Source organism: Oncorhynchus tshawytscha, linkage group LG22 (assembly GCF_018296145.1).
Source record: "Oncorhynchus tshawytscha isolate Ot180627B linkage group LG22, Otsh_v2.0, whole genome shotgun sequence".
In the NCBI taxonomy this organism is placed as follows: domain Eukaryota; kingdom Metazoa; phylum Chordata; class Actinopteri; order Salmoniformes; family Salmonidae; genus Oncorhynchus; species Oncorhynchus tshawytscha.
The window spans coordinates 39336512-39408600 of record NC_056450.1 but is presented as its reverse complement, the minus strand read 5'-3'; the positions used below and the strand labels follow the sequence as shown (position 1 = coordinate 39408600).

Genomic DNA, 72089 nt, shown 5'->3' with positions numbered 1-72089 from the left:
CTGTACAACCATTAAGATTAATTGTCAGATTCAACAGAAGATCTCTTTGTTTCTTGGGACCTAGAACAAGCATCTCTGTTTTGTCCGAGTTTAATAGTAGAAAGTTTGCAGCCATCCACTTCCTTATGTCTGAAACACATGCTTCTAGCGAGGGCAATTTTGGGGTTTCACCATGTTTCATTGAAATGTACAGCTGTGTGTCATCCGCATAGCAGTGAAAGTTTACATTATGTTTTCGAATAACATCCCCAAGAGGTAAAATATATAGTGAGAACAATAGTGGTCCTAAAAGGAACCTTGAGGAACACCGAAATTTACAGTTGATTTGTCAGAGGACAAACCATTCACAGAGACAAACTGATATCTTTCCGACAGATAAGATCTAAACCAGGCCAGAACATGTCCATGTAGACCAATTTGGGTTTCCAATCTCTCCAAAAGAATGTGGTGATCGATGGTATCAAAAGCGGCACTAAGGTCTAGGAGCACGAGGACAGATGCAGAGCCTCGGTCCGATGCCATTAAAATGTAATTTACCACCTTCACAAGTGCCGTCTCAGTGCTATGGTGGGGTCTAAAACCAGACTGAAGCATTTCGTATACATTGTTTGTCTTCAGGAAGGCAGTGATTTGCTGAGCAACAGCCTTCTCTAAAATTTTTGAGAGGAATGGAAGATTCGATATAGGCCGATAGTTTTTTATATTTTCTGGGTCAAGGTTTGGCTTTTTCAAGAGAGGCTTTATTACTGCCACTTTTAGTGAGTTTGGTACACATCCAGTGGATAGAGAGCTGTTTATTATGTTCAATATAGGAGGGCCAAGCACAGGAAGCAGCTCTTTAGGTAGTTTAGTTGGAATAGGGTCCAGTATGCAGCTTGAAGGTTTAGAGGCCATGATTATTTTCATCATTGTGTCAAGAGATATAGTACTAAAACACTTGAGCGTCTCTCTTGATCCTAGGTCCTGGCAGAGTTGTGCAGACTCAGGACAACTGAGGTTTGGAGGAATACGCAGGTTTAAAGAGGAGTCCGTAATTTGCTTTCTAATAATCATAATCTTTTCCTCAAAGAAGTTCATGAATTTATCACTGCTAAAGTGAAAGTCATCCTCTCTTGGGGAATGCTGCTTTTTAGTTAGCTTTGCGACAGTATCAAAAAGGAATTTCGGATTGTTCTTATTTTCCTCAATTAAGTTAGAAAAATAGGATGATCGAGCAGCAGTAAGGGCTCTTCGGTACTGCACGGTACTGTCTTTCCAAGCTAGTCAGAAGACTTCCAGTTTGGTGTGGCGCCATTTCCGTTCCAATTTTCTGGAAGCTTGCTTCAGAGCTCGGGTATTTTCTGTGTACCAGGGAGCTAGTTTCTTATGAGAATTTTTTTTAGTTTATAGGGGTGCAACTGCATCTAGGGTATTGCGCAAGGTTAAATTGAGATCCTCAGTTAGGTGGTTAACTGATTTTTGTCCTCTGGCGTCCTTGGGTATGTCTCTATTATATTATGACAGACCAGCTAGATCTACTGTCTCTATTATATTATGACAGACCCGCTAGATCTACTGTCTGTATTATATTATGAGAGACCAGCTAGATCTACGATCTCTATTATATTATGACAAACCAGCTAGATCTACTGTCTCTATTATTTTATGACAGACCAGCTAGATCTACTGTCTCTATTATATTATGACAGACCAGGTAGATGTACTGTCTCTATTGTATTATGACAGACCAGCTAGATCGACTATCTCTATTATATTATGGCAGACCAGCTAGATCTACTGTCTCTATTATAATATGACAGACCAGCTAGATCTACTGCCTCTATTATATCATGACTGACCAGCTAAATCTACTGTCTCTATGTCTCTATTATATTATGACAGACCAGCTAGATCTACTGTCTCTATTGTATTATGACAGACCAGCTAGATCTACTGTCTCTTATATATTATGACAGACCAGCTAGCTCTACTATCTCTATTATATTTTGACAGACCAGGTAGATCAACTGTCTCTATTACATTATGACAGACCAGCTAGATCTACTGTCTCTATTATATTATGACAGACCAGCTAGATCTACTGTCTGTATTATATTATGAGAGACCAGCTAGATCTACCATCTCTATTATATTATGACAAACCAGCTAGATCTACTGTCTCTATTATTTTATGACAGACCAGCTAGATCTACTGTCTCTATTATATTATGACAGACCAGCTAGATCTACTGTCTCTATTATATTATGACAGACCAGCTAGATCTACTGTCTCTATTATATTATGACAGACCAGGTAGATCTACCGTCTCTATTGTATTATGAGAGACCAGCTAGATCTACCATCTCTATTATATCATGACAAACCAGCTAGATCTACTGTCTCTATTATATTATGACAGACCAGCTAGATCTACTGTCTCTATTGTATTATGACAGACCAGCTAGATCTACTGTCTCTTTCATATTATGACAGACCAGCTAGCTCTACTATCTCTATTATATTTTGACAGACCAGGTAGATCAAATGTCTCTATTATATTATGACAGACCAGCTAGATCTACTGTCTCTATTATATTATGACAGACCAGCTAGATCTACTGTCTGTATTATATTATGAGAGACCAGCTAGATCTACCATCTCTATTATATCATGACAAACCAGCTAGATCTACTGTCTCTATTATATTATGACAGACCAGCTAGATCTACTGTCTCTATTATATTATGACACACCAGGTAGATCTACTGTCTCTATTGTATTATGACAGGCCAGCTAGATCGACTATCTCTATTATATTATGACAGACCAGCTAGATCTACTGTCTCTATTATAATATGACAGACCAGCTAGATCTACTGTCTCTATTATATTATTACAGACCAGCTAAATCTACTGTCTCTATGTCTCTATTATATTATGACAGACCAGCTAGATCTACTGTCTCTATTATATTATGACAGACCAGCTAGATCTAGTTACTCTATATTTTGACAGACCAGGTAGATCTACTGTCTCTATTATATAATGACAGATCAGCTAGATCTACTGTCTCTATTATATTATGACAGACCAGCTAGATCTACTGTCTCTATTATATTATGACTGACCAGCTAGATATACTGTCTCTATTATATTATGACAGACCAGCAAGATCTACTGTCTCTATTATATTATGACAGACCAGCTAGATCTACTGTCTCTATTATATTATGACAGACCAGCTAGATCTACTGTCTCTATTATAATATGACAGACCATCTAGATCTACTGTCTCTATGTCTCTATTATATTATGACAGACCAGCTAGATCTACTGTCTCTATTATACTATGACAGACCAGCTAGATCTACTGTCTCTATTATATTATGACAGACCAGCTAGATCTACTGTCTCTATCATATTATGACAGACCAGCTAGATCTACTGTCTCTATTATATTTTGACAGACAATGTAGATCTACTGTCTCTATTATATTATGACAGACCAGCTAGATCTACTGTCTCTATTATATTATGAGAGACCAGCTAGATCTACCATCTCTATTATATTATGACAAACCTGCTAGATCTACTGTCTCTATTGTATTATGACAGACCAGCTAGATCAACTATCTCTATTATATTATGACAGACCAGCTAGATCTACTGTCTCTATTATATTATGACAGACCAGCTAGATCTACTGTCTCTATTATATTATGACAGACCAGCTAGATCTACTGTCTCTATTATATTATGACAGACCAGCTAGATCTACTGTCTCTATTATATTTGACAGACCAGCTAGATCTACTGTCTCTATTATATTATGACAGACCAGCTAGATCTACTGTCTCTATTATATTATGACAGACCAGCTAGATCTACCATCTCTATTATATTATGACAGACCAGCTAGATCTACTGTCTCTATTGTATTATGACAGACCAGCTAGATCTACTGTCTCTATTATATTATGACAGACCAGCTAGATCTACTGTCTCTATTAAAATATGACAGACCAGCTAGATCTACTGCCTCTATTATATCATGACTGACCAGCTAGATCTACTGTCTCTATGTCTCTATTATATTATGACAGACCAGCTAGATCTACTGACTCTATTCTAATTTGACAGACCAGGTAGATCTACTGTCTCCATTATATTATGACAGACCAGCTAGATCTACTGTCTCTATTATATTATGACAGACCAGCTAGATCTACTGTCTCTATTATATTATGACAGACCAGGTAGATCTACTGTCTCTATGTCTCTATTGTATTATGACAGACCAGCTAGATCTACTGTCTCTATTATATTATGACAGACCAGCTAGATCTACTGTCTCTATTATATTATGACAGACCAGGTAGATCTACTGTCTCTATTATATTATGACAGACCAGTTAGATATACTGTCTCTATTATATTATGACAGACCAGCTAGATCTACTGTGTCTATTATATTATGACAGACCAGCTAGATCTAATTTCTCTATTATATTTTGACAGACCAGCTAGATCTACTGTCTCTATTATATTATGACAGACCAGCTAGATGTACTGTCTCTAATGTATTATGACAGACCAGCTAGATCTACTATCTCTATTATAATATGACAGTCCAGCTAGATCTACTGTCTCTATTATATTATGACAGTCCAACTAGATCTACTGTCTCTATTGTACTATGACAGACCAGCTATATCTACTGTCTCTATGTCTCTATTATATTATGACAGACCAGCTAGATCTACTATCTCTATTATAATATGACAGTCCAGCTAGATCTACTGTCTCTATTATATTATGACAGACCAGCTAGATCTACTGTCTCTATTATATTATGACAGACCAGCTAGATCTACTGTCTCTATTATATTATGACAGACCAGCTAGATCTACTGTCTCTATTATTTTATGACAGACCAGCTAGATCTACTGTCTCTATTATATAATGACAGACCAGCTAGATCTACTGTCTCTATTATATTATGACAGACCAGCTAGATCTACTCTCTATTTATATTATGACAGACCAGCTAGATCTACTGTCTCTATTATATTATGACAGACCAGCTAGATCTACTGTCTCTATTATATTATGACAGACCAGCTAGATCTACTGTCTCTATTATATTATGACAGACCAGCTAGATCTACTGTCTCTATTATATTATGACAGACCAGCTAGATCTACTGTCTCTATTATATTATGACAGACCAGCTAGATCTATTGTCTCTATGTCTCTATTATATTATGACAGACCAGCTAGATCTACTGTCTCTATTATATTATGACAGACCAGCTAGATCTACTGTCTCTATTATATTATGACAGACCAGCTAGATCTACTGTCTCTATTATATTATGACAGACCAGCTAGATCTACTGTCTCTATTATATTATGACAGACCAGCTAGATCTACTGTCTCTATTATATTATGACAGACCAGCTAGATCTACTTTCTCTATTATATTTTGACAGACCAGCTAGATCTACTGTCTCTATTATATTATGACAGACCAGCTAGATCTACTGTCTCTATTATATTATGACAGACCAGCTAGATCTACTGTCTCTATTATATTATGACAGACCAGCTAGATCTACTGTCTCTATTATATTAGGAGAGACCAGCTAGATCTACCATCTCTATTATATTATGACAAACCTGCTAGATCTACTGTCTCTATTGTATTATGACAGACCAGCTAGATCAACTATCTCTATTATATTATGACAGACCAGCTAGATCTACTGCCTCTATTATATCATGACTGACCAGCTAGATCTACTCTGTCTATGTCTCTATTGTATTATGACAGACCAGCTAGATCTACTGACTCTATTCTAATTTGACAGACCAGGTAGATCTACTGTCTCCATTATATTATGACAGACCAGCTAGATCTATGGTCTCTATTATATTATGACAGACCAGCTAGATCTACTGTCTCTATTATATTATGACAGACCAGCGAGATCTACTGTCTCTATTGTATTATGACAGACCAGCTAGATCTACTGTCTCTATTATATTATGACAGACCAGCTAGATCTACTGTCTCTATTATATTATGACAGACCAGCTAGATCTACTGTCTCTATTATATTATGACAGACCAGCTAGATCTACTGTCTCTATTATATTATGACAGACCAGCTACATCTACTGTCTCAATTATGATATGACAGACCAGCTAGATCTACTGTCTCTTTTATATTATGACAGACCAGCTAGATCTACTGTCTCTATCATATTATGACAGACCAGCTAGATTTACTGTCTCTATTATATTATGACAGACCAGCTAGATCTACTGTCTCTATCATATTATGACAGACCAGCTAGATCTACTGTCTCTATATAATGACAGACCAGCTAGATCTACTGTCTCTATTATAATACGACAGACCAGCTAGATTGACTGTCTCTATTATATTATGACAGACCAGCTAGATCTACTCTATCTCTATTATATTATGACAGACCAGCTAGATCTACTGTCTCTATCATATTATGACAGACCAGCTAGATCTACTGCCTCTATTATATTATGACAGACCAGCTAGATCTACTGTCTCTATTATATTATGACAGACCAGCTAGATCTACTGTCTCTATTATATATGACAGACCAGCTAGATCTACTGTCTCTATTATATTATGACAGACCAGCTAGATCTACTGTCTCTATTATACTATGACAGACCAGGTAGATCTACTGTCTCTATTATATTATGACAGACCAGCTAGATCTACTGTCTCTATTATAAAATGACAGACCAGCTAGATCTACTGTCTCTATTATATTATGACAGACCAGCTAGATCTACTGTCTCTATTATATTATGACAGACCAGCTAGATCTACTGTCTCTATTATATTATGACAGACCAGCTAGATCTACTGTCTCTAGATCTACTGTCTCTATTATATTATGACAGACCAGCTAGATCTACTGTCTCTATTATATTATGACAGACCAGCTAGATCTACTGTCTCTATTATATTATGACAGACCAGCTAGATCTACTGTCTCTATTATATTATGACAGACCAGCTAGATCTACTGTCTCTATTATATTATGACAGACCAGCTAGATCTACTGTCTCTATTATATTATGACAGACCAGCTAGATCTACTGTCTCTATTATATTATGACAGACCAGCTAGATCTACTGTCTCTATTATATTATATGACAGACCAGCTAGATCTACTGTCTCTATTATATTATGACAGACCAGCTAGATCTACTGTCTCTATTATATTATGACAGACCAGCTAGATCTACTGTCTCTATTATATTATGACAGACCAGCTAGATCTACTGTCTCTATTATATTATGACAGACCAGCTAGATCTACTGTCTCTATTATATTATGACAGACCAGCTAGATCTACTGTCTCTATTATATTATGACAGACCAGCTAGATCTACTGTCTCTGTTATATTATGACAGACCAGCTAGATCTACTGTCTCTATTATATTATGACAGACCAGCTAGATCTACTGTCTATATTGTATTATGACAGATCAGCTAGATCTACTGTCTCTATTATAATATGACAGACCATCTAGATCTACTGTCTCTATGTCTCTATTATATTATGACAGACCAGCTAGATCTACTGTCTCTATTATACTATGACAGACCAGCTAGATCTACTGTCTCTATTATATTATGACAGACCAGCTAGATCTACTGTCTCTATTATATTATGACAGACCAGCTAGATCTACTGTCTCTATTATATTTTGACAGACCAGCTAGATCTACTGTCTCTATTATATTATGACAGACCAGCTAGATCTACTGTCTCTATTATATTATGACAGACCAGCTAGATCTACTGTCTCTATTATATTATGACAGACCAGCTAGATCTACTGTCTCTATTATATTATGACAGACCAGCTAGATCTACTGTCTCTATTATATTATGACAGACCAGCTAGATCTACTGTCTCTATTATATTATGACAGACCAGCTAGATCTACTGTCTCTATTATATTATGACAGACCAGCTAGATCTACTGTCTCTATTATATTATGACAGACCAGCTAGATCTACTGTCTCTATTATATTTTGACAGACCAGCTAGATCTACTGTCTCTATTATATTATGACAGACCAGCTAGATCTACTGTCTCTATTATATTATGACAGACCAGCTAGATCTACTGTCTCTATTATATTATGACAGACCAGCTAGATCTACTGTCTCTATTATATTATGACAGACCAGCTAGATCTACTGTCTCTATTATATTATGACAGACCAGCTAGATCTACTGTCTCTATTAAAATATGACAGACCAGCTAGATCTACTGCCTCTATTATATCATGACTGACCAGCTAGATCTACTGTCTCTTTGTCTCTATTATATTATGACAGACCAGCTAGATCTACTGTCTCTATTGTATTATGACAGACCAGCTAGATCTACTGACTCTATTCTAATTTGACAGAACAGGTAGATCTACTGTCTCCATTATATTATGACAGACCAGCTAGATCTACTGTCTCTATTATATTATGACAGACCAGGTAGATCTACTGTCTCTATGTCTCTATTATATGACAGACCAGCTAGATCTACTGTCTCTATTATATTATGACAGACCAGCTAGATCTACTGTCTCTATTATATTATGACAGACCAGCTAGATCTACTGTCTCTACTGTTATATTATGACAGACCAGCTAGATCTACTGTCTCTATTATATTATGACAGACCAGCTAGATCTACTGTCTCTATTATATTATGACAGACCAGCTAGATCTACTGTCTCTATTATATTATGACAGACCAGCTAGATCTAGTGTCTCTATATTTTGACAGACCAGGTAGATCTACTGTCTCTATTATATAATGACAGAAAAGCTAGATCTACTGTCTCTATCATATTATGACAGACCAGCTAGATCTACTGTCTCTATTATATTATGACAGTCCAGCTAGATCTACTGTCTCTATTGTACTATGACAGACCAGCTAAATCTACTGTCTCTATGTCTCTATTACATTATGACAGACCTGCTAGAGCTACTATCTCTATTATAATATGACAGTCCAGCTAGATCTACTGTCTCTATTATATTATGACAGACCACCTAGATCTACTTTCTCTATTATATTATGACAGACCAGCTAGATCTACTGCCTCTATTATATTATGACAGACCAGCTAGATCGACTGTCTCTATTATTTTATGACAGACCAGGTAGATCTACTGTCTCTATTATATAATGACAGACAAGCTAGATCTACTGTCTCTATTATATTATGACAGACCAGCTAGATCTACTGTCTCTATTATATTATGACAGACCAGCTAGATCTACTGTCTCTATTATATTATGACAGACCAGCTAGATCTACTGTCTCTATTATATTATGACAGACCAGGTAGATCTACTGTCTCTATTATATTATGAAAGACCAGGTAGATCTACTGTCTCTATTATATTATGACAGACCAGCTAGATCTACTGTCTCTATTATATTATGACAGACCAGGTAGATCTATTGTCTCTATGTCTCTATTGTACTATGACAGACCAGCTAGATCTACTGTCTCTATTATATTATGACAGACCAGCTAGATCTACTGTCTCTATTATATTATGACAGACCAGCTAGATCTACGGTCTCTATTATATTATGACAGACCAGGTAGATATACTGTCTCTATTATATTATGAAAGACCAGCTAGATCTACTGTGTCTATTATATTATGACAGACCAGCTAGATCTAATTTCTCTATTATATTTTGACAGACCAGGTAGATCTACTGTCTCTATTATATTATGACAGACCAGCTAGATCTACTGTCTCTATTATATTATGACAGACCAGCTAGATCTACTGTCTCTATTATATTATGACAGACCAGCTAGATCTAATTTCTCTATTATATTTTGACAGACCAGGTAGATCTACTGTCTCTATTATATTATGACAGACCAGGTAGATATACTGTCTCTATTATATTATGAAAAACCAGCTAGATCTACTGTGTCTATTATATTATGACAGACCAGCTAGATCTACTGTCTCTATTATATTATGACAGACCAGGTAGATCTATTGTCTCTATGTCTCTATTGTACTATGACAGACCAGCTAGATCTACTGTCTCTATTGTATTATGACAGACCAGCTAGATCTACTGTCTCTATTATATTAAGACAGACCAGCTAGATCTACGGTCTCTATTATATTATGACAGACCAGGTAGATATACTGTCTCTATTATATTATGAAAGACCAGCTAGATCTACTGTGTCTATTATATTATGACAGACCAGCTAGATCTAATTTCTCTATTATATTTTGACAGACCAGGTAGATCTACTGTCTCTATTATATTATGACAGACCAGGTAGATATACTGTCTCTATTATATTATGAAAGACCAGCTAGATCTACTGTGTCTATTATATTATGACAGACCAGCTAGATCTAATTTCTCTATTATATTTTGACAGACCAGGTAGATCTACTGTCTCTATTATATTATGACAGACCAGGTAGATATACTGTCTCTATTATGATAGACCAGGTAGATATACTGTCTCTATTATATTATGACAGACCAGCTAGATCTACTGTCTCTATTGTATTATGACAGACCACCTAGATCTACTGTCTCTATTATATTATGACAGACCAGGTAGATCTATTGTCTCTATGTCTCTATTGTACTATGACAGACCAGCTAGATCTACTGTCTCTATTGTACTATGACAGACCAGCTAGATCTACTGTCTCTATTGTATTATGACAGACCAGCTAGATCTACTGTCTCTATTATATTATGACAGACCAGCTAGATCTACTGTCTCTATTGTATTATGACAGACCAGCTAGATCTACTGTCTCTATTATATTATGACAGACCAGCTAGATCTACGGTCTCTATTATATTATGACAGACCAGGTAGATCTACTGTCACAATATCTCATTTATATTATGACAGACCAGCTAGATCTACTGTCTCTATTATATTATGACAGACCAGCTAGATCTACTGTCTCTATTATATTATGACAGACCAGGTAGATACACTGTTTCTATTATATTATGACAGACCAGCTAGATCTACTGTCTCTATTATATTATTTCAGACCAGCTAGATCTACTGTCTCTATTAAAAAATGACAGACCAGGTAGATCTACTGTCTCTATTATATTATGACAGACCAGCTAGATCTACTGTCTGTATTATATTATGACAGACCAGGTAGATCTACTGTCTCTATGTCTCTATTATTTTATGACAGACTAGCTAGATCTACTGTCTCTATTGTATTATGACAGACCAGCTAGATCTACTGTCTCTATTATATTATGACAGACCAGCTAGATCTACTGTCTCTATTATACTATGACAGACCAGGTAGATCTGCTGTCTCTATTATATTATAACAGAGCAGCTAGATCTACTGTCTCTATTATATTATGACAGACCAGTTAGATCTACAGTCTCTATTGTATTATGACAGACCAGCTAGATCTACTGTCTCTATTGTACTATGACAGACCAGCTAGATCTACTGTCTCTATTATATTATGACAGACCAGCTAGATCTACTGTCTCTATTATACTATGACAGACCAGGTAGATCTGCTGTCTCTATTATATTATAACAGAGCAGCTAGATCTACTGTCTCTATTATATTATGACAGACCAGTTAGATCTACAGTCTCTATTGTATTATGACAGACCAGCTAGATCTACTGTCTCTATTGTACTATGACAGACCAGCTAGATCTACTGTCTCTATTGTACTATGACAGACCAGCTAGATCTACTGTTGCTATTATATTATGACAGACCAGCTAGATCTACTGTCTCTATTGTACTATGACAGACCAGCTAGATCTACTGTCTCTATTGTACTATGACAGACCAGCTAGATCTACGGTCTCTATTATATTATGACAGACCAGGTAGATATACTGTCTCTATTATATTATGACAGACCAGGTAGATATACTGTCTCTATTATATTATGAAAGACCAGCTAAATCTACTGTGTCTATTATATTATGACAGACCAGCTAGATCTAATTTCTCTATTATATTTTGACAGACCAGGTAGATCTACTGTCTCTATTATATTATGAAAGACCAGCTAGATCTACTGTGTCTATTATATTATGACAGACCAGCTAGATCTACTGTCTCTATTATATTATGACAGACCAGGTAGATCTATTGTCTCTATGTCTCTATTGTACTATGACAGACCAGCTAGATCTACTGTCTCTATTGTATTATGACAGACCAGCTAGATCTACTGTCTCTATTATATTATGACAGACCAGCTAGATCTACTGTCTCTATTATATTATGACAGACCAGCTAGATCTACGGTCTCTATTATATTATGACAGACCAGGTAGATATACTGTCTCTATTATATTATGAAAGACCAGCTAGATCTACTGTGTCTATTATATTATGACAGACCAGCTAGATCTACTGTCTCTATTATATTATGACAGACCAGCTAGATCTACTGTATCTATTATATTATGACAGACCAGCTATATCTACTGTCTCTATTATAATATGACAGACCAGCTAGATCTACGGTCTCTATTATATTATGACAGACCAGGTAGATCTACTGTCACAATATCTAATTTATATTATGACAGACCAGCTAGATCTACTGTCTCTATTATATTATGACATACCAGCTAGATCTACTGTCTCTATTATATTATGACAGACCAGGTAGATACACTGTTTCTATTATATTATGACAGACCAGCTAGATCTACTGTCTCTATTATATTATGAAAGACCAGCTAGATCTACTGTGTCTATTATATTATGACAGACCAGCTAGATCTAGTTTCTCTATTATATTTTGACAGACCAGTTAGATCTACTGTCTCTATTATATTATGACAGACCAGGTAGATATACTGTCTCTATTATGATAGACCAGGTAGATATACTGTCTCTATTATATTATGACAGACCAGCTAGATCTACTGTCTCTATTGTATTATGACAGACCAGCTAGATCTACTGTCTCTATTATATTATGACAGACCAGGTAGATCTATTGTCTCTATTGTATTATGACAGACCAGCTAGATCTACGGTCACTATTATATTATGACAGACCAGGTAGATATACTGTCTCTATTATATTATGAAAGACCAGCTAGATCTACTGTGTCTATTATATTATGACAGACCAGCTAGATCTAATTTCTCTATTATATTTTGACAGACCAGCTAGATCTACTGTCTCTATTGTATTATGACAGACCAGCTAGATCTACTGTCTCTATTATATTATGACAGACCAGCTAGATCTACTGTCTCTATTGTATTATGACAGACCAGCTAGATCTACTGTCTCTATTATATTATGACAGACCAGCTAGATCTACGGTCTCTATTGTACTATGACAGTCCAGGTAGATATACTGTCTCTATTATATTATGACAGAACAGCTAGATCTACTGTGTCTATTATAAAATGACAGACTAGGTAGAATCTACTGTCTCTATTATATTATGACAGACCAGCTAGATCTACTGTCTCTATTATATTATGACAGACCAGGTAGATCTATTGTCTCTATGTCTCTATTGTACTATGACAGACCAGCTAGATCTACTGTCTCTATTGTATTATGACAGACCAGCTAGATCTACTGTCTCTATTATATTATGACAGACCAGCTAGATCTACTGTCTCTATTATATTATGACAGACCAGCTAGATCTACTGTCTCTATTATATTATGAAAGACCAGCTAGATCTACTGTCTCTATTATATTATGACAGACCAGCTAGATCTACTGTCTCTATTATATTTTGACAGACCAGGTAGATCTACTGTCTCTATTATATTATATTATGACAGACCAGGTAGATATACTGTCTCTATTATATTATGAAAGACCAGCTAGATCTACTGTGTCTATTATATTATGACAGACCAGCTAGATCTAATTTCTCTATTATATTTTGACAGACCAGGTAGATCTACTGTCTCTATTATATTATGACAGACCAGGTAGATATACTGTCTCTATTATATTATGAAAGACCAGCTAGATCTACTGTCTCTATTATATTATGACAGACCAGCTAGATCTACTGTCTCTATTATATTATGACAGACCAGGTAGATCTATTGTCTCTATGTCTCTATTGTACTATGACAGACCAGCTAGATCTACTGTCTCTATTGTATTATGACAGACCAGCTAGATCTACTGTCTCTATTATATTAAGACAGACCAGCTAGATCTACGGTCTCTATTATATTATGACAGACCAGGTAGATATACTGTCTCTATTATATTATGAAAGACCAGCTAGATCTACTGTTTCTATTATATTATGACAGACCAGCTAGATCTAATTTCTCTATTATATTTTGACAGACCAGGTAGATCTACTGTCTCTATTATATTATGACAGACCAGGTAGATCTACTGTCTCTATTATATTATGACAGACCAGCTAGATCTACTGTCTCTATTATATTATGACAGACCAGCTAGATCTAATTTCTCTATTATATTTTGACAGACCAGGTAGATCTACTGTCTCTATTATATTATGACAGACCAGGTAGATATACTGTCTCTATTATATTATGAAAGACCAGCTAGATCTACTGTGTCTATTATATTATGACAGACCAGCTAGATCTAATTTCTCTATTATATTTTGACAGACCAGGTAGATCTACTGTCTCTATTATATTATGACAGACCAGGTAGATATACTGTCTCTATTATATTATGAAAGACCAGCTAGATCTACTGTGTCTATTATATTATGACAGACCAGCTAGATCTAATTTCTCTATTATATTTTGACAGACCAGGTAGATCTACTGTCTCTATTATATTATGACAGACCAGGTAGATATACTGTCTCTATTATATTATATTATGAAAGACCAGCTAGATCTACTGTGTCTATTATATTATGACAGACCAGCTAGATCTAATTTCTCTATTATATTTTGACAGACCAGGTAGATCTACTGTCTCTATTATATTATGACAGACCAGGTAGATATACTGTCTCTATTATATTATGAAAGACCAGCTAGATCTACTGTGTCTATTATATTATGACAGACCAGCTAGATCTACTGTCTCTATTATATTATGACAGACCAGGTAGATCTATTGTCTCTATGTCTCTATTGTACTATGACAGACCAGCTAGATCTACTGTCTCTATTATATTATGACAGACCAGCTAGATCTACTGTCTCTATTATATTATGACAGACCAGCTAGATCTACGGTCTCTATTATATTATGACAGACCAGGTAGATATACTGTCTCTATTATATTATGAAAGACCAGCTAGATCTACTGTTTCTATTATATTATGACAGACCAGCTAGATCTAATTTCTCTATTATATTTTGACAGACCAGGTAGATCTACTGTCTCTATTATATTATGACAGACCAGGTAGATATACTGTCTCTATTATATTATGAAAGACCAGCTAGATCTACTGTGTCTATTATATTATGACAGACAAGCTAGATCTAATTTCTCTATTATATTTTGACAGACCAGGTAGATCTACTGTCTCTATTATATTATGACAGACCAGGTAGATATACTGTCTCTATTATATTATGAAAGACCAGCTAGATCTACTGTGTCTATTATATTATGACAGACCAGCTAGATCTACTGTCTCTATTATATTATGACAGACCAGGTAGATCTATTGTCTCTATGTCTCTATTGTACTATGACAGACCAGCTAGATCTACTGTCTCTATTGTATTATGACAGACCAGCTAGATCTACTGTCTCTATTATATTAAGACAGACCAGCTAGATCTACGGTCTCTATTATATTATGACAGACCAGGTATATATATTGTCTCTATTATATTATGAAAGACCAGCTAGATCTACTGTGTCTATTATATTATGACAGACCAGCTAGATCTAATTTCTCTATTATATTTTGACAGACCAGGTAGATCTACTGTCTCTATTATATTATGACAGACCAGGTAGATATACTGTCTCTATTATATTATGAAAGACCAGCTAGATCTACTGTGTCTATTATATTATGACAGACCAGCTAGATCTAATTTCTCTATTATATTTTGACAGACCAGGTAGATCTACTGTCTCTATTATATTATGACAGACCAGGTAGATATACTGTCTCTATTATGATAGACCAGGTAGATATACTGTCTCTATTATATTATGACAGACCAGCTAGATCTACTGTCTCTATTGTATTATGACAGACCAGCTAGATCTACTGTCTCTATTATATTATGACAGACCAGGTAGATCTATTGTCTCTATGTCTCTATTGTACTATGACAGACCAGCTAGATCTACTGTCTCTATTGTACTATGACAGACCAGCTAGATCTACTGTCTCTATTGTATTATGACAGACCAGCTAGATCTACTGTCTCTATTATATTATGACAGACCAGCTAGATCTACTGTCTCTATTGTATTATGACAGACCAGCTAGATCTACTGTCTCTATTATATTATGACAGACCAGGTAGATCTATTGTCTCTATGTCTCTATTGTACTATGACAGACCAGCTAGATATACTGTCTCTATTGTATTATGACAGACCAGCTAGATCTACTGTCTCTATTATATTATGACAGACCAGCTAGATCTACGGTCTCTATTATATTATGACAGACCAGGTAGATCTACTGTCACAATATCTCATTTATATTATGACAGACCAGCTAGATCTACTGTCTCTATTATATTATGACAGACCAGCTAGATCTACTGTCTCTATTATATTATGACAGACCAGGTAGATACACTGTTTCTATTATATTATGACAGACCAGCTAGATATACTGTCTCTATTATATTATTTCAGACCAGCTAGATCTACTGTCTCTATTAAAAAATGACAGACCAGGTAGATCTACTGTCTCTATTATATTATGACAGACCAGCTAGATCTACTGTCTGTATTATATTATGACAGACCAGGTAGATCTACCGTCTCTATGTCTCTATTATTTTATGACAGACTAGCTAGATCTACTGTCTCTATTGTATTATGACAGACCAGCTAGATCTACTGTCTCTATTATATTATGACAGACCAGCTAGATCTACTGTCTCTATTATACTATGACAGACCAGGTAGATCTGCTGTCTCTATTATATTATAACAGAGCAGCTAGATCTACTGTCTCTATTATATTATGACAGACCAGTTAGATCTACAGTCTCTATTGTATTATGACAGACCAGCTAGATCTACTGTCTCTATTGTACTATGACAGACCAGCTAGATCTACTGTCTCTATTGTACTATGACAGACCAGGTAGATATACTGTCTCTATTATATTATTTCAGACCAGCTAGATCTACTGTCTCTATTAAAAAATGACAGACCAGGTAGATCTACTGTCTCTATTATATTATGACAGACCAGCTAGATCTACTGTCTGTATTATATTATGACAGACCAGGTAGATCTGCTGTCTCTATTATATTATAACAGAGCAGCTAGATCTACTGTCTCTATTATATTATGACAGACCAGTTAGATCTACAGTCTCTATTGTATTATGACAGACCAGCTAGATCTACTGTCTCTATTATACTATGACAGACCAGGTAGATCTGCTGTCTCTATTATATTATAACAGAGCAGCTAGATCTACTGTCTCTATTATATTATGACAGACCAGTTAGATCTACAGTCTCTATTGTATTATGACAGACCAGCTAGATCTACTGTCTCTATTATATTTTGACAGACCAGGTAGATCTACTGTCTCTATTATATTATGACAGACCAGCTAGATCTACTGTCTCTATTATATTATGACAGACCAGCTAGATCTACTGTCTCTATTATATTTTGACAGACCAGGTAGATCTACTGTCTCTATTATATTATGACAGACCAGCCAGATCTACTGTCTCTATTATACTATGACAGACCAGGTAGATCTGCTGTCTCTATTATATTATAACAGACCATCTAGATCTACTGTCTCTATTATATTTTGACAGACCAGTTAGATCTACTGTCTGTATTATAAAATGACAGACCAGGTAGATATACTGTCTCTATTATATTATGATGGACCAGGTAGATATACTGTCTCTATTATATTATGACAGACCAGCTAGATCTACTGTCTCTATTATACTATGACAGACGAGGTAGATCTGCTGTCTCCATTATATTATGACAGACCAGCTAAATCTACTGTCTCTATTATATTATGACAGACCAGCTAGATCTACTGTCTCTATATCTCTATTATATTATGACAGACCAGCTAGATCTACTGTCTCTATTATATTATGACAGACCAGGTAGATATACTGTCTCTATTATATTATGACACACCAGCTAAATCTACTGTCTCTATCTCTCTATTATAATATGACAGACCAGGTCGATCTACTTTCTCTATTATAATATGACAGACCAGGTAGATATACTGTCTCTATTATATTATGACAGACCAGCTAGATCAACTGTCACTATATCTCTATTATATTATGACAGACCAGCTAGATCTACTGTCTGTATTATATTATGACAGACCAGGTAGATCTACTGTCTCTATTGTATTATGACAGACCAGCTAGATCTACTGTCTCTATTATATTATGACAGACCAGCTAGATCTACTGTCTCTATTATAAAATTACAGACCAGGTAGATCTACTGTCTCTATTATATTATGACAGACCAGCTAGATCTAGTCTCTCTATTATATTATGACAGACCAGGTAGATCTACTGTCTCTATTGTATTATGACAGACCAGCTAGATATACTGTCTATATTATATTATGACAGACCAGCTAGATCTACTGTCTCTATTATGAAATGACAGACCAGCTAGATCTACTGTCTCTATTGTATTATGACAGACCAGGCAGATACACTTTTTCTATTATATTATGACAGACCAGCTAGATCTACAGTGTCTATAATATTATGACAGACCAGTTAGATCTACTGTCTCTATTGTATTATGAAAGACCAGCTGGATCTACTATCTCTATTATATTATGACAGACCAGCTAGATCTAGTGTCTCAATTATATTATGACAGACCAGGTAGATATACTGTCTCTATTATATTATGACAGACCAGGTAGATATACTGTTCCTATTATATTATGACAGACCAGCTAGATCTACTGTCTCTATTGTATTATGACAGATCAGCTAGATCTACTGTCTCTATTATATTATGACAGACCAGCTAGATCTACTGTCTGTATTATATTATGACAGACCAGCTAGACCTACTCTCTCTATGTCTCTATTATATTATGACAGACATGCTAGATCTACTGTCTCTATTATATTATGACAGACCAGCTAGATCTACTGTGTCTAGTATATGATGACAGACCAGCTAGATCTACTGTCTCTATTATAAAATTACAGACCAGGTAGATCTACTGTCTCTATTATATTATGACAGACCAGCTAGATCTACTCTCTCTATTATATTATGACAGACCAGCTAGATCTACTGTCTCTATTATATTATGACAGACCAGCTAGATCTACTGTCTCTAAGTCTCAATTATAATATGACAGACCAACTAGAGACCTGTACAAGCTGGCTGAACTCTTCATTTAGCGCTCAAAATGAATCAACTGAAGAACCAGCTGTACTTGAGACAGTTGGTACGTTGTAATTCTTTGAAAAAGTTCCCTTTTTCCGTGAAATTGGAATATCTCAATTGCATCCTCCTCACATCTTTTCTCCTCTCATCACTCCAAATTCTCAAGACTCATTGGTTGAGAAAAGCAGAACACTCTCCACTCTGACCTTTCCACCAATGTGTTCAATGACATGTTTGAAAAGGCTCTGCTGAGATTTGAACTCAGGATCTCCTGTTTACTAGACAGGCGCTTTAACCAACTAAGCCACAGTGCCTGTAGATGGCAAGTATGTTGCAGGTAAGAACACCGCCACACGTATTTATATCAAACATGTCTCATTCATTTAACCCATATCTCTGTCTTGCAAAATCACGTCACAAAACAGATGTTATTTACTAATATTGGAATCGATATGGACTCCTTCAATTGTCTAGTAACAGGGTTTCTTAAGCTATGTTTTGGGACCCAAAGTGGGCCTGAGTATGGGAGAGGTGTGCAGCGCGATATCAGTAAACATTTAGAGTCACAAGCTATTTCTTCTTCATTTCGGTCATCCGAGGACAGTACATTTTTCATTTGGGTCTCGAACTGAATAAACTAGATACTCTGACATGGATTCTTAAACTATGGTTTGGGACCCAAAGTGGGAATATTGCGAGATATGAGTAAACATTCAGAATCATACACGATTTCTTCATCATTTTGGTCGTTTCGGGGAAACTACATTTCTCAAATCAAATCAAATCAAATCAAATTTTATTTGTCACATATACATGGTTAGCAGATGTTAATGCGAGTGTAGCGAAATGCTTGTGCTTCTAGTTCCGACAATGCAGTAATAATCCAACAAGTAATCTAACTAACAATTCCAAAAAAAAAACTACTGTCTTATACACAGTGTAAGGGGATAAAGAATATGTACCTAAAGATATATGAATGAGTTATGGTACAGAGCAGTTTAGGCAAGATACAGTAGATGGTATCGAGTACAGTATATACATATGAGATGAGTATGTTTTTTATTTTATTTTATTTCACCTTTATTTAACCAGGTAGGCCAGTTGAGAACAAGTTCTCATTTGCAACTGCGACCTGGCCAAGATAAAGCATAGCAGTGTGAGCAGACAACACAGAGTTACACATGGAATAAACAATTAACAAGTCAATAACACAGTAGAAAACAAAGGGGGGAGTCTATATACAATGTGTGCAAAAGGCATGAGGAGGTAGGCGAATAATTACAATTTTGCAGATTAACACTGGAATGATAAATGATCAGATGGTCATGTACAGGTAGAGATATTGGTGTGCAAAAGAGCAAGTAAATAAATAAAAACAGTATGGGGATGAGGTAGGTGAAAATGGGTGGGCTATTTACCAATAGACTATGTACAGCAGCAGCGATCGGTTAGCTGCTCAGATAGCTGATGTTTGAAGTTGGTGAGGGAGATAAAAGTCTCCAACTTCAGCGATTTTTGCAATTCGTTCCAGTCACAGGCAGCAGAGTACTGGAACGAAAGGCGGCCAAATGAGGTGTTGGCTTTAGGGATGATCAGTGAGATACACCTGCTGGAGCGCGTGCTACGGATGGGTGTTGCCATCGTGACCAGTGAACTGAGATAAGGCGGAGCTTTACCTAGCATGGACTTGTAGATGACCTGGAGCCAGTGGGTCTGGCGACGAATATGTAACGAGGGCCAGCCGACCAGAGCATACAGGTCGCAGTGGTGGGTGGTATAAGGTGCTTTAGTGACAAAATGGATGGCACTGTGATAGACTGCATCCAGTTTGCTGAGTAGAGTGTTGGAAGCCATTTTGTAGATGACATCGCCGAAGTCGAGGATCGGAAGGATAGTCAGTTTTACTAGGGTAAGCTTGGCGGCGTGAGTGAAGGAGGCTTTGTTGCGGAATAGAAAGCCGACTCTTGATTTGATTTTCGATTGGAGATGTTTGATATGAGTCTGGAAGGAGAGTTTGCAGTCTAGCCAGACACCTAGGTACTTATAGATGTCCACATATTCAAGGTCGGAACCATCCAGGGTGGTGATGCTAGTCGGGCATGCGGGTGCAGGCAGCGATCGGTTGAAAAGCATGCATTTGGTTTTACTAGCGTTTAAGAGCAGTTGGAGGCCACGGAAGGAGTGTTGTATGGCATTGAAGCTTGTTTGGAGGTTAGATAGCACAGTGTCCAATGACGGGCCGAAAGTATATAGAATGGTGTCGTCTGCGTAGAGGTGGATCAGGGAATCGCCCGCAGCAAGAGCAACGTCATTGATATATACAGAGAAAAGAGTCGGCCCGAGAATTGAACCCTGTGGCACCCCCATAGAGACTGCCAGAGGACCGGACAGCATGCCCTCCGATTTGACACACTGAACTCTGTCTGCAAAGTAATTGGTGAACCAGGCAAGGCAGTCATCCGAAAAACCGAGGCTACTGAGTCTGCCGATAAGAATATGGTGATTGACAGAGTCGAAAGCCTTGGCAAGGTCAATGAAGACGGCTGCACAGTACTTTCTTTTATCGATGGCGGTTATGATATCGTTTAGTACCTTGAGTGTTGCTGAGGTGCACCCGTGAACAAAGTGGCATAGTTAAAGTGGCTAGTGATACATGTATTACATAAGGATGCAGTAGATGATATAGAGTACAGTATATACGTATACATATGCGATGAATAATGTAGGGTAAGTAAACATTATATTAGGTAGCATTGTTTTAAGTGGCTAGTGGTATATTTTACATAATTTCCCATCAATTCCCATTATTAAAGTGGCTGGAGTTGAGTCAGTGTGTTGGCAGCAGCCACTCAATGTTAGTGGTGGCTGTTTAACAGTCTGATGGCCTTGAGATAGAAGCTGTTTTTCAGTCTCTCGGTCCCAGCTTTGATGCACCTGTACTGACCTCGCCTTCTGGATGATAGTGGGGTGAACAGGCAGTGGCTCGGGTGGTTGTTGTCCTTGATGATCTTTATGGCCTTCCTGTAACATCGGGTGGTGTAGGTGTCCTGGAGGGCAGGTAGTTTGCCCCCGGTGATGCGTTGTGCAGACCTCACTACTCTCTGGAGAGCCTTCTTCACGATGCTGTCTGTGTGAGTGGACCAATTCAGTTTGTCTGTGATGTGTATGCAGAGGAACTTAAAACTTACTACCCTCTCCACTACTGTTCCATCGATGTGGATAGGGGGGTGTTCCCTCTGCTGTTTCCTGAAGTCCACAATCATCAACTTAGTTTTGTTGACGTTGAGTGTGAGGTTATTTTCCTGACACCACACTCCGAGGGCCCTCAACTCCTCCCTGTAGGCCGTCTCGTAGTTGTTGGTAATCAAGCCTACCACTGTTGTGTTGTCCGCAAACTTGATGATTGAGTTGGAGGCGTGCGTGGCCACGCAGTCGTGGGTGAACAGGGAGTACAGGAGAGGGCTCAGAACGCACCCTTGTGGGGCCCCAGTGTTGAGGATCAGCGGGGTGGAGATGTTGTTGCCTACCCTCACCACCTTGGGGCGGCCCATCAGGAAGTCCAGTACCCAGTTGCACAGGGCGGGGTCGAGACCCAGGGTCTCGAGCTTGATGACGAGCTTGGAGGGTACTATGGTGTTGAATGCCGAGCTGTAGTCGATGAACAGCATTCTCACATAGGTATTCCTCTTGTCCAGATGGGTTAGGGCAGTGTGCAGTGTGGTTGAGATTGCATCGTCTGTGGACCTATTTGGGCGGTAAGCAAATTGGAGTGGGTCTAGGGTGTCAGGTAGGGTGGAGGTGATATGGTCCTTGACTAGTCTCTCAAACTACTTCATGATGACGGAAGTGAGTGCTACGGGGTGGTAGTCGTTTAGCTCAGTTACCTTAGCTTTCTTGGGAACAGGAACAATGGTGGCCCTCTTGAAGCATGTGGGAACAGCAGACTGGTATAGGGATTGATTGAATATGTCCGTGAACACACCGGCCAGCTGGTTTGCGCATGCTCTGAGGGCACGGCTGGGGATGCCGTCTGGGCCTGCAGCCTTGCGAGGGTTAACACATTTAAATGTTTTACTCACCTCGGCTGCAGTGAAGGAGAGTTCGCATGTTTTCATTGCAAGCCGTGTCAGTGGCACTGTATTGTCCTCAAAGCGGGCAAAAAAGTTATTTAGTCTGCCTGGGAGCAAGACATCCTGGTCCGTGACTGGGCTGGTTTTCTTCTTGTAGTCCGTGATTGACTGTAGACCCTGCCACATACCTCTTGCGACTGAGCCGTTGAATTGAGATTCTACTTTGTCTCTATACTGACGCTTAGCTTGTTTGATAGCCTTGCGGGGGGAATAGCTGCACTGTTTGTATTCGGTCATGTTACCAGTCACCTTGCCCTGATTAAAAGCAGTAGTTCGCGCTTTCAGTTTCATGCGAATGCTGCCATCAATCCACGGTTTCTGGTTAGGGAATGTTTTAATCGTTGCTATGGGAACGACATCTTCAACGCACGTTCTAATGAACTCGCACACCAAATCAGCGTATTCGTCAGTTGTTATCTGACGCAATACGAAACATATCCCAGTCCACGTGATGGAAGCAGTCTTGGAGTGTGGAATCAGCTTGGTCGGACCAGCGTTGGACAGACCTCAGTGTGGGAGCTTCTTGTTTTAGTTTCTGTCTGTAGGCAGGGATCAGCAAAATGGAGTCGTGGTCAGCTTTTCCGAAAGGAGGGCGGGAGAGGGCCTTATATGCGTCGCGGAAGTTAGAGTAACAATGATCCAAGGTTTTTTCAGCCCTAGTTGCGCAATCGATATGCTGATACAATTTAGGGAGTCTTGTTTTCAGATTAGCCTTGTTAAAATCCCCAGCTACAATGAATGCAGCCTCAGGATGTAGAGATTCCAGTTGGCAAAGAGTCATATAAAGTTCGTTCAGAGCCATCGATGTGTCTGCTTGGGGGGGAATATATACGGCTGTGATTATAATCGAAGAGAATTCTCTTGGTAGATAATGCGGTCGACATTTGATTGTGAGGAATTCTAAATCAGGTGAACAGAAGGATTTGACTTCCTGTATATTTCTGTGATCACACCATGTCTCGTTAGCCATAAGGCATACGCCCCCGCCCCTCTTCTTACCAGAAAGATGTTTGTTTCTGTCGGCGCGATGCGTGGAGAAACCCGCTGGCTGCACTGCCTCCGATAGCGTCTCTCCAGTGAGCCATGTTTCCGTGAAGCAAAGAACGTTACAGTCTCTGATGTCCCTCTGGAATGCTACCCTTGCTCGGATTTCATCAACCTTGTTGTCAAGAGACTGGACATTGGCGAGAAGAATGCTAGGGAGTGGTGCACGATGTGCCTGTCTCCGGAGTCTGACCAGAAGACCGCCTCGTTTCCCTCTTTTACGGCGTCGTTTTTTTGGGTCGCCGGCTGGGATCCATTCCGTTGTCCTGGTTGAAAGGCAGAACACAGGCTCCGCTTCGTGAAAATCATATTCTTGGTCGTACTAATGATGAGTTGACGCTGATCTTATATTCAGTAGTTCTTCTCGACTGTATGTAATGAAACCTAAGATGACCTGGGGTACTAATGTAAGAAATAACACGTAAAAAAACAAAAAACTGCATAGTTTCCTAGGAACGCGAAGCGAGGCGGCCATCTCTGTCGGCGCCGGAAGTACAGTTGGATCTCGAGATTAAAAATGGTAAAAACCTAAGAAAAAGCAGATGAATCAGTTAATGTAAGTAAATAACCTACCATGAGATGGGGACTTTGTCAAATGGAAGAGTTATTGAGTTTCTTAGCTCACACAGTAAGTTCCAACTCATTCAAAATACAATCCTTTTGAAATGGCAAATCTTTGCCGTGACCCGGATTCAGACCGGGGTTCCTGCGGCCACAACGCAGAGTACTAAACACTATAGGATCACAGCGAGCTACCAAAGATTGCTTGTAAAGCCTACTCATGCTCTGACAGAGACCTGTACAAGCTGGCTGAACTCTTCATTTAGCGCTCGAAATGAATCAACTGAAGAACCAGCTGAACTTGAGACAGTTGGTACGTTGTAATTCTTTGAAAAAGTTCCCTTTTTCTGTGAAATTGGAATATCTCAATTGCATCCTCCTCACATCTTTTCTCCTCTCATCACTCCAAATTCTCAAGACTCATTGGTTGAGAAAAGCAGAACACTCTCCACTCTGACCTTTCCACCAATGTGTTCAATGACATGTTTGAAAAGGCTCTGCTGAGATTCAAATTCAGGATCTCCTGTTTACTGTCTCATTCATATAACCAATATCTCTTCTATTGTCCCTGGCTGCCTACAAAGTTTCACCTTGGGAAAATAAAGATGGGTTTGAACTTGATTCTAGGCTATGAAACATACTGTATATTTGAAATATATATTTTGAAAAAAGACTGAAATCTTTAATTCTTTGTGTGTTTTATTATTTGTATTAGTGCATGTGAATGACCTGTAATTTTAGGTCATGGCATTTTAAAGCAGATTTACCTGAGTAAAAAAAACAAAGAACATTTTAACATTGAAATAAGTTGCCTATCATAGCGCACATAGTGGAACAAAAGCAGAAATGATCAATAAGACAGCAACAGATATAACTCCCTATCTGTTTGACAGGAGAAAATACAGAACAAGAGAGCTTTTGATTGGAGGCAACTCTAAACGCTAATTACACAAGTAAACACTTCCATGTGCTCTCTCTGTCATCCACAGGCTTTCATCCGTCTCTTCACACATAAAGAACAAGCGCACCATCCCTTGTTCCCAATCAAGTCGGTGGCTGTCGGAGATGCTGAAGAAAAGGCAAGAGTGTTTTACGTTGAATTGATGAGGCTTGAGTCGGAAGAAAACAAGTGTTTTCAAGTCGAACGAAGATGATTCGGTGGTGACACAGTCTACGCGTGCAGAAAAAGCTTCCTAGCTGTTTCTGTCTGGTTGAATATCCACCACACAGAGACACATTATGGAAAGAGAAGAATAGAGAAACACATAAGCTACAGCATAAAAGCCCTTCATAATAAATGTTTCCTCATTGCATACATGTACGACGTATACACCACAGATTTCCATAAAAAGTAAAGAGTAGGCATCTTCATTTAAAATCTTAGTGCAAGTAACAGTAGCTAAAAGTATCAATAATGATAATACACATCACAATAACGTCTCCTCTTTCAACATTCTCACAGCCATCTCTACCACAAAACAGAGCAGAAATATAAAAATGACCATCCTCTTCTTCCATACCAACACATTCTTCCCTTTTCTCTAAATCTGATACTTTATCCTTGAACAAACCTGAAGGCAAAATACTGTACACACCAAAACTCCCACAATAAATCTACATTTCACCACAGCCACAGAACACATTCAGTACTAACATCCTAGGTGACCTAGGTGTAGGATTCAGTCCTGTGCTGTAGGAGTTATGGGTGAGGGGTCAGTTGACCCAGGCGTAGGGGTAGAAGCCATTCTTCTCCCACAGTTGGCAGCGCTCAGCAGAGTAATCATGGACCACGGAGAGGGTATGGTTCAGGAGAGCAGTGGCTGCTGGGTACTCTGGCCACTGCTCCGGCATCTTACCTGCAATAGAGGAGGAGAGAGGGATGGAACAAACGGAAGAAGAGATGAGGGATGGAGAGAACAGAAAGAGAGGAGAGGGATAGAGATATGAGGAAAAGAGATGAGGGATAGAGAGAACAGAAAGAGAGGAGAGGGATAGAGATATGAGGAAAAGAGATGAGGGATAGAGAGAACAGAAAGAGAGGAGAGGGATAGAGATATGAGGAAAAGAGATGAGGGATGGAGAAAACAAGAGAGGAGGAGAGGGATAGAGATATGAGGAAAAGAGATGAGGGTTGGAGCAAACAAGAGAGGAGGAGAGGGATAGAGATATGAGGAAAAGAGATGAGGGATGGAGAAAACAGAAGAAAGGAGGAGAGGGATAGAGAGATGAGGAAAGGTTTGTGGTAAATGTCTAATTCCAATGGTCTTAGCTGAATGAACACTGAGTTCAACCAATCTAGGAGCGGTGTTTGTGTTCCAGCCCCTGCCCCTCTCTCACCCTCCTTAGCGAAGTGGACGAGGTGCTCTGTGAGGAGCTTCTGGAAGGCAGTGTCCTGGGCGGAGAGCGGTCCCCCCAAAAGCTTCTCTAGACCCCCGAAGAAGGTGAAAGAGTCCAGGCCGTGGAAAGAGAACCGGCTGGGGAACGACCACAGACCCTCCGAGGAGTTGACGGCACGAGATGGAGTGTGTGTCACCACGTACCGATACACAGGACTGTGGAGGGCCGCTGGGAACACACACACACATAAAACAAAACAAACACACGCACACAAGCAGTTCAAAACTCTATCCTATCACTACTGTTCACTAACAGATGAGTGATTACATCAGTGAAGGGTGGACAGGAGGCATTTCCAAAGCATTCTAATTGGTGTCTTCTCTGAACAACTACCTGTCTATCTAAAGAGACCATTCAACAACAACAAAAATGCTGTCCATTATCATAGAGTGAATGCTAACCCATTGGCTCAGGTGAATCACTCAGCGTAGCCTACCTGCAGCCCTCTTGGCCAGGTCGTTGTTTGGGCAGGTGACCCTCATGTCCGACACCATCGTGGTGTAGGCCCTCTCTGGGCAGCGGTCAGGAGTGGGGCACAGGGCCGAGCTTGGGTACAGATCCAACGCCTCCTTAGGAAGACCCTCGCTGAAGGGGCTCAGTTTATCTGTGTGGGACACAGATGAGAGGCTTTGGGAAAAGGGCAATATGGTAGCAGGAATAAACTGTAAACGGCGGCAGGGTTGAAAATATGAGAGAGAGGCAGGTAATGGAGAAAAGAGTTGATGCTGGATTTCCTGGGTTTCAGTGGCCACAAGTGATGAGGGAGAAAAGGCCCAGTTTAGCAGGAGCTACTTTCCCACAGCCATAAACTTCCTCAACAGCTCAATAGACTATGATGTAATCACTGTTTTATGTTCGGTCTTAGTATTCTGTCTGTCTATCTGTTAATGTCTGTTTTTTTTTAGTGTGTTTTTTAATTATCTCTTACAGGTCTACAATGTTTGATAATGTGGAGATTAATTTCCTCCTTGGAGAAAAATCAAATCAAATCTAAATGAGGCATTTTACAGATTGATCGATATTGACCCCGAGGTTACCGTATTCTCACCTGTCACAAACCACCCGTAGTCTCCCCATGTCCACATGGAGATATTCTCATACGGTGGGCTAAAGCGCACACACAAACGCACACACACACCCAAACGCACACACACACACGCACGCATACGATTATAAAGTGAATTGTGTATTTCTAGGACAGCTTCTGTAGATAATACTTTTTTTCCAGACCACGCATAATACTTACAAAAAGTCAGTCTCCTGCTCAGTGGTCCCTATGAGGAATGGAACATCGTTGAAGACTCCTCCTTTCTCCCACATCTCAAAGGGAGGAGCTGGGAGGACATGCCTGTCCACCACTGCTACGGGCCCCACAAAGCTGTCCTTAGTGGGCAGGTCCATCAGATCATCTGCCCCCCACGACGGGTACTCCTTCCATGGGATGGCCTAGAGCGGAGTGGAGAGAGATAAAGAGGGAGAGACCCACATGAAGCCCGTTTCTCCCTTAAGGCAGATTTTACAGTTTACGTTGTCGTACTGTCTGTACCTGTAGTATCAGTGTGGTGGAGAGCTTCCGGAGGCAGGCCAGGTCATTGCAGCCAGTCTTGTTCAGGAATAGCAGGTTGTCTGCCTCTGCCTTCTCCAGTGATGCGTTATACACATAGGAGCCGCTCATATCCACCGCCGCACGAAACAGACCCTTTGCCAGCGGAGACATCATCAGAGTCCACACCGACGTCCCACCTGTGTGTGTGTGTGTGTGTGTGTGTGTGTGTGTGTGTGTGTGTGTGTGTGTGTGTGAAGGGTGATGGGAAGAGAATAGACAATGAGGGTTAGGGTTAAAAATTCTAAAGCAGTTAAGGAAGCTGTGTTCAATTCCTTCAGCCAACTATACTGCTACAAGCACATGCTAACATAAAGTAGCATATTTTGTTTTCATCCTTTTAAATGTTCGGTAAAAATGGTTGTATTATAACAAAAAAGAAAAAGGTGCACACTAACTAAATGTTCATTCATACTTCATTGACAGTACACTCACGTAGCCTATAGAGGCTTATAATAGCTGGTATTTATTACCTGAGCTTTGACCAAATATGGTGACTTTACTGGGGTCTCCTCCAAACACGTTGATGTTCCTCTGGACCCACTGCAGAGCAGCTATCTGGTCCATGAAGCCATAGTTTCCTGGGTGGGGGGGGGGGACACCAATTAAAGATTAAAATCACGTCGAAATACCGCTTTGATGTAGCCTTGTTTTCCTATGTCCTAGTTCCTATTTTCAGAAGCTCCATCTAGCCTAGTGTACCTAAAGGTTCCTGGTGTCAATACCCTGAACCCTTTCAGATCAGAAGGGAAATAGGAGGAATTCAGATATGGAATCTTTCTGTTCTCACCGATGACTGTGCGTGAGTTGAAAACAATGTCTTTATGTGATTTTATGGGTCGTTCCATATCAAGCTGTATGTGTGTGTGTGTGTGTGTGTGTGTGTGTGTGTGTGTGTGTGTGTGTGTTAAGCATAAATGGTGTAGTGACCATGAGAAAGAAAAATATTAACTTTTTATCAAGCAGACAAATACAGTGCATTGGGAAAGTATTCAGATGCCTTCACTTGTTCCCCATTTAATTACATTACAGCCTTATTCTAAAATGGATTAAATCCATCTTTCCCTCTTCAATCTACAGGCAATACCCCATAATGACAAAGTGAAAACGGGTTTTTAGAATTTTTTGCACATTTATTATAAATAAAAACATAAATACCCTATTTTCATAAGTATTCAGACCTTTAGCTATGAGAGTCAAAATTAAGCTCAGGTGCATCCTGTTTCCATTGATCATTTTTATTTAGTTGTTTTTTATTTCACCTTTATTTAACCAGGTAGGCTAGTTGAGAACAAGTTCTCATTTGCAACTGCGACCTGGCCAAGATAAAGCATAGCAATTCGACACATACAACAACACAGAGTTACACATGGAATAAACAAAACATGCAGTCAATAATACAGTAGAACAAAAGAAAACAAAAAGTCTATATACAGTGAGTGCAAATGAGGTAAGTTAAGGAAATAAATAGGCCATGGTGGCGAAGTAATTACAATATAGCAATTAAACACTGGAATGGTAGATGTGCAGAAGATGAATGTGCAAGTAGAGATACTGGGGTGCAAAGGAGCAAGATAAATAAATAAATAAATACCAGTATGGGGATGAGGTATGGGCTGTTTACAGATGGGCTATGTACAGGTGCAGTGATCTGTAAGCTGCTCTGACAGCTGGTGCTTAAAGCTAGTGAGGGAGATGTGAGTCTCCAGATTCAGAGATTTTTGCAATTCGTTCCAGTCATGGGCAGCAGAGAACTGGAAAGAAAGACGACCAAAGGAGGAATTGGCTTTGGGGGTGACCAGTGAGATATATCTGCTGGAGCGCGTGCTACGAGTGGGTGCTGCTATGGTGACCAGTGAGCTGAGATAAGGCGGGGCTTTACCTAGGAGAGACTTGTAGATAACCTGTAGCCAGTGGATTTGGCGACGAGTATGAAGCGAGGGCCAACCAACAAGAGCGTACAGGTCGCAATGGTGGGTAGTGTATGGGGCTTGGTGACAAAACGGATGGCACTGTGATAGACTGCATCCAGTTTGTTGAGTAGAGTGTTGGAGGCTATTTTATAGATGACATCACCGAAGTCGAGGATCGGTACGATGGTCAGTTTTACGAGGGTATGTTTGGCAGCATGAGTGAAGGATGCTTTGTTGCGATATAGGAAGCCAATTCTAGATTTAACTTTGGATTGGAGATGCTTAATGTGAGTCTGGAAGGAGAGTTTACAGTCTAACCAGACACCTAGGTATTTGTAGTTGTCCACGTATTCTAAGTCAGAGCCGTCCAGAGTAGTGATGCTGGACGGGCGGGCAGGTGCGGGCAGTGATCGATTAAATAGCATGCATTTAGTTTTATTTGCGTTTAAGAGCAGTTGGAGGCCATGGAAGGAGAGTTGTATGGCATTGAAGCTCGTCTGGAGATTAGTTAACACAGTGTCCAAGGAGGGGCCAAAAGTATACAAATCAAATCAAATAAAATAAAATTTTATTTGTCACATACACATGGTTAGCAGATGTTAATGCGAGTGTAGCGAAATGCTTGTGCTTCTAGTTCCGACAATGCAGTAATAACGAACAAGTAATCTAACTAACAATTCCAAAAAAAACTACTGTCTTATACACAGTTTAAGGGGATAAATAATATGTACATAAGGATATATGAATGAGTGATGGTACAGAGCAGCATAGGCAAGATACAGTAGATGATATCGAGTACAGTATATACATATGAGATGAGTATGTAAACCAAGTGGCATAGTTAAAGTGGCTAGTGATACATGTATTACATAAGGATGCAGTCGATGATATAGAGTACAGTATCTACGTATGCATATGAGATGAATAATGTAGGGTAAGTAACATTATATAAGGTAGCATTGTTTAAAGTGGCTAGTGATATATTTACATCATTTCCCATCAATTCCCATGATTAAAGTGGCTGGAGTAGAGTCAGTGTCATTGACAGTGTGTTGGCAGTAGCCACTCAATGTTAGTGGTGGCTGTTTAACAGTCTGATGGCCTTGAGATAGAAGCTGTTTTTCAGTCTCTCGGTCCCAGCTTTGATGCACCTGTACTGACCTCGCCTTCTGGATGACAGCGGGGTGAACAGGCAGTGGCTCGGTGGTTGATGTCCTTGATGATCTTTATGGCCTTCCTGTAGCATCGGGTGGTGTAGGTGTCCTGGAGGGCAGGTAGTTTGCCCCCGGTGATGCGTTGTGCAGACCTCACTACCCTCTGGAGAGCCTTACGGTTGAGGGCGGTGCAGTTGCCATACCAGGCGGTGATACAGCCCGCCAGGATGCTCTCGATTGTGCATCTGTAGAAGTTTGTGAGTGCTTTTGGTGACAAGCCAAATTTCTTCAGCCTCCTGAGGTTGAAGAGGCGCTGCTGCGCCTTCCTCACGATGCTGTCTGTGTGAGTGGACCAATTCAGTTTGTCTGTGATGTGTATGCCGAGGAACTTAAAACTTGCTACCCTCTCCACTACTGTTCCATCGATGTGGATGGGGGTGTTCCCTCTGCTGTTTCCTGAAGTCCACAATCATCTCCCTAGTTTTGTTGACGTTGAGTGTGAGGTTATTTTCCTGACACCACACTCCGAGGGCCCTCACCTCCTCCCTGTAGGCCGTCTCGTCGTTGTTGGTAATCAAGCCTACCACTGTTGTGTCGTCCGCAAACTTGATGATTGAGTTGGAGGCGTGCGTGGCCACGCAGTCGTGGGTGAACAGGGAGTACAGGAGAGGGCTCAGAACGCACCCTTGTGGGGCCCCAGTGTTGAGGATCAGCGGGGAGGAGATGTTGTTGCCTACCCTCACCACCTGGGGGCGGCCCGTCAGGAAGTCCAGTACCCAGTTGCACAGGGCGGGGTCGAGACCCAGGGTCTCGAGCTTGATGACGAGCTTGGAGGGTACTATGGTGTTGAATGCCGAGCTGTAGTCGATGAACAGCATTCTCACATAGGTATTCCTCTTGTCCAGATGGGTTAGGGCAGTGTGCAGTGTGGTTGAGATTGCATCGTCTGTGGACCTATTTGGGCGGTAAGCAAATTGGAGTGGGTCAAGGGTGTCAGGTAGGGTGGAGGTGATATGGTCCTTGACTAGTCTCTCAAAGCACTTCATGATGACGGATGTGAGTGCTACGGGGCGGTAGTCGTTTAGCTCAGTTACCTTAGCTTTCTTGGGAACAGGAACAATGGTGGCCCTCTTGAAGCATGTGGGAACAGCAGACTGGTATAGGGATTGGTTGAATATGTCCGTAAACACACCGGCCAGCTGGTCTGCGCATGCTCTGAGGGCGCGGCTGGGGATGCCGTCTGGGCCTGCAGCCTTGCGAGGGTTAACACGTTTAAATGTCTTACTCACTTCGGCTGCAGTGAAGGAGAGACCGCATGTTTTCGTTGCAGGCCGTGTCAGTGGCACTGTATTGTCCTCAAAGCGGGCAAAAAAGTTATTTAGTATGCCTGGGAGCAAGACATCCTGGTCCGTGACAGGGCTGGTTTTCTTTTTGTAATCCGTGATTGACTGTAGACCCTACCACATAATTTGGCTTTCGAAGACCTTAGAAAGACAAGGTAGGATAGATATAGGTCTGTAGCAGTTTGGGTCTAGAGTGTCACCCCCTTTGAAGAGGGGGATGACCGCAGTAGCTTTCCAATCTTTGGGAATCTCAGACGATACGAAAGAGAGGTTGAACAGGCTAGTAATAGGGGTTGCAACAATTTCGGCAGATATTATTTAGTAAGAGAGGGTCCAGATTGTCTAGCCCGGCTGATTTGTAAGGGTCCAGATTTTGCAGCTCTTTCAGAACATCAGCTATCTGGATTTGGGTAAAGGAGAAATGGGGGCTTTGGCGGGTTGCTGTGGAGGGTGCCGGGCAGTTGACCGGGATAGGGATAGCCAAGTGGAAAGCATGGCCAGCCGTAGAGAAATGCTTATTGAAATTCTCAATTATAGTGGATTTATCGGTGGTGACAGTGTTTCCTAGCCTCAGGGCAGTGGGCAGCTGGGATGAGGTGCTCTTATTCTCCATGGACAATACAGTGTCCCAGAACTTTTTGAGTTAGTACTACAGGATGCAAATTTCTGTTTGAAAAAGCTCCCTTAGCTTTTCTAACTGCCTGTGTTATTTGTTCCTAACTTCCCTGAAAAGTTGCATATCACAGGGGCTATTCGATGCCAATGCAGAACGCCACAGGATGTTTTTGTGCTGGTTAAGGGCAGACAGGTCTGGAGTGAACCAAGGACTATATCTATTCCTAGTTCTACATTTTTTGAGAGGGGCATGCTTATTTAAGATGATGAGGAAGGCACTTTTAAAGAATAGCCAGGCATCATCTACTGACGGGATGAGGTCAATGTCATTCCAGGATACCCCGGCCAGGTCGATTAGAAAGGCCTGTTCGCTGAAGTGTTTTAGAGAGCGTTTGACAGTGATGAGGGGTGGTCGTTTGACCGCAGACCCATTACGGATGCAGGCAATGAGGCAGTGATCAATGAGATCTTGATTGAAAACAGCAGAGGTGTATTTGGAGGGCGAGTTAGTTAGGATGACATCTATGAGGGTGCCCGTGTTTACTGATTTGGGGTTGAACCTGGTAGGTTCATTGATAATTTGTTTGAGATTGAGGGCATCAAGCTTAGTTTGTCGGATGCCCGGGGTGTTAAGCATTTCCCAGTTTGGGTCACCTAGTAGCACAAGCTCAGACGATAGATGGGTGTCAATCAATTCACATATGGTATCGAGGGCACAGCTGGGGGCAGAGGGAGGTCTATAGCAAGCGGCAACAGTGAGAGACTTGTTTCTGGAAAGGTGAATTTTTAGAAGTAGAAGCTCAAATTGTTTGGGGACAGACTTAGATAGTAATACAGAACTCTGCAGGCTATCTCTGCAGTAGATTGCAACACCGCCGCCTTTGGCAGTTCTATCTTGGCGTAAAACGTTATAGTTAGGAATGGAAATTTCAAGGTTTTTGGTGGTTTTCCTAAGCCAGGATTCAGACACGGCTAAGACATCTGGGTTGGCAGAGTGTGCTAAAGCAGTGAGTAAAACAAACTTAGGGAGTAGGCTTCTAATGTTAACATGCATGAAACCAAGGCTTTTACGTTTACAGAAGTCAACAAATGAGAGCACCTGGGGTGTGGGAGTGGAGCTAGGCACTGCAGGACCTGGATTAACCTCTACATCACCTGAGGAACAGAGGAGAAGTAGGATAAGGGTACGGCTAAAGGCTATACGAACTGGCCGTCTAGCACGTTCAGAACAGAGAGTAAAAGGAGCAGGTTTCTGGGCACGATAGCATAGATTCAAGGCATAGTGTACAGAGGTAGGATGTGAGTACATTGGAGGAAAACCTAGGCATTGAGTAATGAAGAGAGAGATATAGTCTCTAGAGATGTTTAAACCAGGTGATGTCATCGCATATATAGGAGGTGGAACAACATGGTTGGTTAAGGCATATTGAGCAGGGCTAGAGGCTCTACAGTGAAATAAGACAGTAATCACTAACCAGGACAGGACAATATTAGAGAGAGGCATGCGTAGCCAAGTGAACATATGGGTCCAGTAAGTGGTTGGGCTGGCTGGGGACATAGCGATTCAGACAGTTAGCAGGCCGATGCTAACAAGCTAACAGTTAGTAGGCCGGGGCTAAACAAGCTAGCAGCTAGTAGACCGGGGCAAGCTAGCAGTTAGCAGGCCGGGGCCGGAAACTAGCAGTTAGTATCATCCCTGAGATTTTTCTACAACTTGATTGGAGTCCACCTGTGGTAAATTCAATTGATTGGACATGATATGGAAAGGCACAAAACTGTCTATATAAGGTCCCACAGTTGACAACTGTCTATATAAGGTCCCACAGTGAATGTCAGAGCGAAAAACAAGCCATGAGGTCGAAGGAATTGTCCGTAGAACTATGAGACAGGATTGTGTCGAGGCACAGATCTGGGGAAGGGTACCAAAAAATGTCTGCAGCATTGATGGTCCCCAAGAACAGTGGCCTCCATCATTCTTAAATGGAAGAAGTTTGGAACCACCAAGGCTCTTCCTAGCGCTGGCCGTCGGCCAAACTGAGCAATCGGGGGAGAAGGGCCTTGGTCAGGGAGGTGACCAAGAACCCAATGGTCACTCTAACAGAGCTCCTCTATGGAGATGGGAGAACTATCCAGAAAGACAACCATCTCTGCAGCACTCCACCAATCAGGCCTTTATGGTAGAGTGGCCAGACAGAAGCCACTCCTCATTAAAAGGAACATGACAGCTCATTTGGATTTTGCCGAAAAGGACTTTCACACCATAAGAAACAAGATTCTCTGGTCTGATGAAACCAAGATTGAACTCTTTGGCCTGAATGCCTAGCGTCATGTCTGGAGGAAACCAGACACTGTTCATCACCTGGTCAATATCATCCCTACAGTGAAGGATTGTGGTGGCAGCATCATGCTGTGTGGATGTTTTTCAGCGTCAGGATCGAGGGAAAGATGAACAGAGAAAAGTACAGAGATCCTCGATGAAAACCTGCTCCAGAGTGCTAAGGACCTCAGACTGGGGTGAAGGTTCACCTTCCAACCGGACAATCAACCTAAGCACACAGCCAAGACAATGCAGGAGTGGCTTTGGGTCTGAATGTCTCTGAATGTCCTTGAGTGGCCCAGCCAGAGCCTGATTGAACATCTCTGGAGAGACCTGAAAATAGCTGCGCAGCAACGCTCCCCATCCAACCTGACAGAGCTTGAGAGGACCAGCAGAGAAGAATGGGAGAAACTCCCCAAATACAGGTGTGACAAGCTTGTAACGTCATTACCCAAGAAGACTCAAGGCTGTAATCGCTTCAAAAAAAGTACTGAGTAAAGGGTCTGAATCCTTATGTAAATGTGATATTTCATAGAAATTAAAAAAATAAAAATAAAAGTTTTTCCTTTGTCATTATGGGGTATTGTGTGTAGATTGATGGAAAAAATAACACAATTTAATCCATTTCAGAAGGCTGTAATGTAACAAAATGTCCAGGGGTCTGAATACTTTTCGAATGCACTGTATATCACCTCCAGCTATACAAATCACATTAAAGCTCATTAAATAGATATACACAATTTGAAACAACGTCACTGAGAGAACAAACATAAACATCATGAATATTTAATCACTCTGTTGGTGTTAGAAATAGCTTGTTAAAAGATTAAAACCTTCCTATTATCATATCTTAAATACAACATGATCGATGTTGTGTGAAACTGCTTGAGACATCAAGACCTCGTTTGGCAATACTGTAAAAACTTTAATGTGCCAACTGCTAGAGACTGACCAGAGGTATTGGTGGGGGAGCCCTCCCTCAGTAGCTCCAGGGCCAGGAACCCAAATGCGTTGAGCCTGTAGTTAAAGCTGACATAGACCATCCCTGTCTGGGCTGCTAGCTCCTCTGTGGGCGAGTAGCCCCCCTCTCCTCCACTAAGCATGTGAAGGTAGCCCCCATGGATCCAGACCATGACGGGTAGGGCAGCGTCGGGGCTCAGGGTGGGGGTCCACACGTTCAGGAAGAGGCAGCTCTCCTGGCCAATCACCTTCCCCGTGTCTGAAAGCGGCTGCACCTGGGGACACTTGCTGCGGAAGCGGGTGGCATCCCCCACACCGTTCCCACACCAGGGTTTGGCTGGAGGGGCCCAGCGACGTTCCCCAATGGGGGGAGCAGCGTACGGGAGGCCCTTGAACGAGTAGGCCCCATTCCTCTGCAATGACATAGGCAACCAATAGTATTTCATTAACTATGAGTGTTCACTGGAGGTAATTCCGTATAAGCCCACATGGTCAAGGCACATGTCACTGAAACATTCCACTCCTCAATCCTTTACCATCTTCTATTACAGGGTTCCCCAACAGGCGGTGATCTTGTTTATTCAAATTTTATTGTTGGACATAAAAGACTGTAAAAAATACAAGCAAATCAGCTTCAATTGATTTTAATTTTGGAAATCTGTTTCAAAGTATTCCCATGCATAATAGATATACACTCAGTGGACAGATTATTAGGTACACCCATCTTGGGTCAGACCCCCCTTTTCCTCCAGAACAGCCTGAATTCTTCGGGGCGTGGGTTATACAAGGTGTCGGAAACCGTTCATCGTCAATTGGTATCAAGGGACATAACATGTGCCAGGAAAACATTCCCCACATCAATACACCACCGGCACCCGCCTGTACCGTTGACACCAAGGCAGGATGGGGCCATGGACTCACGCTGCTCACACCAAATCCTGACTCTGCCATCATTATGACGCAACAGGAATCCGGGATTCGTTGGACCAGGCAATGTTTTTCCATTCCTTCATTGTCCAGTGTCTCCCCCCTGGAGACACTTCTTCTTGTTTTTAGCTGGTAGGAGTAGAACACAGTGTGGCTGTCTTCCACAATAGCCCAACCGTGACAGGAACTGACGAGTTGTACGTTTCCGAGATGCCGTTCTGCTCCGTTATTTGCCTGTTTGTGGCCCGGCTTGTTATCTTGTCGTTCTCCTTTGACCTCTCATCAACGTGCTGTTTTCGCCCACAGGACTGCCGCTGACTGTTTTTTTGTTTGTCGCACTATTCTCGGTAAAACCCTAGACACTGTCGTGGGTGAAAAGCCCAGGAGGACGGACGTTTCTGAAATACTGGAACCGGCGCGCCTGGCACCGACGATCACATCACGGGGTGAACGGGGTGGTGTACCTAATAAACTGGCCACTGAGTGTATGTGATCGTATACAAATGTAAGCAACGTTTGAAATGATTATGTTTTGGTCAAATATTATATCCTTTTTGGGCTTCTTGCGGTCAGTTTGCAGTTTACAAATTATTTGTAATTATGTTCCAGCCCCGTGACCACCCACTGAATAAAAAAAATAAACGGCCTGCGACTGAATCTAATTTGATGATCCCTGTTCTATTAGGTCTCGATGCTCTTTACATTGTAGGCATATGGGGGAGAAACCATATAGTACAATTGGTTAAAAAAATTTAATATGGCTGAACATTTTTGTTCATGTTCAGTTTTTTTTGTCTAAAGCTGAACACTGTTTCTACTCTTTCCACCAACAATGTGCAGACATCAACCCACCTGTCTCCCCTGGAACTCTCCACAGTCAGTAGTGACCTGGGCTGAGCCAGGGGGCAGAGTCTGGGCCACGTAGGCCAGGTACCCAGCCAAGGTGAGCAGGGATAGCACCCCCAGGCAGACGAGGAAGATGCAGCGTCTGGACAGGACCAGGAATGGGCTGACGTAGTGTCTGCGACGCACATACTGCACCTCCTCCTCTCCTTCCTCTTGTACCAGATAACGATACTCTGTCCCCTCGGGGACCTCAAACACGTCCTCATTCATCTTGGCTCTATGAGGGAAGCACACATGGGAGATCAGTGCAGAGCAGGGATTTGCACAGTAGATTAGGCCAATAAGGCAGTTTTAGGACAACATGCAGGATTAGGGTAAATTCCAATTCAGTTTTATTGAACCTTTATCCAGGTTAGTCTAATTGAGATACAATCTATTTTTCAAGAAAGACCTCTCTTCATGGGACAAATATTGGAGTAACTCATGAAGTGGAGAATTTGCCATTCATTTCAATTACACACCATCCCAAACGAACCCCTAGCCCCCATAAACTAATATGGCTAGCCCCCTACCAAAACACTCTTGTTCATGGCCTCTTGTCATCTGAGAGTATCCAAGCTACACAATAATAACGCTATCACTAGTGTAGTTGAAAAGTAGCAGACGGTTTATAATGTGTTTGTAACGGGTTAATAGGTAGTATAGTAAATTGATGATAAATAACCTATAACTGTATGGCTAATTGATATGTCAAAGCCAATGTAAATTAGATGAAGAATAGTATTGAGAACAATCAAGTGTAAGGTTCATCCACAATAGTTAAGACTTCAGGTGACGCCTATGTGAGCGAATTTCCTTATTGCATTGTTAGAGGATCGAGCGCGCAGTTAAAAGCAGCAACGCTGGTTTCCCACGTCCTGTGAAACAATGTTGCAATCGTTCATAGGCACACCATATTCCCAAAGAAGGAAAATCTAAAATCAACTCATTACAAAATTGCGTTATTTATTTAAAGATGATAGGAGTTTCATGCATGGCAATGACGATAAACAATATTATTACTCACACTAAGGCAGGATTTCTAACTGCTTTTAAAGGCTCATTTGACTTGTCTCAGGAATGCCTACCGTTAAACTCCATGAAACAAAACAATGTAAACACACTTCATAAACATTAACTTCCATTGTAGTCTAGAAAAACACTACAAGTCTAAAATACCGTTTATAGAAATGTTGCCATAACGTATGCAATGATAACTTACAATATTCAATCCAGTTGTTCAAAAACAACTTTTGACGCAGCTACTGTGTGTGATCCCTCAACTAAAAATGGCTGCTGGGTAACAACTTGTTTTTTCTTCATATTTAAAGGGCCAGCTTACATTATAAGGGGATGTCTATAGCACATTTTTAATTTAATAAATGAAACACATTCAGAGGTTTAAAAAAGTGCACAATTGTCATACTTGAGTAAAAGTAAACCTTAATAGAGAACAACGAAAGGAAAGTACAAATAAAGTCAAAAATACTTAAATAGTACTTTTACTTTAACCTTTAACCAGGGGAGGGCATTTATATATCTAAGAAAGTCAGTTAAGAACTAATTATTATTTGCTGTATAAATGAAGCTTGATTTGATTTGAAACTGGGAAATGAGCTGAACTATGACTGACAGTCCATAATGTATATTTTGCATTGCATCGACCAAACTTTTTCAATCCATTTCTCCTTATGCATGATCATATTTTTGGAGCACCCACACGGTCCCCACGTGCTTTCCCAAGTGTGTTTTATCTGGGCTGAAGATGGGTACATATCCTGCATATTAGCGAGCTGTTTCCCCACACTTGTTGTTAGGAATTTAGCTAATTTACAGTTTTGTCTGTCATTCTTTTATCACTGCAAATTGATGTGATAACGTTCGCTGGTTAGCCAACCCCAAAAGGGATAAATATCAGAATTACATAATAAACCAGCCAGTCAGTTTACCATGAATCAACGCTTCAAAAACAGAGCCCTTTTGCCGTGACATTGTGTATCGCAATGCCGTGACCCGGATTCGAACCGGGGTTGCTGCGGCCACAACGCAGAGTACTAACCACTATACGATCACGGCGAGCTACCAGGGCTCGTGTATTGGGCGGAGATTTGGAGCTATTCAAACCTGCCCATGCAACGACATGGGCTTTAACTTAACTAGAAACTCGAAACTACTTGCGGGTAGTTAGGAACCGGTGCCTCCAGTATGACAGTTTACCTAACGGGAAAAAAATATTATTAGACCAACTAAAATGTACCTCTAACGATTTAAAAGAGCCCTTTTGCCGTGACATTGTGTATTGCAATGCCGTGACCCGGATTCGAACCGGGGTTGCTGCGGCCACAACGCAGAGTACTAACCACTATACGATCACGGCGAGCTACCAGGGCCATGCGCCGTAAGGGAGACGTTGGAATCTTAATTGAAACCTACAGTGACGTGGTTTAGCGTTCAAGCAGAGATATCCTGATGTTTTGTCTCATAACATGCCTTGTAACGCAAGTAATCATAATATTATCTGTCCAAGTATTTGTAAGATGTATTTTTGTTAAATTCATTCTCTTTTGAAATATATGTTCTGCTACTATGCAAACAGTATAGTTTATCGACAAACTACTGTTTTTATAGCAAGCAAGCTACTGCAGCAAGTAGGCCTAACGTTACTAATGTTAGCATAATATCTCTTTCCTAGCAACATAAATGAATATATAACGTATATAATGTCATTTTCCGAGGATGATTCTCCAGAGCTGTGAATAATGAATAGTAAACTTAACCCTATACTCTGCTGCCAGTGGACTTCTGGCAGGTTAGGAAGTGTCAGTATGTTTGCCTGTTCTTCCTATCCCATATGCACAGTGACGATACTGTGGGCCTGAACTAGACCTGGTTTGATACACAATGTTACGGCAAAAAGTCTCATTTTGAATGACTCAAAGTACTAACTGTGTAATCTAAAATATTAACACAACATGTAAAGTGTTGGTCCCATGTTTCATGAGCTGAAATAAAAGATCCCGGTCTACAGTCTATGACTTAGGTGGCTGGAGTCTTTGACAATTCTTTGGGCCTTCCTCTGACACCGCCTGGTATAGAGGTCCTGGATGGCCGGAAGCTCGGCCTCAGTGATGTAAGCACTATCCTCTGTAGCGAATTGCAGTCGGATGCCGAGCAGTTGGCATACCAAGTGGTGATGCAGCCAGTCAAAATGCTCTCGATGGTGCAACTTTAGATATTATTTGAGGATCTGAGGTCCAATGCCAAATCTTTTCAGCCTCCTGAGGGGAAATTGGCATTGTCGTGCCCTCTTCACGAATGTCTTGGTGTGTTTTGACCATATTTTTCACATACAAACGTTTATATGTCCGAACTAAGAATAATATAGGCTTCCCAAAAATAACATGGTCGCTGTGGTAGAAATTTATTTTGATTGGCGAAATCTGCATTTATCAAAATGTAAACAGGATTATTAGGGAAATCGTTCTTCTTGCAAAGCATGTAGATGTTTAAATCGAACTATTATATAAATCTGACTATTCACAATAATCCTAATTTGTGTGTGTACTCAGTGCTGGCCGAGTTTCTATTGGTCAGTCACCGGGCGCCACACTACACGATAAAGGCAAAACATTTCTTACATTGACGGAGTCTACGACTGCACGTGGCGGTGCTTAATTGGAAGACCTAGACCCTGTCACACTAAACGAGCTGGGAGAACCTTCCAGAAGGACAACCATCTCTGCAGCACTCCACCAATCAGGCCTTTATGGTAGAGTGGCCAGATGGAAGTCACTCCTCAGTGAAAGGCACATTGCTCTCTCTCCTCGTCATTTTCCGAGGATGATTCTCCAGAGCTGTGAATAATGAATGGTAAACATAACCCTATACTCTGCTGCCAGTGGACTTCTGGCAGGTTAGGAAGTGTCAGTATGTTTGCCTGTTCTTCCTATCCCATATGCACAGTGACGATACTGTGGGCCTGAACTAGACCTGGTCCAACACACCCATCTTTCCATTCTCTTTTCCCTGTGTTCAGGTCAGAGAATGATAGATTCATCCTCTGGAGTTTGGGGAACCCAATATGTTGCCCCTGGATGATATAATCAAGGAGAGGTTGACCGTCACCCTCATGGATGCTAATCATTGTCCAGAGGAGGGCATGTTCCTATTCCAAGGATACTTCAGAAGCGTACTCTAAATCAAATCAAATCAAATCAAATGTTATTTGTCACATACACATGGTTAGCAGATGTTAATGCGAGTGTAGCGAAATGCTTGTGCTTCTAGTTCCGACAATGCAGTAATAACGAACAAGTAATCTAACTAACAATTCCAAAAAATTACTGTCTTATACACAGTGTAAGGGGATAAAGAATATATACATAAGGATATATGAATGAGTGATGGTACAGAGCAGCATAGGCAAGATACAGTAGATTTTATTGAGTGCAGTATATACATATGAGATGAGTATGTAAACCAAGTGGCATAGTTAAATGCTCTACACTAGCAGAGCACTGTATTCCACTGTACCACACATTACTCTACAGGGGTCAGTACTAACTCTATTCTACTACACAATACACTGTTGAGTCTCTCTAGTCTAACTAGTCAACAATGGTATTTATAGTCTAACTAGTCAACAATGGTATTTAGCCACATTTTCCACATCAAGGCAACGGCATGCTTTAGTAGCCTAATATCTCACCCTCACACACAAGCCCTGGTAGCTTGTTGTGATCATATAATGGTTAGTACTGCTCATGGCAATGTGATTCACGACTTTTTATTTTTTATTTTATTTCACCTTTATTTAACCAGGTAGGCCAGTTGAGAACACCTTTATTTAACCAGGTAGGCCAGTTGAGAACACCTTTATTTAACCAGGTAGGCCAGTTGAGAACAAGTTCTCATTTGCAACTGCGACCTGGCCAAGATAAAGCATAGCAGTGTGAGCAGACAACACAGAGTTACATATGGAATAAACAATTAACAAGTCAATAACACAGTAGAAAACAAAGGGGGAGTCTATATACAATGTGTGCAAAAGGCATGAGGAGGTAGGCGAATAATTACAATTTTGCAGATTAACACTGGAGTGATAAATGATCAGATGGTCATGTACAGGTAGAGATATTGGTGTGCAAAAGAGCAAGTAAATAAACAAAAACAGTATGGGGATGAGGTAGGTGAAAATGGGTGGGCTATTTACCAATAGACTATGTACAGCAGCAGCGATCGGTTAGCTGCTCAGATAGCTGATGTTTGAAGTTGGTGAGGGAGATAAAAGTCTCCAACTTCAGCGATTTTTGCAATTCGTTCCAGTCACAGGCAGCAGAGTACTGGAATGAAAGGCGGCCAAATGAGGTGTTGGCTTTAGGGATGATCAGTGAGATACACCTGCTGGAGCGCGTGCTACGGATGGGTGTTGCCATCGTGACCAGTGAACTGAGATAAGGCGGAGCTTTACCTAGCATGGACTTGTAGATGACCTGGAGCCAGTGGGTCTGGCGACGAATATGTAACGAGGGCCAGCCGACTAGAGCATACAGGTCGCAGTGGTGGGTGGTATAAGGTGCTTTAGTGACAAAACGGATGGCACTGTGATAGACTGCATCCAGTTTGCTGAGTAGAGTGTTGGAAGCCATTTTGTAGATGACATCGCCGAAGTCGAGGATCGGAAGGATAGTCAGTTTTACTAGGGTAAGCTTGGCGGCGTGAGTGAAGGAGGCTTTGTTGCGGAATAGAAAGCCGACTCTTGATTTGATTTTCGATTGGAGATGCTTGATATGAGTCTGGAATGAGAGTTTGCAGTCTAGCCAGACACCTAGGTACTTATAGATGTCCACATATTCAAGGTCGGAACCATCCAGGGTGGTGATGCTAGTCGGGCATGCGGGTGCAGGCAGCGATCGGTTGAAAAGCATGCATTTGGTTTTACTAGCGTTTAAGAGCAGTTGGAGGCCACGGAAGGAGTGTTGTATGGCATTGAAGCTTGTTTGGAGGTTAGATAGCACAGTGTCCAATGACGGGCAGAAAGTATATAGAATGGTGTCGTCTGCGTAGAGGTGGATCAGGGAATCGCCCGCAGCAAGAGCAACATCATTGATATATACAGAGAAAAGAGTCGGCCCGAGAATTGAACCCTGTGGCACCCCATAGAGACTGCCAGAGGACCAGACAGCATGCCCTCCGATTTGACACACTGAACTCTGTCTGCAAAGTAATTGGTGAACCAGGCAAGGCAGTCATCCGAAAACCGAGGCTACTGAGTCTGCCGATAAGAATATGGTGATTGACAGAGTCGAAAGCCTTGGCAAGGTCAATGAAGACGGCTGCACAGTACTGTCTTTTATCGATGGCGGTTATGATATCGTTTAGTACCTTGAGTGTTGCTGAGGTGCACCCGTGACCGGCTCGGAAACCAGATTGCACAGCGGAGAAGGTACGGTGGGATTCGAGATGGTCAGTGACCTGTTTGTTGACTTGGCTTTCGAAGACCTTAGATAGGCAGGGCAGGATGGATATAGGTCTGTAACAGTTTGGGTCCAGGGTGTCTCCCCTTTGAAGAGGGGGATGACTGCGGCAGCTTTCCAATCCTTGGGGATCTCAGACGATATGAAAGAGAGGTTGAACAGGCTGGTAATAGGGGTTGCGACAATGGCGGCGGAAAGTTTCAGAAATAGGGGGTCCAGATTGTCAAGCCCAGCTGATTTGTACGGGTCCAGGTTTTGCAGCTCTTTCAGAACATCTGCTATCTGGATTTGGGTAAAGGAGAACCTGGAGAGGCTTGGGCGAGGAGCTGCCGGGAGCTGGGGGGCAGAGCTGTTGGCCGAGGTTGGAGTAGCCAGGCGGAAGGCATGGCCAGCCGTTGAGAAATGCTTATTGAAGTTTGACTTGAGGGCGCTTTTTGAATGAGTTCAACTGAGACTCAGCCATATGATGTCGCCATGAGCAGCTCTGCAGATGAGCACAATGATAGACTATCACAGAGTATCAGCCCAAGCATAGCTTCGGGACGAGGCGGAGAAGTTTTCGCTTTGTGCTTCAATGCTCTTAGTTGTTGTCAAAATTGACTGTAGCCAACGAAACTAAATGTATAGTATGGTAACCTACACTGCTTTCAATCTCTGCTTATTTAATGTTAAAACGACAGAGGTATAGTAATTATTTATTCACCAGTGGTCAGTGGCAGCCTTTCCACAATCTCTGCTAAATTCACTCTACTTATTCACTGTAGTTAACCCTGCTAATTCAAAAAGAGCCCTTATGCCGTGACATTGTGAATTTCAATGCCGTGACCCGGATTCGAACCGGGGTTGCTGCGGCCACAACGCAGAGTACTAACCACTATACGATCACGGCGAGCTACCAGGGCTTGTGTATGTGGAGGTGAAATCGATCTACTCAAGCAGGCCTTCACTTTGACGTGGCTGAGGTGGTTAAATTCCAAAGTCTTATGTTACACTTTGATGCCAGTTAGATTACAGTTAGTGCTTGTGTGTCTGTGGGACAAATTGGGTTTTTCAAGCATGCAATGAGGTGGACAGGCACAGCTGACTTTTTGGCTTCCACTCAAGGGGTCTCCCACAAGCGCTGGTAACTCGCCATGATCATACAGTGGTTAGTGCTCTGTGTTGTGGCCGCAGAATCCGGGTCACGCCATTTTGATACACAATGTTACGGCAAAAAGTCTCCTTTTGAATGACTCAAAGTACTAACTGTGTAATCTAAAATATTAACACAATATGTAAAGTGTTGGTCCCATGTTTCATGAGCTTAAATAAAAGATCCCGGTCCACAGACTATGACTTAGGTGGCTGGAGTCTTTGACAATTCTTTGGGCCTTCCTCTGCCTGATATAGAGGTCCTGGATGGCAGGAAGCTCGGCCTCAGTGATGTAAGCCCTATCCTCTGTAGCGAATTGCAGTCGGATGCCGAGCAGTTGCCATACCACGCGGTGATGCAGCCAGTCAAAATGCTCTCGATGGTGCAACTTTAGATATTATTTGAGGATCTGAGGTCCAATGCCAAATCTTTTCAGCCTCCTGAGGGGAAATTGGCATTGTCGTGCCCTCTTCACGAATGTCTTGGTGTGTTTTGACCATATTTTTCACATACAAACGTTTATATGTCCGAACTAAGAATAATATAGGCTTCCCAAAAATAACATGGTCGCTGTGGTAGAAATTTATTTTGATTGGCGAAATCTGCATTTATCAAAATGTAAACAGGATTATTAGGGAAATCGTTCTTCTTGCAAAGCATGTAGACGTTTAAATCAAACTATTATATAAATCTGACTATTCACAATAATCCTAATTTGTGTGTGTACTCAGTGCTGGCCAAGTTTCTATTGGTCAGTCACCGGGCGCCACACTACACGATAAAGGCAAAACATTTCTTACATTGACGGAGTCTACGACTGCACGTGGCGGTGCTTAATTGGAAGACCTAGACCCTGTCACACTAAACGAGCTGGGAGAACCTTCCAGAAGGACAACCATCTCTGCAGCACTCCACCAATCAGGCCTTTATGGTAGAGTGGCCAGATGGAAGTCACTCCTCAGTGAAAGGCACATTGCTCTCTTTCCTCGTCATTTTCCGAGGATGATTCTCCAGAGCTGTGAATAATGAATGGTAAACATAACCCTATACTCTGCTGCCAGTGGACTTCTGGCAGGTTAGGAAGTGTCAGTATGTTTGCCTGTTCTTCCTATCCCATATGCACAGTGACGATACTGTGGGCCTGAACTAGACCTGGTCCAACACACCCATCTTTCCATTCTCTTTTCCCTGTGTTCAGGTCAGAGAATGATAGATTCATCCTCTGGAGTTTGGGGGAACCCAATATGTTGCCCCTGGATGATATAATCAAGGAGAGGTTGACCGTCACCCTCATGGATGCTAATCATTGTCCAGAGGAGGGCATGTTCCTATTCCAAGGATACTTCAGAAGCGTACTCTAAATCAAATCAAATCAAATCAAATGTTATTTGTCACATACACATGGTTAGCAGATGTTAATGCGAGTGTAGCGAAATGCTTGTGCTTCTAGTTCCGACAATGCAGTATTAACGAACAAGTAATCTAACTAACAATTCCAAAAACTACTGTCTTATACACAGTGTAAGGGGATAAAGAATATATACATAAGGATATATGAATGAGTGATGGTACAGAGCAGCATAGGCAAGATACAGTAGATGGTATTGAGTGCAGTATATACATATGAGATGAGTATGTAAACCAAGTGGCATAGTTAAATGCTCTACACTAGCAGAGCACTGTATTCCACTGTACCACACATTACTCTACAGGGGTCAGTACTAACTCTATTCTACTACACAATACACTGTTGAGTCTCTCTAGTCTAACTAGTCAACAATGGTATTTATAGTCTAACTAGTCAACAATGGTATTTAGCCACATTTTCCACATCAAGGCAACGGCATGCTTTAGTAGCCTAATATCTCCCCCTCACACACAAGCCCTGGTAGCTTGTTGTGATCATATAATGGTTAGTACTGCTCATGGCAATGTGATTCACAACTTTTTATTTTTTATTTTATTTCACCTTTATTTAACCAGGTAGGCCAGTTGAGAACAAGTTCTCATTTGCAACTGCGACCTGGCCAAGATAAAGCATAGCAGTGTGAGCAGACAACACAGAGTTACATATGGAATAAACAATTAACAAGTCAATAACACAGTAGAAAACAAAGGGGGGAGTCTATATACAATGTGTGCAAAAGGCATGAGGAGGTAGGCGAATAATTACAATTTTGCAGATTAACACTGGAGTGATAAATGATCAGATGGTCATGTACAGGTAGAGATATTGGTGTGCAAAAGAGCAAGTAAATAAACAAAAACAGTATGGGGATGAGGTAGGTGAAAATGGGTGGGCTATTTACCAATAGACTATGTACAGCAGCAGCGATCGGTTAGCTGCTCAGATAGCTGATGTTTGAAGTTGGTGAGGGAGATAAAAGTCTCCAACTTCAGCGATTTTTGCAATTCGTTCCAGTCACAGGCAGCAGAGTACTGGAACGAAAGGCGGCCAAATGAGGTGTTGGCTTTAGGGATGATCAGTGAGATACACCTGCTGGAGCGCGTGCTACGGATGGGTGTTGCCATCGTGACCAGTGAACTGAGATAAGGCGGAGCTTTACCTAGCATGGACTTGTAGATGACCTGGAGCCAGTGGGTCTGGCGACGAATATGTAACGAGGGCCAGCCGACTAGAGCATACAGGTCGCAGTGGTGGGTGGTATAAGGTGCTTTAGTGACAAAACGGATGGCACTGTGATAGACTGCATCCAGTTTGCTGAGTAGAGTGCTGGAAGCCATTTTGTAGATGACATCGCCGAAGTCGAGGATCGGAAGGATAGTCAGTTTTACTAGGGTAAGCTTGGCGGCGTGAGTGAAGGAGGCTTTGTTGCGGAATAGAAAGCCGACTCTTGATTTGATTTTCGATTGGAGATGCTTGATATGAGTCTGGAAGGAGAGTTTGCAGTCTAGCCAGACACCTAGGTACTTATAGATGTCCACATATTCAAGGTCGGAACCATCCAGGGTGGTGATGCTAGTCGGGCATGCGGGTGCAGGCAGCGATCGGTTGAAAAGCATGCATTTGGTTTTACTAGCGTTTAAGAGCAGTTGGAGGCCACGGAAGGAGTGTTGTATGGCATTGAAGCTTGTTTGGAGGTTAGATAGCAAAGTGTCCAATGACGGGCCGAAAGTATATAGAATGGTGTCGTCTGCGTAGAGGTGGATCAGGGAATCGCCCGCAGCAAGAGCAACATCATTGATATATACAGAGAAAAGAGTCGGCCCGAGAATTGAACCCTGTGGCACCCCATAGAGACTGCCAGAGGACCGGACAGCATGCCCTCCGATTTGACACACTGAACTCTGTCTGCAAAGTAATTGGTGAACCAGGCAAGGCAGTCATCCGAAAACCGAGGCTACTGAGTCTGCCGATAAGAATATGGTGATTGACAGAGTCGAAAGCCTTGGCAAGGTCAATGAAGACGGCTGCACAGTACTGTCTTTTATCGATGGCGGTTATGATATCGTTTAGTACCTTGAGTGTTGCTGAGGTGCACCCGTGACCGGCTCGGAAACCAGATTGCACAGCGGAGAAGGTACGGTGGGATTCGAGATGGTCAGTGACCTGTTTGTTGACTTGGCTTTCGAAGACCTTAGATAGGCAGGGCAGGATGGATATAGGTCTGTAACAGTTTGGGTCCAGGGTGTCTCCCCTTTGAAGAGGGGGATGACTGCGGCAGCTTTCAATCCTTGGGGATCTCAGACGATATGAAAGAGAGGTTGAACAGGCTGGTAATAGGGGTTGCGACAATGGCGGCGGAAAGTTTCAGAAATAGGGGGTCCAGATTGTCAAGCCCAGCTGATTTGTACGGGTCCAGGTTTTGCAGCTCTTTCAGAACATCTGCTATCTGGATTTGGGTAAAGGAGAACCTGGAGAGGCTTGGGCGAGGAGCTGCCGGGAGGCAGAGCTGTTGGCCGAGGTTGGAGTAGCCAGGCGGAAGGCATGGCCAGCCGTTGAGAAATGCTTATTGAAGTTTGACTTGAGGGCGCTTTTTGAATGAGTTCAACTGAGACTCAGCCATATGATGTCGCCATGAGCAGCTCTGCAGATGAGCACAATGATAGACTATCACAGAGTATCAGCCCAAGCATAGCTTCGGGACGAGGCGGAGAAGTTTTCGCTTTGTGCTTCAATGCTCTTAGTTGTTGTCAAAATTGACCCGATACAGTTGTTCACTTTGTGACTCTGCCTTTAAACTGTAGCCAACGAAACTAAATGTATAGTATGGTAACCTACACTGCTTTCAATCTCTGCTTATTTAATGTTAAAACGACAGAGGTATAGTAATTATTTATTCACCAGTGGTCAGTGGCACCCTTTCCACAATCTCTGCTAAATTCACTCTACTTATTCACTGTAGTTAACCCTGCTAATTCAAAAAGAGCCCTTATGCCGTGACATTGTGAATTTCAATGCCGTGACCCGGATTCGAACCGGGGTTGCTGCGGCCACAACGCAGAGTACTAACCACTATACGATCACGGCAAGCTACCAGGGCTTGTGTATGCGGAGGTGAAATCGATCTACTCAAGCAGGCCTTCACTGTGACGTGGCTGAGGTGGTTAAATTCCAAAGTCTTATGTTACACTTTGATGCCAGTTAGATTACAGTTAGTGCTTGTGTGTCTGTGGGACAAATTGGGTTTTTCAAGCATGCAGTGACGTGGACAGGCACAGCTGACTTTTTGGCTTCCACTCAAGGGGTCTCCCACAAGCGCTGGTAACTCGCCATGATCATACAGTGGTTAGTGCTCTGTGTTGTGGCCGCAGAATCCGGGTCACGCCATTTTGATACACAATGTTACGGCAAAAAGTCTCCTTTTGAATGACTCAAAGTACTAACTGTGTAATCTAAAATATTAACACAATATGTAAAGTGTTGTTCCCATGTTTCATGAGCTTAAATAAAAGATCCCGGTCCACAGACTATGACTTAGGTGGCTGGAGTCTTTGACAATTCTTTGGGCCTTCCTCTGCCTGATATAGAGGTCCTGGATGGCAGGAAGCTCGGGCCTCAGTGATGTAAGCACTATCCTCTGTAGCGAATTGCAGTCGGGTACCGAGCAGTTGCCATACCACGCGGTGATGCAACCAGTCAAAATGCTCTCGATGGTGCAGCTTTAGATATTATTTGAGGATCTGAGGTCCAATGCCAAATCTTTTCAGCCTCCTGAGGGGAAATAGGCATTGTCGTGCCCTCTTCACGAATGTCTTGGTGTGTTTGGACCATATTTTTCACACACAAACGTTTATATGTCCGAACTAAGAATAATATAGGCTTCCTGAAAATAACATGGTCGCTGTGGTAGAAAGTTTATTTTGATTGGCGAAATCTGCATTTATCAAAATGTAAACAGGATTATTAGGGAAATCGTTCTTCTTGCAAAGCATGTAGACGTTTAAATCAAACTATTATATAAATCTGACTATTCACAATAATCCTAATTTGTGTGTGTACTCAGTGCTGGCCGAGTTTCTATTGGTCAGTCACCGGGCGCCACACTACACGATAAAGGCAAAACATTTCTTACATTGACGGAGTCTACGACTGCACGTGGCGGTGCTTAATTGGAAGACCTAGACCCTGTCACACTAAACGAGCTGGGAGAACCTTCCAGAAGGACAACCATCTCTGCAGCACTCCACCAATCAGGCCTTTATGGCAGAGTGGCCAGACGGAAGTCACTCCTCAGTGAAAGGCACATGACAGTCTAATTGGAGTTTGCCAAAAGGCACCCCAAGGACTTTCAGACCACGAGAAACAATATGTTCTGGTCTGATGAAACCAAGTTTGAACTCTTTGGCCTGAATGCCAAGCGTCACGTCTGGAGGAAATCTGGCAACATCCCTACAGTGAACATTGGTGGTTGCAGCATCTTGCTGTGGGGATTTTTTTCAGGGCAGGGACTTGGAGACTAGTCAGGATCGAGGGAAAGATTGAAAGGAGCAAGGTACAGAGAGCTCCTTAAAGAAAACCTGCTCCAGAGCACTCAGGACCTCAGACTGTGGTGAAGGTTCTCCAACAGGACAATAAACCTAAGCACACAGCCAAGACAACACAGGAGTGGCTTCGGAACATGTCTCTGAATGTCCTTGAGAAAAATGTATTGTGTCGTTAGGCTTACTGATGGACCATCAGTGGTTGATGGGCTTCTCATTCTATTCAAACTGGTTTGGTTGATTGAGGCCCCCAGATCTTCACACCTGGCCCAATGGGAAATAATTTACACAACATTTACATTTGAGTAATTTCGCAGATGCTCTTATCCAGAGCGATTTACAGTAGCGAGTGCATACATTTTCGCACAACGTTTCAATCAACAAGCAGTTGTCTGGGCTTCACAGAGCCTTGGATGTGAACCAGAAAATGAACACAGTTGCTATGTTATTTATAAAAACTTAGATAATATTGGTGGTCATTACTATTAATTACTTAAATCAATGTTTATTTGTCATATGCCCTGGATGGTGTACACAAAACAATGAACTACTGAAAATGGTGTTGCTGAGATTTGAACTCAGGAGCTCCTATTTACTAGACAGGGACTTTAACCAACTAAGCCACAGTGTCTCATATAATAAAATACTTGTCTGAGCTAGAACACTCAAAAGGGCAGGAGTCTTGCTCTTATTTTTGTAGCCGTTCGTTGCTTGACGTTCAAGTACACGCCTTGGACGAGACGCGTCTGGTGTATTTGTTTTCCCAAATTCCCTTTTCTATATTTTTGGTGGACGTTTCTGTATAATTTCCTTTTTTTTTATCAGGTTTTCGTGCCACAAAAATGACACTTTAAAAAAACAAAAGTAAAAACCAACTAAATTGGATGTTCTAAGTCCACACAACAATGCTTAAACCACATCAGGAGACCGCGGCAACACTTACAATAAGGTTCCTTTTGTAAAGAAAGGGGTTATAATTACATTATTAACGATTGTTTAATCATTTGTAAATGCCGTATAAATCATTAATAACATAAATTTCGCATTGGTCAAAATAGTGCAATAACTGGTCAGTTTTTGCCAAATTGTGAGCTAATGTTTACCTCCAGGTATTAACTGTTTATAAATGCACTTACAAATGCTTATAGGATTAACCCTTATGTATCATCATCCAACCTTATTTTTCATTAGTTGAACAATAGTTATTTTCTCACTTTGTGGGTGTGTTGCGTTAGTACTCTGTCACTGGAACAGAAGAGGTTGGTTTTCATGATGTGTCTTGACCCACCTTTTGAAACCCTGATGCCCCTGGCCAAATTTACTTCCAGGACATTAATTCAATCATCATTCCTAACATACCAGATTATATTAACATTACTTCGCACTTCTCTGTGATAGTCCAACGCTGAACGCTCTGGTGTGAAATGGTAACCGTTATTCCTTTTGGTTGGTGAAAGAGTGGAGAAGGTATCCTCTCGCGACGTTGAATGTTTTGGTCTTCATACACACCATTCATTGACTGAACGTGTATAACAAAGTGTTGAATCTTCTCATGTATGTAGTGATTAGTACCAAATACTGCCTATAAATCAAATCAAATGTTATTGGTCACATACACATGGTTAGCAGATGTTATTGCGAGTGTAGTGAAATGCTTGTGCTTCTAGTTCCGACAGTGCAGTAGTATCTATCAAGTGATCGAACAATTCCACAACAACTACCTAATACACAACTACCTAATAAGTAAGGGATGGAATAACAATATATACATATGGATGCGCGATGGCCGAGCGGCATAGGAAAGATGCAATAGATGGTATGAAATACAGTATATACATGTGAGATTAATAAATGGATTACTGGTCACTTTAATAATGGCACTTTAATAATTTTTACATATCATGCATTACTCAAGTGGCCAATGATTTCAAGTCTGTTTGTAGGTAGCAGCCTCTCTGTGTTAGTGATGCCTGTTTAACAGTCTGATGGCCTTGAGATAGAAGTTGTTATTCAGTCTCTCGGTCCCAGGTTTGATGCACCTGTACCGACCTCGCCTTCTGGGATGGTAACGGGGTGAACAAGGCAGTGGCTCGGGTGGTTGTTGTCCTTGATGATCTGGTATGTCTAAGCTCTTGAGTGAACTATCAAATAATCTGTAAATGATTTACATAACAGCATCATGATGTGGGGATGTTTTTCAGCGGCAGGGACAGAGAGACTAGTCATGAGCGAGGGAAAGATGAACGGATTAAAGTTCAGAGAGCTCCTTGATGAAAACCTGCTCCAGAGCACTCAGGACCTCACAATGGGGTGAAGGTTCACCTTCCAACAGGACAACGACCCTCTAAGCACATAAAAACCTGCCAAGAGTGTGCAACGCTGTGATCAATGCAACTTTGAAGAATCTAAAATACATTTTGATTTAATTCTTTTTTTGGTTACTACATGATTCCATATATGTTATTTAATAGTTTTGATGTATCCACTATTACTCTACAATGTAGAAAATAGTAAAAATAAAGAAAAACCCTTATATGAGTAGGTGTGTTCAAACTTTTGACTGGTACTCTATGTTAAAACATTTTTTAAAGTGTTAATGTTGACATTGAATTGCTGTTTATGGCTCCTGTACAAAGTTAGTCAGTCAAATACTGTATTTTCCAGCGCTGATGGAAACGTCTCCCAATAGTTTGTAATTACAACACTTGGTCAGAAGGTGGCAGTAGAGTCATACTAGAGTGAATATGTCCCGGTGTTTCCCTAGTAGCTTGTAATTACAACACTTGGTCAGAAGGTGGCAGTAGAGTCATACTAGAGTGAATATGTCCCGGTGTTTCCCTAGTAGCTTGTAATTGCAACACATGGCCAGAAGGAGGCGTGCTGGTAGAATAAGGTATGTTCTGGTGTTTTAGTAGAGCAGCCGAGTTTCGAAGCTCCTCCAACAATTGACTTGAATGAATTGAAAATTAATATGTTTCACAGAGAGTATGCATGGGTGGATAGAATAAGACATGCAAACCATGAGTGTATCTGCTGCTGTTATATAACCTGAAGCTGTGTTGTGTGTCCTCCCCCCACACACACACACATGGCGACCATTTTGTATCTGTAGCTGTAAGCAGTACCCGAATCGGTACAATAATTTAAAGGTAAAATATGATACATATCAATCAATAACATAATCTCAATTCTAGTTCATACCTATTAATTCTAGTTCATACCTAACCTACCTTGTGGCACAAGAGCTGATGATCATCTCATCTGAGTTATGGCGATAGTGATGATGATAATGAATATACAGAGCTACAGTGGGTTCCAGAAGTATTCACCCCATTTGGATTTGTTCACATTTTGTTATGTTACAAAGTGGGATTGAAATAGATTTAATTGTGATTAAAAAATGTTTTTATTGATCTATACAAAATACTCTATAATGTCAAAAAGTAAAGACAATTCTATATATTATTTTTTACAAAGATAGTTGTTGCATACGTGTTATTGACCCCCATCACATAATTTACATGGACTAACTGTGGGAAGTAAATAGGTGTTGACATGATTTTGTTATTGAATACTCCTTCCACTATGCTTGGAATTACCACTGGCAACTTTCCTTTCCCGGAGGCTGGGCAAGGAAGCAGAGATGGATTGGGTGGTCGGATCAAATGTCTTTTCTGTTTGGGGGTGGGGTATGCGTTGGCCCCCCTTGCCCAACTCGGCTCCAGTGCGCTCTATCGCCGGTTAAGGGAGGCTACTCGGGCACGTTCGGTAGGTACCACCGCCACCTGTGTCTGCCTCTGTCAAGTACCGCTTGCCTTTCTTCACAGACTTGTTGATCAAGGGTTCCAGTCCCACTTCTCTTGTTCAGTATTCGTAGCATCTAAACGGACCGTGCTGCAGTCGAAGAGGCTAGCTCACCTAGCTTAGGCTAAAGAGCCTCCTGGCCAATGTCAGCTGGCATTCTTAACTTCTAGCAAGTGAAACTTACTAGCTTTGCCTCTGCATTATGGCAACCCCACTCCTATTTTCACTTCCTGGAGTTGGAGGGAGTGAAGGAAACAGGGTTTGCTTGCACCTCCGATTACACTTGGCCTGTGTAACCCCTAGAGCGAGGGGCCTTGGCACGGTTCTGAGTGGCCTGTGCGCCCCTCAGCAAAAACATTACTGTGACAACAGTGCCCTCACGTTTGGCAAACGTGGTACTACCCATTGCCAGAGCCCCTGTGTCGGTAAAGGGGTTGGGCTTCATGGAGTCTATACATTCTCATGGAAGCACAAAGAATATTGGAAGCTTGTCCATGTTTATTGCTGTCCCCTCAGTTGCCTTGCCTTACACGGTGTTTACAGGATTTAAGTCACTGTCCACAAGGGGGCGCCCCTCCACCATAGATGGCTCAGTAGTGGGATTCATTGCTGATTCCTGCCTGTAGCTCACTTGTCCCTATGAGGTGTCTAATGATACGGGTTAAATCAAATCAATTCAAATTTTATTTGTCACATGCGCCGAATACAACAGGTGTAGACCTTACAGTGAAATGCTTACTTACAAGTCACTGTGGGGACGACGTCGTCGATGCACTTATTGATGAAGCCAGTGACTGATGTGTTGTACTCCTCAATGCCATCTGATGAATCTGGAACACATTCCAGTCTGTGACAGCAAAGCAGTCCTGTAGCTTAGAATCTGCTTCATCTTACCACTTTCTTATTGACTGAGTCACTGGTGCTTCCTGCTTTAGTTTTTGCTTGTAAGCAGGAATCAGGATGATAGAATTATGGTCAGATTTGCCAAATGGAGGGTGAAGGAGAGCTTTGTACGCATCTCTGTGTGTGGAGTAAAGTTGGTCTAGAGTTTTCTTCCCTCTGGTTGCACATTTAACATGCTGATAGAAATGAGGTAAATTTGAGTTGAGTGATTTGAGTTTCCCTGCATTAAAGTTGGCCCCTAGGAGCGCCGCCTCTGGATGAGCGTTGTCCTCTTTGCTTATGGCCGTATACAGCTCATTGAGTGTGGTCTTAGTGCCAGTGTCGATCGGTGATATATAGACAGCTACGAAAAATATAGATGTAAACTCTCTTGGTAAATAATGTGATCTACAGCTTATCATGAGATACTCTACCTCAGGCGAGCAAAACCTCGAGACTTCCATAGATTTTGTGCACCAGCATAGTCCGCCACCCATTGTCTTACCAGAGGCAACTGTTCTATCCTGCCGGAAAAAAATTTAAACCCGCCAGCTGTATGTTAATCATGTCGTCGTTCAGCCACAACTCGGTGAAACATAAGATATTACAGTTTTTAATGTCCCGTTGGTATAGTATACGTACTCATAGCTCGTCTATTTTATTATCGATTGATTGTAAGTTGGCTAATAGGACCGATAGTAAAGGTAGATTACCCTCTCAGCGACGGATCCATACATGACACCCAGACCGTCGTCCACGATACCTAGATAGACACGGTGGCAGAAAAATTATGTATGAAATTAGTTACAAATAAAGTGAAAAAACATACACAATAACACAATTGGTTACGGGTCCGCGAAACCTGTGGCCATCTCCTTTGGTGCCATTATAGAGCCATAGGCTAGGTAGCTGAGTCGAGGGAATGAGCAGGGTTGGACACGACCATGCTATTATCCCATACGCAGTCTCTATGGTTCATAAAAGCCCCCAAATTAGCTGTCTGTCTCCACCTCAACACTTTTCATTCCTGGGAATTAGATTAAATTACAAATTGCCCCTGTCTATTACAACAAAAGGGGTCAGTTTTTCAGAGATGTTTGTCCCATTCCCAGCTAGGTTACAAGGCGCTTTGTCGCCAGTACCTATGACTGGTTGGTAGGGTAACCTCAATGATAATGTTTTTTCCCGGGTCTATTTTTAATGCATGTGGTCCAGCACTGTGTGCCAGCCAGTTGCCAGGTTGCATCTTGCCGCCTGAACCGAGTGAGGCTTGTTGTGACTAGTGTACCCCCAAGTGGCCATTCGGGGTATGTCACTGACCGTTGGAGCCTGTGTACCCAGCGTGGGCCGGGCTTAAGGCAAACCTTGGCACATAAACACAGTTATTTCAACCCCAAGTTCCACAGTGTTCACAGGTGTTAAAAGTGTTGTCTCCCGCATGTAGGTTCGATGAAAAGTTTCCCTTCTCCATGTTCAGACACAGAGTTGTCAAGAGTGGTGGAAAAGGAAGAAGAACCAATCTTTCCCAGTCCACAAGGTAGCTTCCGGCCCCTCAGATGGCACTGCAAGTGCAGTGTCGACCTGGACTATGCGTACAGTGACGTTAGGGTACAGGTTACAATTTGTTGTGAGTCCCCCAAGTTTCTGCAGCAACATCACGTTGACTGTTTCCGAGGCCTCAGCGCCTGTTTTGAGGGAGGAATTATCCTCCCATCTCCAGAAGCAGGTAATCTGAATGGTTTCTATTTTGAAGATCCAAGAATGCTGGTACAACCGGTGTTTCTGGCTACGAAAAGGGAAGGGACTTTGAGTCCCATTCTAGACCTACGTGCCTTCAGAAAGCACCTCAGAAAGCATCTCAGAAGCCGCCGACTATTACAGCGATTTTTGGGTGGCGGCAGAGTCGAGTGGGAAGCAGAGTTACACACATTTGTATTTGGATTTATTTGTATATATTATAGATCCCAATTAGCTGCTAGCAAGGCAGCAGCTACTCTTCCTGGGGTCCAGAAAAATGAAGGCAGTTATATACAATTAAAAACATTACATTACATTAAACAACACATTAAGTGAGTGCCCTCAGGCCACTACTCTACTACCACATATCTACAACACAAAATCCATGTCTATGTGTGTGTATAGTGCATATGTTATCATGTGTGTGTATATGCCTGTGTCTGTGCCTGTGTTTTTATCTCTTCACAGCCCCTGCTGTTTCATAAGGTGTCTTACTAACAGTTTTTAAATCCAATTTTATTGCTTTCATGAGTTACTTGATGTGGAATAGCATTCCATGTAGTCATGACTCTATGTAGAACTGTGCGCCTCCCATACTCTGTTCTGGACTTGGGGACTGTGAAGAGACCTCTCGTGAGAAAATGTGTCTTCTATGTTTCTCAATGAGGGACCTGCGTGCCCTGTTGGGAATGGATGCTCTGGCACACCAATAGCCTTAACGCTTTTCCGCCAGTGGTTCTGATTCAGCCCACATTGGAGAGCGTGCACTGGGAGGGCTTACCGTTGATTCTTGTGGCTCGCTATTGGCCCAGGCAGCCATGCTACGAGGAGATCAATTTGCCTTTTAGTTAGGGACACGTGGCAACGGTGCAGGCCCCTGTTGTCCCAGGCTCACCGGAAAGTTTGTTCCTATGGGCTTGGCCCCTAAGAGAGTCAATCTAATGGTTAGAGGTTTACCTCCCAATGTTATTGCTATCATTCAGTCTGTTATTCCTGAAAGGTGTATATCACCTCAGACTGGTCTCTAAACCTATTACGCCCACATGGGACTTGTCATTGGTTTTTGGAGGCACTGTGTGCTGCCCCCTTTGAGCCTCTGGAGTTGTTGGATCTAAAGAGCCTCTCTCATTCCTACTCATGGCTTCGTCCTCAGCTAAACGTGTTAGTGACCTCCATGCATTATCCATACACCCTTCTTGTGCCCCGAGCGACTCTAAGGTGACATTGCGTCCAAATAAGTTCTTCGCCCCGAAAGTCTGGATCGGATTAGACAAAGATTTCTTCAACAACAACAACAAGCAGGACTCACACTGTATTCTTCAAACACCCCACAGGGCAGACATCCCAATTATTCGCAAAAGGAAGCTGCGCAGTGGACGAAGAGCCGGATGCCTCGTCCGGACTCGCAGAAGGCAACTAGGAAAGCTGCCGTTACCGTCAATATTACTCGCCAACGTGCAATCATTGGACAATAAACTAGACGAGGTACGATCACGAATATCCTACCAACGGGACATCAAAAACTGTAATATCCTATGCTTCACGGAATCGTGGCTGAATGACGAGATGGATATTCAGCTAGCGGGATACACGTTGCACCGGCAGGATAGAACAGCACACTCAGGTAAGAGCAGGGGGCGGGGGGGTCTATGCATATTTGTAAACAACAGCTGTTGCAACAAATCTAAGGAAGTCTCTAGATTTTGCTCGCCTGAAGTAGAGTATATTGTGTTCCGGACGACTGTGTGATCACGCTCTCCGTAGCCGACGTGAGTAAGACCTTTAAACAGGTCAACATACACAAGGCTGTGGGGCCAGACAGATTACCAAGACGTGTGCTCCGAGCATGTGCTGACCAACTGGCAGGTGTCTTCACTGACATTTTCAACATGTCCCTGATTGAGTCTGTAATACCAACATACTTCAAGCAGACCACCATAGTCCCTGTGCCCAAGAACACAAAGGCAACCTGCCTAAATGACTACAGAACGGTAGCACTCACGTCCGTAGCCATGAAGTGCTTTGAAAGGCTGGTAATGGCTCACATCAACACCATTATTCCAGAAACCCTAGACCCACTCCAATTTGCATACCGCCCAAACAGATCCACAGATGATGCAATCTCTATTGCGCTCCACACTGCTCTTTCCCACCTGGACAAAAGGAACACATATGTGAGAATGCTGTTCATTGACTACAGCTCAGCGTTCAACACCATGGTACCCTCAAAGCTCATCACCAAGTTAAGAAACCTGGGACTAAACACCTCCCTCTGCAACTGGATCCTGGACTTCCTGACAGGCCGCCCAAGTGGTGAGGGTAGGGAGCAACACATCTGCCACGCTGATCTTCAACACTGGAGCTCCCCAGGGGTGCGTGCTCAGTCCCCTCCTGTACTCCCTGTTCACCCATGACTGCATGGCCAGGCACGACTCCAACGCCATCATTAAGTTTGCTGACGACACAACAGTGTCACCGACAATGACGAGACAGCCTATAGGGAGGAGGTCAGAGACCTGGCCGGGTGGTTCCAGAATAACAACCTATCCTTCAATGTAACCAAGACTAAGGAGATGATTGTGGACTACAGGAAAAGGAGCACCGAGCACGTCCCCATTCTCATCGACGGGGCTGTAGTGGAGCAGGTTGAGAGCTTCAAATTCCTTGGTGTACCCATCAACAACAAACTAGATTGGTCCAAACACACCAAGACAGTCGTGAAGAGGGCACGGCAAAGACTATTCCCCCTCAGGAAACTAAAAAGATTTGGCATGGGTCCTGAGATCCTCAAAATGTTCTACAGCTGCAACATCGAGAGCATCCTGACCGGTTGCATCACTGCCTGGTACGGCAATTGCTATGCCTCCGACCGCAAGGCACTTCAGAGGGTAGTGCGTAAGGCCCAGTACATCAGTGGGGCAAAGCTGCCTGCCATCCAGGACCTCTACACCTCTACACCAGGCACTAAAAAATGTCAAAGACCCCAGCCACTCCAGTCACAGACTGTTCTCTTTAGTACCTCATAGGACAAAAAGGCTTCTCAGCAGTTTTTACCCCCAAGCCATAAGACTCCTGAACAGGTAACCCAATGTTTACTCTGACTATTTGCATTGTGTGCCCCCCAACCCCTCTTTTACGCTGCTGCTACTCTCTGTTTATCTTAAATGCATAGTCACTTTGACTATACATTCATGTACATACTACCTAAATTGGCCCGACCAACCAGTGCTCCCGCACATTGGCTAACCGGGCTATCTGCATTGTGTCGCACCACCCGCCAACCTCTCTTTTACGCTGCTGCTACTCTATGTTCATCATATATGCATAGTTACTTTAACGATACCTACATGTACATACTACCTCAATAAGCCTGACTAACAGGTGTCTGTATATAGCTTTGCTACTCTTTTTTTCAAATGTCTTTTTACTGTTGTTTTATTTCTTTACTCACACACACACACACACACACACACACACACACACACACACACACACACACACACACCCTAACCCCCTTTTTTTTTCTCGCACCATTGGTTAGAGCCTGTAAGTAAGCATTTCACTGTAAGGTCTACACCTGTTGTATTCGGCGCACGTGACAAATAAACTTGGATTTGATTTGATTTATATCCTTTCAGGCTCTTAGCTTTTGAGCTCCCTTTTCACCTCCTTTTTTGCTTCTGAAGAAGAGGTCACATGACCTGTGTCCGGTATGAGCTTGAACGGACCCGGGATATCCAGCTATGTGAGCAACTTTTTTTTGGTCTGTTTTGGTGAATCCAGTATGACTATAACTACTGTTCCCTGAAGGAGGGAAACGAGGAGGAACACCTGTCTGCCGTTGGTCAAGAGCGGTATTATTAAATTGAAGGAATGCATCCGGGACTGTGGATGGCGGGGCTTCCAGCGAGGTGCAGATTTCATTGGCCTTGTCAGGCGTGATTGTAGATCCTTCAACAGAAGTTGCGAGAGTGTGACTCCTTATAGTATGTTGTACCTTGTTTCCCTCCTTCATGGCACAGTAGTTATGACGTTATGTTTTTCAGGATAATAAGAGATGGAGCTAAGCACAGTCAAAATCCTAGAGGAAAAACTGCTTCCATTTGCTATACACCAGATACTGGGAGAGGAATTAATCTTTCAGCAGGACAATAACCTACAACACGAGGCCACATCTACATTGCAGTTGCTTACCAAGAAGACAGGGAATGTTCCTGAATGTCCTAGTTTCAGATTTGACTTAAATCTGCGTGAAAATCTTTGGCAAGACTTAAAAATAGCTGTCTAGCCATGATTCCCAACACAATGACAAAGCTTGAAGATATGTTTAAAAGAATAATGGGCAAATATTGCACAATCCAGAGGTGCAAACCTCTTAGACTTACACACGAAGACTCACAACTGTAATCGCAGCTAATGGTGTTTCTAAAATGTATTGACTCAGGTGGGTGAATACTTATCTAATCAAAGTATATTCGTGCTTTAAAAAAAATGATATCTACAATCTACACAAGTATTTTGTGTAGATAATTTACAAAAAAAATACAATTAGATCCATTGTAATCCCACTTTGTAACACTATAAAATGTGAAGAAATCCAAGAGGGGTTGAATAATTGTCATACTCACTGTACGAGAAGGGGGTTTCACCATCCCGCCCACATTCAGAAACAAACCTGGGTCTTTCTTTCAAAGAATATCTGTATATGTATGTAATATACCTGAAAGAAAACAAATACTATTTGAACCCAGGTCTGCTACACTGCAGAGCTGTGGATCTGTCTGTCACTGCAGCCTCAGCACCAGTAGGTTCACAACTATCTCTGTCTTCCTCCCAAATGGCACCCTATTCCCTATTTAGTGCACTACTTTTGATCAGTGCCCTTTGCACCATATAGGGAATAAGGTGCTATTTGGAACTCAGAAAATGCTCCTTTTCTGTGCCCCAGTGGCTGCACCAGGGAAAAACACAGAGAGAAGCTCATCCTCCAACCACTAATGAAACATGTGACCTTTACCTTTTACACTGTGAGCTGCACTGAGCCAGATGGCATTAGCTGGAGAGGAGCCAGGAAGAGGTGGACTGGAGAATTAGAACCAGATTCAGGGAGACCAGGAAGTAACAGGTTTCCTGTATGGTTCTATGGATGTATTAGGAAAACGATCATAATTTATTGTCCAATATGAATATAATTTGTGCTATACTGTAACCCTGTAGTTGACTTTCGATTCATATCTGTATGGATCACTATTGAGAACAACAGATGGTCACAGCTTCACAGGAATACTGTATCCAGTGTACTGTATATTATCTTCCATTCATTATGTACCATCTTTGGTATTCAACCGTCTTCCTTCTGCCTTCCCAATCCCAGCTCCACAAATCTAGAAGGTTTCACGTCTGCACCGTATAGATTATGTACAGTCTTTTCCATGTTTACTATGTTATATAAATGTTGAGATGCTGACAAATGTGCTACAATTGGCAGGATGAGGTGTACTGGAGAGCTGAAACCAGAGAGGTGCCAGGGAAACTGTATAGATTCCGGTCTTTTCCACATTCCACAGGATTCAATGTTCATCAAGAAAATGACAAACAGAAGCTTGCTTACATCTTCCTACTGCCTATCCAGCTCCATCTAGACGGCACCATGCTGAGACATCACAATGTTTAATGTGGTGCCAGTAGAATCCTCTGAGAGGTCTCTCTCTGTACAGGATGAATGACTGGGCTGGCTCCACCAAGCTGGGCTACTGGGGAAGGATTGCGTCTTTCTCTGTTGTCTCCATATAGGAAGAATGACTGGGCTCGCTCCACCAAGCTGGGCTACTGGGGAAGGATTGTGTCTTTCTCTGTTGTCTCCATATAGGAAGAATGACTGGGCTCGCTCCACCAAGCTGGGCTACTGGGGAAGGATTGTGTCTTTCTCTGTTGTCTCAATATATAGGATGATTAAAATATATATATATTTAACTAAACAAGTCAGTAAATAACAAATTCTTATTTAAAATGACAGCCTAGGAACAGTGGAAGAAGAACAGATTTTCACTTTGTCAGCTCGGGGATTTGATCTAGAAAATATTTGGTTACTGGCCCAATGCTCTAACCACTAGGCTACCTGCCACCCAGAATGACTGAGCTGGCTCCACCAAGCTGGGGTACTGGGACAAGATTGTGTCCTTCTCTGTTGTCTCCATATAGGAAGAATGACTTGGCTCGCTCCACCAAGCTGGGGTACTGGGACAAGATTGTGTTCTCTGTTGTCTCCATATAGGAAGAATGACTGGGCTCGCTCCACCAAGCTGGGGTACTGGGACAAGATTGTGTCCTTCTCTGTTGTCTCCATATTGGAAGAATGACTGGGCTCGCTCCACCAAGCTGGGGTACTGGGACTGGATACACAGCCTCTGCATGATAAATAACTGAGGGATGAGGCAGAGACAGGACTAACAATCAGCCAGGAGCTCAGTGCATAAGTCCCAAATGGGCCCTATATGCCCTGGTCAGAAAGTATTGCACTATAAAGGAATTAGTGTAGGGCCATAGTTAAAAGTAGTCCACTACATAGGGAATAGGGTCATTGATCTCCTTACCGTAACAACAGTTGCCCATCCAAACAATAAGCTCACATTACTACCTTCATCCTACTCCAGATTTACACAGAAAACAGAAAACTGCCACTGGTCTGTTAGGCTTTAGATAGAGTGCCAAAGCCATAGGCTAAGTAGCTCTTAGTACCCTCATCAGAGTCTCTTTGAACAGAATAGAGTCCCAGACATTGACTAGATCCCAAATTGCACCATACACATAGTGCACTACTTTTTTTGGTCAGAAGTAGTGCACTAAACAGACAAAGTGTTCCAATTGGGACACTTACTCAGAGTCCCTGATTCCATTTGTGAGGGGCACAGTGGAGGTCCCCTCGGATGCATTGTCAATAGCTTCTGGATAGGGAGCAGATTGATACTCCACTTGACATTCAGCTCAGTCAGGTATCCCCTATCAGCATGATGAATCAAATCAAATGTATTTATCTAGCCCTTCTTACATCAGCTGATATATCAAAGTGCTGTACAGAAACCCAGCATAAAACCCCAAACAGCAAGCAATGCAGGTGTAGAAGTACAGTGGCTAGGAAAACCTCCCTAGAAAGGCCAAAACCTAGGAAGAAACCTAGATAGGAACCAAGCTATGAGGGGTGGCCAGTCCTCTTCTGGCTGTGCTGGGTGGAGATTATAACAGAACATGGCCAAGATATTCAAATGTTCATAAATGACCAGTATGGTCAAATAATAAGTAGTACCTACCTAAGTCAGCACCTCAGGAGTAAATGTCAGTTGGCTTTTCATAGCCGATCATTGAGAGTATCTTTACCGCTCCTGCTGTCTCTAGAGAGGTGAAAACAGCAGGTCTGAGACAGGTAGCACGTCCGGTGAACAGGTCAGGGTTCCATAGCCGCAGGCAGAACAGTTGACACTGGAGCAGCAGCACGGCCAGGTGGACTGGGGACAGCAAGGAGTCTTCATGCCAGGTAGTCCTGAGGCATGGTCCTAGGGCTTAGGTCCTCCGAGAGAAAGAAGAGAAAGAAAGAAAGAAAGAAAGAAAGAAAGAAAGAAAGAAAGAAAGAAAGAAAGAAAGAAAGAAAGAAAGAAAGAAAGAAAGAGAGAATTAGAATTAGAATTCACAAAGGACACCGGATAAGACAGGAGAAATACTCCAGATATAACAGACTGACCCTAGCCCCCTGACACATAAACTACTGCAGCATAAATACTAGAGGCTGAGACAGGAGGGGTCAGGAGACACTGTGGCCCCATCAGATGATACCCCCGGACAGGGCCAAACAGGCAGGATATAACCCCACCCACTTTGCCAAAGCACAGCCCCCACACCAGCAGAGGGATATCTTCAACCACCAACTTACCATCCTGAGACAAGGCCGAGTATAGCCCACAAAGATCTCCGCCATGGCACAACCCAAGGGGGGGGCGCCAACCCAAGTGTTTGAAATGTTTTAACATGCAGGTAGTGCCTAGTTCTATCAGTATGATGAGGTGTTTTAACATGGGGCTAGTGCCTAGTTATATCAGTATGATGAGGTGTTTTAACATGGGGCTAGCTACTGCTTTATTGCATCACTGCTGCATTACTGGCACATTTTGGAAGTGTCCCAATTGTCACCCTATTCCCTATATAGTGTATTAGTTTTGTTAAAACTAGTGCACAATGTAGTAGTGCACTATACAGGGAATAGGTTGCTATTTGGGATTGCACCTATATCCCGCACACCCTTTTATATATCCTAAGCCATTATCTCTCATAGTTGACCACCTGGGCCAAAGCTATAAATACAGATACTGTAACAAGCTAGTAAAAGCCTCTACACACACGCGCAAATGCACACACACACACACACACACACACACACACACACACACACACACACACAAAAATAATCTTGTTGTAGCTAGCATTATTTATGATTTGTGTTTTCTCCAGTTGCAGTGATATTAATGATGAATATAATAAGGTCTGTGTGTTTGATTGCCAAAGGCTCTGTAGGCTTTCCAAATTGCACCATGGGCCCTGGTCAAAAGTAGGGCACTAACAAAGGAAATAGGTTGATATTTGGGATGCAAGATCAGTAGTGGGTGTAGCAAGCTTTGGGATGGACTTAGCAATCAGAAAAAGATAGACAGACACTGGTGTCTTATTAAATAGAATCATTAAAACTCTTTGGTGTCTAGAGATTATTTTTCTCTCTCTCTCTCTCTCTAATTGAGTCGCCTTCTTTTTAGAGAAGGCGAGAGCCAAATCGGCATATTCAGGGGGAATGCGCACGGTGGAGACCTGGTCTGGACTCTCCACCGTAGTAGCACCAACGGAAACCCCGAAACACCTACCTGAGCACTCTTGCGACCACCCTGTGAGAATCCTCTGTGGCCAAGAAACAGTGGGGTTATGACAAGTTAACCAGGGTAGGCCTAGCATCAAGAAAATAACCTCACACTCAACGTCAACAAAACAAAGGAGATGATTGCAGAGGGAGCAGCCCCTTATCCACATCCAAGGGACAGTAGTGGAGAAAGTGGAACGTTTTAAGTTCCTTGGCATACACATCACGGACAAACTGAAATGGTCCATCCACACAGACAGCGTGGTGAAGAAGGAAGCTGAAGAAATTTGTCTTTGTCACCAAAAACACTCACAAGCTTTTACAGATGCACAATCGAGAGCATCCTGTCGGGCTGTATCACCACCTGGTACGGCAACTGCTCCGCCCACAACCGTAAGTCTCTCCAGAGGGTAGTGAGGTCTGCACAACGCATCACCGGGGGCAAACTACTTGCCCTCCAGGACACCTACACCACCCTACGTCACAGGAAGGCCAAAAAGATCATTGAGGACTACAACCACCCAAGCCACTGCCTGTTCACCCTGCTATCATCCATATGGCGAGGTCAGTACAGGTGCATCAAAGCTAAGTACGCACAGGCCTGACATATTCATTCCTTTACACTTGTGTGTATAAGGTAGTTGTTGTGAAATTGTTAGATTACTTGTTAGATTTTACTGCATGGTTGGAACTAGAAGCTACACTCGCATCAACATCTGCTAACCATGTGTATGTGACAAATAAAAATGTGATGTATTGCACGCATGCTGAAAAGGCACCAGGTGTCTCTAAAACAGCCGTATGCCTTTTGAAAGAAATGCAGACAGAGTGAAGCAACTGAGGACTGAGTATGTTCAGGTATGTTCGGTTTCAAGATGCCTGTTGTGAAAAATTCATTGTAATCAGTAATTCTCCTTCCACAATGTATTTTTAGAGGGTGATGGAGATGGATGCTGACAGAAACCATCACAAATTCCTCTTTTTTGGATGAGGCAGGCTTCAACCTGGCCAAGACAAGGAGGAGGGGTCAGAATTTCATTGGCCAGCGGGCAACCATCCAAGTACCTGGACAACGTGGGGCCAACATCACCATGTGTGTGGCAATATCGGAAGATAGTGTGGTATTGGATCATATAAAGCAGCTCTCCTTGTAAACCTTCCTTTATGAGCTAAATCAGGTCTGTAGTGCTGATGGCGTGACCTATGTCATTGTGTGGGATAATGTTAGGTTCCACCATGCTCAAATGGTGCAAGCATGGTTTAACCTTTCTAGCTAGCGGAACCCCTCGATAACATTCCCCTGAAAAGGCAGCGTGCGAAATTCAAAAATATTTTTTAGAAATATGTAACATTCACACATTAACAAGTCCAATACAGCAAATGAAAGATAAACATCTTGTTAAAAACTCGAAAAGTTCCATTACAGGTCGTAGAAACAAGTCAAACGATGTATGGAATCAGTCGTTAGGATGTTTTTAACATAAAACATCAACAATGTTCCAACCTGGAGAATTCCTATGTCTGAAAAAAAGTACTGGAATGAGAGGTAACTGTCGGGAGCGCGCGTCACGAGCCTGAGACACTCTGCCAGACCACTGACTCATTAAAAATCCTACAATGTGATTTTCTGGATTTCTTTTCCTCATTTCTTTCTGTCATAGTTGAAGTGTACCTATGATGAAAATTACAGGTCTCTCTCATCTTTTTAAGTGGGAGAACTTGCACAATTGGTGGCTGACTAAAGACTTTTTTGCCCCACTGTATATATGATTTGCGCCGTCATGAACATGCCACAATTCTCCAGGCCATGGATGACGCATGCATGGCCCAGTTGTAGTACCATAATGATACATGTATCACATATTTTGTACTAAAATATTTAATGATTGTACAAACAACTACACAGTGAAACTATCGGTGTCTTGTGTGTGGGAGATCTAAATTAATGTTGCTATGGTATTTCATGATAAATTAGTGATTTGAACCAAGATTCTGCAAGTGCAAGGTTTCTTTAAAGATATGAATGCACCATGCAATGTTTTGAACATTGGACAGCCTGTATTACAAGTGAAGACCGTTTTGAGTTTTGTGTAGAGTTTTTAAAATGGCCACAAGGTGACTGTAAAAAAAGTAGATTCTCTAAGCCCTCACCCCAGAACAGTATTATCTTCTCTAAGCCCTGACCCCAGAACAGTATTATCTTCTCTAAGCCCTCACCCCAGAACAGTATTATCTTCTCTAAGCCCTGACACCAGAACAGTATTATCTTCTCTAAGCCCTGACCCCAGAACAGTATTATCTTCTCTAAGCCCTCACCCCAGAACAGTATTATCTCACCGTCATTACAGCATTACAGCTTCAAAGTCAGCGAGCCAGCATACGGTGTTTGTCTGTGTGTGTGTTTTCTTTCATCCAGTTTCCAGTTTGTATTTATTATGGATCCCCATCCCCATTCTCTTCCTGGGGTCCAGCAAAATTAAGGCAGTTTATACAATTTTTTTATTTTTATAATACATTCACAGATTTCACAACACACTGTGTGCCCTCAGGCCCCTACTCCACCACTACCACATATCTACAGTACAAACCCCATGTGTACGTGTGTGTATAGTACATATGTTATCGTGTGTGTGTGTGTGTGTGTGTGTGTGTGTGTGTGTGTGTGTGTGTGTGTGTGTGTGTGTGTGTGTGTGTGTGTGTGTGTGTGTGTGTGTGTGTGTGTGTGTGTGTGCATGTGTCTGTGTCTATGTTTGTGTTGCTTCACAGTCCCCGCTGTATCATAAGGTGTATTTTTATCTGTTTTTTACATATACTTTTTACTGCTTGCATCAGTTACCTGATGTGTAATCAAGTTCCATGTAGTCATGGCTCTATGTAGTACTGTGCGCCTCCCATAGTCTGTTCTGGACTTGGGGACTGTGAAGAGACCTCTTGTGACATGTCTTGTGGGGTATGCATGGGCGTCTGAGCTGTGCGCATGTAGTTCAAACAGACAGCTCGGTGCATTCAACATGTCAATACCTCTCAGAAATACAAGTAGTGATGAAGTCAATCACTCCTCCACTTTTAGCCTCGAGAGATTGACATGCATGTTATTAGTATTAGCTCCCTGTGTACATCGAAGGACCAGATGTGCTGCCCTGTTCTGAAACAATTTCCTAATTCCCTTTTGTGGCACCTGACCACACGACTGAACGGTGCAACAAAACTAGGGCCTGTAGGACCTGCCTTGTTGATAGTGCTGTTTAGAAGGTAGAAACAAGGCCAGTAGGACCTGCCTTGTTGATAGTGCTGTTTAGAAGGTAGAAACTAGGGCCTGTAGGACCTGCCTTGTTGACAGTGCTGTTTAGAAGGTAGAGCAATGCTTAATTATGGTCAGACTTCTCCCCATTTTAGCTACTGTTGTATCAATATGCATTGACCATGACAGTTTACAATCCAGGGTTACTCCAAGCTATTTCCACATTATTTATTACAATATTTATTTGAGGTTTAGGGTTTAGTGAATGATTTGTCCAAAATACAATGCTTTTTGTTTAAGAAATATTTAGGAATAACTTATTCCTTGCCACCCACTCTGAAACTAACTGCAACTCTTTGTTAAGTGTTGCAGTCATTTCAGTCGCTGTAGTAGCTGACGTGTAAAGTGTTGAGTCATCCGCATACATAGACACACTGGCATTACTCAAAGTCAGTGGCATGTCA

The 72089-nt window shown here is 42.0% G+C and overlaps 1 protein-coding gene and 5 non-coding genes across 8 annotated transcripts; all 6 read right to left on the bottom strand.

The window, feature by feature from the left end:
• Positions 1-19902: 19902 nt before the first annotated feature.
• Positions 19903-19976, bottom strand: trnat-agu. Its single transcript has one exon. It is a non-coding gene; the product is annotated as a tRNA-Thr (tRNA).
• A 6102-nt stretch (positions 19977-26078) lies between these two features.
• Positions 26079-40822, bottom strand: si:ch211-71n6.4 (para-nitrobenzyl esterase). 3 transcript variants are annotated; one of them, XR_006079666.1, is made up of 11 exons: positions 40734-40822; positions 39479-39749; positions 37692-38112; positions 29871-29978; positions 29341-29537; positions 29041-29240; positions 28843-28901; positions 28231-28398; positions 27735-27962; positions 27052-27253; positions 26079-26604 (listed from the first exon to the last, which is right to left on the bottom strand). XR_006079666.1 is itself a non-coding variant. In XM_024385194.1 (10 exons), the coding sequence occupies exons 2-10, from the start codon at positions 39740-39742 to the stop codon at positions 27111-27113; spliced, it is 1788 nt and encodes a 595-aa protein (XP_024240962.1). In that variant the 5' UTR covers positions 39743-39749; positions 40734-40822; the 3' UTR covers positions 26079-27110. The 3 variants fall into 3 exon arrangements, 1 of the variants encoding a protein (XP_024240962.1); XR_006079667.1 differs by having other exon boundaries at positions 26079-26600; XM_024385194.1 differs by having other exon boundaries at positions 26079-27253.
• Positions 40823-41515: 693 nt separating this feature from the next.
• On the bottom strand, positions 41516-41587 carry trnah-gug. Its single transcript has one exon. It is a non-coding gene; the product is annotated as a tRNA-His (tRNA).
• Positions 41588-41816: 229 nt separating this feature from the next.
• On the bottom strand, positions 41817-41888 carry trnah-gug. The gene has a single exon. It is a non-coding gene; the product is annotated as a tRNA-His (tRNA).
• A 4916-nt stretch (positions 41889-46804) lies between these two features.
• trnah-gug lies at positions 46805-46876 on the bottom strand. Its single transcript has one exon. It is a non-coding gene; the product is annotated as a tRNA-His (tRNA).
• Positions 46877-51539: 4663 nt separating this feature from the next.
• trnah-gug lies at positions 51540-51611 on the bottom strand. Its single transcript has one exon. It is a non-coding gene; the product is annotated as a tRNA-His (tRNA).
• Positions 51612-72089: the final 20478 nt, after the last annotated feature.

Excerpts from the sequence above, each read along its gene's own strand:
- si:ch211-71n6.4 (XM_024385194.1), bottom strand. The coding sequence starts at position 39,742 with ATGAATGAGGACGTGTTTGAGGTCCCCGAGGGGACAGAGTATCGTTAT. Across the intron at positions 29,538-29,870 it reads CATATTTGGTCAAAGCTCAG|GTGGGACGTCGGTGTGGACT; the intron begins GTAATAAATACC and ends ACACACACACAG. Across the intron at positions 29,241-29,340 it reads CCACCACACTGATACTACAG|GCCATCCCATGGAAGGAGTA; the intron begins GTACAGACAGTA and ends ACTCCGCTCTAG.